This window comes from Onychomys torridus, chromosome 14 (genome assembly GCF_903995425.1).
Source record: "Onychomys torridus chromosome 14, mOncTor1.1, whole genome shotgun sequence".
Classification (NCBI taxonomy): Eukaryota; Metazoa; Chordata; class Mammalia; order Rodentia; family Cricetidae; genus Onychomys; species Onychomys torridus.
In genome coordinates this window covers 80,996,902-81,068,990 of record NC_050456.1, presented here as the reverse complement: position 1 = coordinate 81,068,990, position 72,089 = coordinate 80,996,902, and the positions used below count along the sequence as shown (strand labels likewise).

The window sequence follows — 72,089 nt, the reverse complement described above, 5'->3', positions numbered from 1 at the left end:
CCTGACTTGTTCACCTTACTTTAAAAAGAAGAACTAACCATTTCTTTTTGATGGTGGAACAAGCAGGGTGAGAATTTTATTTTAAAATATAGAATTTCTGGGGTAAGGAAATAATCAGAGATATAATTAATAATCATCATATTATCTCACTGAGCATTCTGTACATGGGTTTATGATTTCTAACCAAAAAGGTAGCTGTCCCAGAACTGGCATTCTTTGCTTTATTATCAAATGTTCTGACCTTTGATTTTAAACTCATGCCTGGCAGACCACCCAGATATAATTGCTAGGAGACCCTATCAAGTCCAGCAGAAGCCAGACTGTGCAGGGGCATCTGGTGTCTCCAGACATTGGTGTCCTGACAGGAAAACAGATGGTTTACCAGGATTTGAGTTTGAAGGGATGCTTGACCTAGGGTCTCCTGAGTAGATGTTTTCAGAACTCTGGGGAGATGGGGAAGAGCTGAGAACAGTTCACTGGAAATGCTGGAGTTTTTATATGTTCTCATGAACCTGGAGGGTTTGTGGCCTTTCTGTGGAGGCTCTCCACGTACCACAGAGAGCCACTGCAGGTAGGAGAGGACCAAGAAGTTCCGCAAATGCTGAATCTAGAGGACCGTGTCTACTCTGTGTGGAGCTCTTGTCCTGTCTTGGCAAGTAATTTATCTTAAGATAGATTTTTATTTTTAAAGAAAAATTTATTTTTGACTTAAGGTTCCAGAGGGATCAAGATAGGTTCTTAAAAAGGAAAGAGGGACTCTGGAGGCTGAGGCAAAAAGATAAGGAGTTTAGGGCCCTGGCTGCGGTCTCAAGCAAACACAAACAAACAAGATGATAGGGACACAGGGTTTCAGTCATTTCGCCTCTGTCCCAACATAGTACAAGGTTAAAAGACAAATGGTATAAATGTAAGTCTTATTTTCTAAGGACCTAAAGTTTGATTTTGTTTAGGCACAAAAATAATTCTTGCTACTTGTTTGCCTGGAACCTACCCTAAGGTCACTGGAGTCCCTCACCACAGACAGTCATGGGTTGGGGTTACTCTTGAGAGCAGCCTTTTGTTTTCTGCCTTTAATAAGGACCCCGGTCCCATGAGAGAAACCCGTTTGTAGACTTTCTTTGTTCCTTCTTAGTATCTTGAGTTGCTAGTCCTGAAATCTGTACTGTGCATCCCAGAGAAGTGAGATGGACCAGTGAGTGGTTCTCAGAGAATGGTCATGATGAATTTTGACCTTCTCCAGGGCTTCTGCTTTCTGCCTGGTGGCTCACAGCCCCCATCCTGAGACCATCTTCACCTGCTATCCCCAGCCAGAGTTCTGGTTATATTACTCCCATACAGGGCTGCTCATGCACAAACCCAAAGAAAGAAGGCTTGAGGACAGGCAGCCCAGCACAGTTCCCAGATAGGACACTCACACAAGGAATTTTGTCACTTGCTGGGCCATACAGGCTGATCCAGGCCCTAGTATGATCCCAAGGAATTTCCACATTTTAATGGCGAGTGTCTTAACTCTAAGAAGTGTGTATGTGTGTGTGTGTGTGTGTGTGTGTGTGTGTGTGTGTGTGAGAGAGAGAGAGAGAGAGAGAGAGAGAGAGAGAGAGAGAGAGAGAGAGAGAGAGAAAGAGGCCTTTTGAGCCATGGCTGGTTAGCTTGTGCTTTTGCTGGGTAGCCATCTTCATGGGCTGCTCCTACATCCTTTCATTTTCTGGTTTACATCAACTTCCATCTTTAGGGTAGTATTTCCCACAGGAAGGGCTTTAAAAATCTGGAGAACACAGCCTACTCCTGGACAGCCTTTTCTTCTCTTGTTTCTCCTTTGACTTTGAAGAGAATTAATAGTTGACTTCAAGGCATCAAGCCCATGTGTGAAACTTCTGTTGAAACGGGAATAAGCATGACTGATAACTGAGTCTGTCTTCACAAGGCAACTTCAGCCATTGTGGCCCCTGTGGGCAATTCCAGATGTCACACCATTGATGGGGTGGCTCCTTGCCTAGCCTTTTCAGGTTGCCAACCCCATCTTGACCACAGCCACCTTTGCCACGCCTTCCCTAAACATTTTCTCTTCACTACTCGTTGGCATTAAGCTTGTCACACAATGTGCCATAAACACTATGAAACGCAATGCAAGCCTTTTGATGGGACGTGAAACAAAGACACTTTGACTTGAGTGAGTACAACCTATAATGAAATGAGCAAATGCCTATGCCTGTGTGAGCACTAGAGACCAGGGACTCCTGACACATGCCTGTGGGTGGCCATCCCGGTCTCTGTGGGATCCCTCCTTCCACTCAGGACAATAGTGGGATACCATTAGGTGGTAATGGGTCAAGTGTGTTCATGGTGCCTGAGGGCTGGTGGTGTGGTCTGTGCCATCAGGCACAAGTCTGAGGAACCCTATTAGGAAGAGTGGCTACTGGATGCTGGGAGGAGAGGGTATTGATATTTTTAGGAATATCAAATAGTATGGAAGAAATGTGTCTGCTTGATACAAGTGCCAAAAACTCTCTTCTAAATTTAGCCAAAGTGTTCTTTTATTTGAGAGCCAGGTGGGAAAGGAATAACAGAGACGTCTCCTTGTTCTCAAGTGAGCTATGACCATATAGACAGCTCTGGGCGCTATGCCGAAGTCCTGAGGGCCTCAACATCTCCCCTCAAAGAGATTTCTGGCACTGTCAATTTATCTTTTTATTCTTCCATATGTAGCCAAGCCTATGGTTTTTGTGAAAAATATTTATTTTTCTTGAACTTAATGTGTTTTGAAACCAATGATGATCACCGACATAGTCCCATGGGAGAACCTGACTACCTGTGATAGGGGTGCCCCCAAAACACAAATCTGTGGAGAAAGTGAGATGTTGAGGCAAAGCTCAGGCTGTTTCAGGCAAAAAGAGCTTTTCTCAGGTCATGGCTTGTCAAGTCTTAGGTTCTTGATCACCCAAGCAGTGTCAGGCATGGGTTCCATCTTGTGGAGTGGGTTCTAATCCAATTAGAGAGTGTTAAACTCAGTAGTGGTTTTGAAGGGTTTTTTTTTTTTTTGTCTCATATTGCTTTGTTGGGGCATTTTCTACCTTACAAGTCTTTTGCATGTACATTGTGGCTTCTAACTTAGTGTTTTTGTAGGTTCTTTCTGTCTGTCTGTCTCTCTGTATGTGTTTCCTGTGCTTTTACACTGGTTTTTTTTTAAATTGTGGTTTGTTTGCTTTTTAAAATTTGCCTTCTGTTTTCTAAAAAGAGAGGTAAAGAAGCCATGGAATTGGATGAATGGCAGTATGGAGAGGATCTGGGAGGAGATGCGGATGAAAACCACTACTAGAATATGTTATGTGAATTTTCAATTAAAAAAAAGACAAAAATAAAGAGCTAGTCTTGACAAGGCCCAGTTTGGGCAGTGTGTGGGTGCAGCTTGGGCATTGTGTGCCCAGAGCCCATCTGAAGTCTGTTCCAGTGCTCAGGGCATCTGTGGTGGCACAGTATTGCCACTGTTTCATATTTCAATGAGTCTGTGAAACAGCCCAGTATCTAAAGTACTTAAAGTGTGGAAACTGCAATTTGGAAGAATTACTCATTTTGACTTTGGTCCATCATTTCCATTGCCTTTTGCATTAAAATATTTTGACTTTTTAATCCATTATTATAAATTTATGCTATTTGAAGAATCTCTGAAATGTTTAATTAAGAACAAAAATAGTTCTTCAAAATAGACAGAACGCATGAGGCATCAGAAGCTGTGCCTCACACAGGCAGGATTTAATTATAGCCCCCTCAGAAGCACCAAATGGGGCTGAGGAGTTTTCCAAGGTCTCTGGAAATGCTTCCTGAGCTTGACCTAGAAGCTATCGAGGAAAAGAGAGGTCTTGTTTTGCAAGGACACACTGGGGCCTCTTGCATCCCTTCAATCTTCAGAGCTAGGGAGAGCTCAGAGTGCTGCTCCCAGAGATCTCTGTACACAGGAGTTCATGCACAATGAAGGCTTGAGTGAGGATCTAGCCCATCCCCCCCCCCACCTGCACAGAGGCTAAGAAGGTAGTGCTGATGCAGCTTTAGGACACAGCTCAGTGCCTGCACGTCTAGCCATGTTCAGATATGAAGCAAAGCCCATATACAGGCTCACAGGGCAGATGATCTCACCTATAAGTGGGAAGCCTCCCAACTCTACACCTTCATAGAAGCTCCAAGACTCATGGCTGTTTGATCTGTCCACATAGCCCCTAAGCAGGTGATGTGTCTCAGCTGACCAGCTTCAGAGGGACAAATCAAAGAAACCCCTGCTCAATGCCCATCATCCCTGCTCTGGATCAGAACTCAGGATACTCAGGAGAGGACTCATGAGACCATCCCTGCGGAACCAGTGCTTGAGCCGAGAAGACACCTCCCTCCCAGAAGGCCACAGGGCAGCTTCCTAAAGACAACCCACCAAACTGCTTCAGGGCATTTGGGATTATCTCAGGAGCCCAAATGCACTCATGTCTTCTGTAAAAACATGCTTCAGATCTTATTCCACATGAACAGATGGGGTTTTTGATTTTCTCCTTATCCAGATGAGAAAGGGGATACTAAAAAGGCAAATCTCAGAGATACGGGCCAGGCTGCCCAGAGCTTTGTCTTTTGTGCTCCTGCCAAAGGCCTTGTGGGATTTGGGGGCCATATTTGTGGGGTTCAATATATAAAATGGTGAAACATGAAGCATCATTTGGTAGCAAGGTGACACCCAGGATGGTGCCATTAGCAAACAGGGCAGAAACAGCCATTTCAGGAATTTGGTAAACGAGGAGGAAGCAGGGAAGTCTGAAAATTCGGGCCTCTAGTCACACTCACAGGAAGCAGGTGACCTAGGTGAGGACACATCTGCTTTAGTAGTCTCTCTGCACCTTGGCTTCAACTGCATCCAAAGTAGCTACTATTTGTCTGCATTCTCTTGGCTCATGAGCCTGACTCAGGTTAGGGAACCTCCTCTTGAGGTTGGTCTTCAGGATACATGGGTGGGGTTCAGTGACATGAGATTCAGAACACTCTGTAATCACCAAGTCCAGATCACATATTTGTCCTGTGTGCTCAGCAGCATGCTATAGTTCTAGGGTGGTGGGTACCACCCACAGCTTCGTCAATAATCATAGCCACGGAGTACATGGTATACACTTGTCACAGAGAAGCTGAAGGCAGGGATTACACATAACAGAACAGGCAGGCGGCACCAGAGTGTCACTGTCCAGAAAAGAAAACTGCTTTCTTAGGAAGCGGCGCCAAGTGATGCCACACAACAGAATCATGTCATCAGCTGTGTGTAGCATGGGGGAGAGGAAGGACATAGGTTCCCTCTCCCCACATCTGACCAGGGGTTCGTGCATGGGCTCCTGGGTGGGGTGGTAGGTTAGAAATGAGTGGGCATCTGTTCAAATGTGGGGAATCCTGGTATCCAACACTCCACTGGTTCGTCTCTCAGCTTTGTTTCACTACGCAGGATGCACTGCAGGACCCTCACCATGGTATCCTGAGTGTGCTAAAGGGCTGGCATCCCAGCCCAGAGCTGAGACTTCCAATAACACAGATGAAGAGGGTAGGAGTCCAGTGGTTGCCCTGTCCAGTGCAAATGTCAAAGTAAGTGTGGGGGCCATAGAAGGCCGTAAAGTCAGACCGATGGAGGCCAGCAAATCACAGCATTTCTCCAAGATTGAGTACCCATCTGTGGAATCAGTGTCATCAAGCTGGACTGAGAAGCATGGTGTCCTGCCTGGCTCATAGTGCACATGCGACTCTGAGGCTGCTACGCTACTAACTACTGGCCAGTGTGTAGGAATACTGCCCTCAACTAGTGGAGCATTCACAAAGACATGACATTTTCTTTCTTTGAGTTTCATAATCTTTTGGCTTTGAATTATAAATCTTAATGAAGAAAAGAAAGCAATGAGTCTGGGAAAAGGATCACATGGGCCAGCTCCCAAAAGCAGCACCGCTAACACAGATGGCAGCGGCAGGGCACTTGTGACAGGCGGTGGGCAGCATGAGGCATCAGTGACTCTGTTTTGCCTGGCTATTTACGGAGTCTCTGAAGCATCTCTCCTGTAGTCAGTTCTTACTGAGCAGTCAGTATGTCGGTACATATCCGACTGTGGGTTTGTAAGGAGCTCGAGTCCTCCTTGCAGTGAGAAGATCACCCAGGCTGAAGAGGGGAGACAATGGTAAAACACTATGGAAGATGATACAGAGATGCCCTAGGCTGCCAGAGTTGAGATGGAGCCAGGCAGAGGTCCGAGGCTGAGCAAGGGTGCACTCTCATGAGGAATATCCACATCACCAATTACATTATTTTTTTAAGTAGGTTTTTTTTTAAAAAAAAATATTTATTTATTTATTTATTATGTATACAGTGTTCTGCCTGTATGTATGCCTGCAGGCCAGAACAGGGCACCAGGTCTCATTATAGATGGTTGTAAGCCACCAGGTGGTTGCTGGGAATTGAACTCAAGACCCTTGGAAGAACAGCCAGTACTCTTAACCTCTGAGCCATCTCTCCAGGCCCAACAATTCCATTCTTATAGAAAGATCTACTCGTGAGTGTGGTACTCTTAATCTTAGAAACGGTTGGGTGAATGCTGTAGTTATGACTGGAGAGACTCTTCTCACTTGGCAAGAGTGGCCTGAGGCAAGACACCAGCAGCTACAAACAGACACTGCCTCTGAGCTTATGAAGATGTTTGATGTTCTCAGACTAAGAATTATTGAACCAGCTACCCGGGAACCTGGACAGTGGCAAAACTGTGAATGGGATGAAGAGATTCAGAGAGCAAGGAGGATGAGTTGCTCAGGAGGCCCCAGAAGAGCTGGCCTGTGGCAGGTGTAACTCACTGTCAGGAATCTTTACCATCCAGACATGCTGACAAGTAAGGAAGGCCTGCCTTCCTGGGCCTCCGAAATTATGCTGACTCAGCAAATCCCCCAAGTCATAGCAGATCAGAAGCCAAGTAGGGACTGAGAAGCCGCACTACTACGGAAGGAAGGAGACCCATGGAGAATGTTGTCTGTTTGCAGTGTTAGTGAGTGGAGCTTGTGTGGCCGGCTGGGCACCTACCTTACTCTCATCCTCGGGGTCGCTGTAGCCACATGCATCTATGAAATCTGGAAATGTCTCCGACCACCCATCACTAGTGCAGTTTTTGCTTATGTTTCCTGGAAAGTAAATTTCAGATGTTTGGTCCTTGAACAGTGGCCTCACAATGAAGGATGATACAACAAGCTGATGCTGAAGCCCTAACCAGCAAGTGACTGAGACCACCCAGGAGTCCTTCCTCAGTCACCTTGCATAGATAGCCTACTCTCTGAGACTTGCCTGCCAGGGCCCTGGAGACACAAGTGGATACACTGTATCACAAAACCATAAAAGCAGAAGCAAGCACTAATTACAATTGTTGAAACTGCAGAGCTGTTCTTCTAAAGCCCAATGAAGACACTTAGCAGAGTCTGACGTCTGTGTCTACTAGAGCAGTGGTGGCCAGCCCAGGTGCGCTGGAGCTAGCTCTCTTCTTTAGCTTGCAATCCTTGCTCCCCTTTTCATTTGGCCTGCCCCTCATCCTTCAATGCCTGAGAAGCAGTGTAGGGCTATCAGCTGGAGGAAAATATGTGATTGGGGGTTCAAAGAGCAAGAATGATCTCAAATTTATGGTAAATTCAGAAATGAAGCATTCACTCTATTTACAAAGAACATGGCAGGTTCTGGACAGACCTGGTGGGGAAGGGACAGACAAGGACATTAGTAATCTGAACTGACCAGGTCAGATTCTTATTCCAGGCCCCCAGGGTAGCTCCTCTGTGGAGCTTCTGTCCCTTGCCTAGGCCACTCATGGGACCCACAGGGTCTAGGACATTTCAGTTTAACAAGGGTTAACATCGCTCTTCTCATTCTACAGATGGGACACTAAGTTCCCGGAGGCTGGGATGGAGATGGGCTTCTGACTTAAAGGCCCTACAGTTTTGTTTTGTTTTTTTCTTTTTTTCTATAGGACAATGGTTACCTGTTCACTGGTACCAAGCAGTCACCAGGATTGAGAGCTCATATCTTATCTGGCAATGTGCATTAGCAGTTCCTTCCAGGCTTGTGGTTTTGAAAGCAGCAAAGCTGGGCAGACTCAATTTCGTAGTGTCCAGAGGACTCTAGGTCCCCATCACCTTCCCTGGGGACCCACTGGTATCCTTCCTGAGGGCTCTGACTCTGGCCTTATCTGACCCATCGATACTCAGGGTGTGTCTTGGCACTCATGGCCAAGGCCCTCAGGGAGATGTTGATGTCTGGACTGGATGGGAGCTCCTAGAGGACAGACTCTTGGAAACGGCTGAGTGTTAGAGGTAACACGGCCATGAATGACCCATGAGGTAGGTTAGAGACACAGGTTCCCAGCAGGAGCCAGGTCTCTCCCTCACAGCTTTTCTCCATGTCTGTGTTATCATTCCTCAAAGGTTTTTGCCCCTTAGTATCTGACCACATGAAACAAAGTTTCCAGTTTTCCGAAGCATTGTACTTTCCTTGTTCTAGGCACGTCTTCTAATCTGTGTTTTTCTAGACAGATTCCTCCATGTTGTGAAAACCTAGATCCTGAGCCATGCATGAAAAAGGATGCATGAAAACCTGGGTCCTGGGACATGCGTAAAGAACAACATAGACAGAGGGGCTGAGATGGCTCCAAATTCTCTAAACTCCAGTGAACCACGGTCTATTCAGCAGGAACATACTTTGTGCAGTGGCCCACATTCTCTGCCTAAACTTACAACCTTGTGGGAATCTCCCTCAGGCTAACTGTGACCTTCCACCCCTCTTCCCCTAATCTCCGTTACCATTCACACACATTTCCCCTGCTTTGCCTCCTGAGAGTTGTCACCCGGCCTTTCCCTCCACGTCTACCCTGCTTGCCCATCTAGGTCCCAGTGGATGAGCTACTCCTGCTTCCTTAAGAGAACTCACCCAGCATGGGCCAGATGTTCCCGGTTCCCTTAGGACCAGGGAGCACACAGCTACCAAAGCAGCAAGCTACCAAAAGCTTCTTGTTACTGTAAGGGAAGAGCTGACCCTCAGACACAAACGTCTTCGAGCCCAGGAATCGATGCAGACACCCTACCTGGTCTGCTGTAGAAGTTGCTGAACACTGTGGGGCAGGGCACCGTGACAGTTTCCCCAATGTCTGCCGGGCGCCAGCATGTGATGTTGTCCCAGACACCACTGCAGCCTGGAAGGAGGAGCAAAGAATTAGGTATAAATCATGGGCCGTGAGAACACACTGCTTAGAAGGGTGGCCAGAGAATGAGTGTGACTGTAAACGTCCTCCAAGAAGAAAACTGCTCATTAGACAGTCATCCGAGCATTTTTCTATGAGATACTCCCATGATGCTGTTGAGATAGGAGCAGCTTGTGTGTTCATTTTAATACCTTGGAAGAAAGCCACAGGCCTGTGGTAGAAAGTGTGTGAATAATTCTGTGCGACTGTGTAGTTTTAAAATTTTTATTTCTTCTTAAACTGACAACTAATAATTGTATATACTTATGGGGTAGATGAGATGTTTTGATACAATGTATATACTGAAGGATGAGTGAATTAGTGTATCTATCATCTTAAATGTAGTTTCTTTGTGGTAATTATCTCAGCATTCTGGTTTATATTAACTATAATCACACCTCTATGCAATAGGTCACTAGAAAATATTTTTTTTTTTTTTTGTCCAACCTAAACTTCATGCCCTCTAACCAGCACCCAAAGTCAGCCTTTGGTAACACCACTCTACATTTTGCTCTATGAGACAGACTTAGCTTCCACAGAAGTGAGTTGTCGTTCTGTGACTGGCTTATTCTACTGTGCATTAAGTCCTCTGGGCCCATGACATTTTGGCAAATGATGTGTTTCCTCTTTTATAATGCTGAACAAGATTCCATTGTATTTCTATAACACATTTTAAAAGAGAGAGTGTTTGCACTTTTTTTTTTTTTTTGCTGATTTGTACCTTCAGTGTGGTAAACTGGGCTCCTCATGGTATTAAGTTTGTGGAGACCTAAGACTGGGACTACTCCAGGATAGCGTCAGTGGTCTGGTGAGCAGAGTCTAGTTAGAGCAGGGGTCATCATTTACACACCTTAAATATTTTCAGACACTTAGAGTATTGAATGATGCTTTCCTTTGGGCGTGAGCTGGCTGCTGGGTTTGGTGATTTGATTCTTCCTGTGGGATCTTACTAGATATCCGCTTGGGAGTTCTACTGCCCCTGCATTTGAGGGGGCCTGCAAAGCTGGGGTACTAAGTCACTAGGTCTTCTGCCATTCTCTCAGCCCCCTTTATATCTTCCCAAAGGCCTTTTATATCAGTTTTATAGAGGTTTTGGCTTCAGCCTATTTTCCTGTTCAGTAAGGTTAGGGGTAGGCTCTGCAAGCTCAGCAGGTTACTGTCGGCTCCGCCCATGGTGACCTGGCTTGTTCACACACATGCTGGGCTGTGAACATGGCCTGGTGTGCCTAGGCATTAGTCCCTTAGAGTGGATTGCTCTGGAAGGGCTGACCTCACGAGTATGAAGGAACCCAAGGGCGTCATGTGAGAGCCGTATGGACCTTTACTCCTTGGTTGTGTCCACCGTGTGCCCAATGTGGGCAGTGCTACCAATAGGGTGGCAACACTGAGGGACAGCTTCCATTCCACATTAGAAAAAACATAAGTTTAAAATCACAGAAGCAAAACTTCCTGCAGAAATGAGGCAGAGTAGGCTGGCCCAGACTGTGTTCATGGCGAACTCAAGTTGTACGGCCTGGCCACTCTCTCATCATCTACAACAAATGCTGGGGCCAAGGGTGAATACTCCCATTCTGACAATATCCAAAGACCTTCCCTGGGATGGGATACTTAAATACCTTCCATTCCTGTGTCCCTGAGTCTTCAGGGGCCATTCTTTGCAGTCCCCACATAGCTGTCCAAATAAGCAGCCAGAAGTCCTCCTGAAGATGATAGCCAAAGGATTCTCTACTGTATAGCATCAACAGAAACACCCCTGGATGTCATTTTCCTGCTTTGGGAGGCTAACCTGAAGCTGAACAGCCTGCCACAAACATCTTGGAAATCAAGTTAGGAAACATGCTGATGTAGCAGACCGAGGGGCCCTGTGCCCCTTACCTCAGCATCCCCCTTTGAGCATGTGTCCCTTCTGAGTGGTGGGTTTGCAAGTGCAGGAGTGCTTTAATGTGAGAAGATGAGAGAGAGTAAAAGGTCATTGAAACTTACTAATAGGAAAAAGGTAGCAAGGGCCTCAGTTGTGACAGCTCAGCTCAACTGGATCTTGATGGAGACACAAGATAAGGTCAAATTTTTATTATAGAGAGTGTTTTATTCTTTCTTTCTTTTTTTTTTTTTTTCTTACCTCAGGAGGAACCAGACAAAGTACTTCTTGTACCCTGGCCATTCCTTGCATAGAATTTGCTGTGGCCAGAACAGCCATCTGGCAGGACACAGAATTAGAGTTCCTCTTGAATTCTATGGATGTGCCAGGCTTCCTAGGTCATGGTCCAAGGAAGAGAGCCAGGAGCAGAGCAGATCCTCTTGAGACTACCCTATAAGTCCTTCAGACTCATGCCTCCAGGAAAAGCATCAAAGGGACCCCACATTTTACTTATGATATGGCTGCACAGAGGCTGAACAAAAAACCTGGATGTCTACTCTATGCTGTAGTCCAGCATTGTCTGCTCAGAAGCTCCCTCCATAGAGCTACCTCAGTGCTATCCACGGCCATCTTGCTGGGTCAGCTTAACCTTGAGGAACACATAAAAAAGCTCTCAGATATCTTTCTCTACTCAACAAGTATCCAAGATTCAGCTGTCATCTCCAACACTCCCTTTCCTCCCTTTCTTTCCATGCAGCTTCCCTACACTGTATTACCCAGCTTATGGATTCCACAGACACTACCTAGCCATAAGCCGCAGAAGCAGGTACAGAGGGAAATCTTAGACCTCCTCTAAGTCCTGCTCAGGGATCTGTCCCTTAGGGCCTTTACTCTGGGTCCTCAATGGGTCCACTACATGGGCTTGCCTTTTAAAAGGAATTGAAGTTCTTTTCCAATTGAAGAATGATTTCGAGAACAATAGTTGATGAATATGTAAAGAATGCTCAGAGTTAGAGAATCAACATGTTTCTCCTACAAATAGCAAATTCAGGTACAAATCATTAGTAGACACTGAAACAGAAGGTGCTGACTGCTTCTGAGGCCCCGTCATTAAGACAACCCAGGAACATAGCCCACACTAACACATCCACCAATCTTCAGGTTTGCTCACCTGTGCAGGGCCTATCTTCTTAGGGCTCACTTATGCAAGGCATACCTGTCCTATGGTTCACCTTCCTGGAGCTCAGTTGTATGTAGTATACTGATTTAGGGCTCTTCTGTGGAGGGCGCACCTATCCAGAGTGATCCTGTGCAGGCACACCTGCCCAGGACACAACTGCCCAGGGGCTCACCTTCTTGGGAGTTCACTTGTGCAGTATGTTTACTGGGGGGTCTCTTGTGCAGGCACAACTGTCCAAGGTTCACCTGTGTTAGGCATCTCTGTGCAAGGGACACCTTCCTGGAGTCACATGTTTAGGGTACACTTGTGAAACCCTTTGTCTTTTCTCTGGTAAAGTGCCTGTTGAACAAAGAGGTTCCTGTGACTCCCCTAAGGGCTATAATTTTAAAGCAACAGAGTTTTAGAAAAACTAATCATCATTTTGCCTTCAAACCTACTGATCCTCTATGCCTGTCATCAACTTAAGAGACACAGAGCTGGATGGAATTGGAAATTGAATTGGGAAAGATGATTTTTACAAGTGTTTTGTCCTCCTCTGAACTATGCCAATTTATTCTGACCTGAATTGTCTCAGACTACTGTTTGCTGGCCTCACAAAGACACTACATTGTCTTGATAGAGGAGGGTGCTGGCTTCTCTGCATTGTGCTCACAAAAAGTAAATACTTGGTGGTCTTCTGAAGGAGCCCTGGTGAAGAGGACTCAATGCAGGGTTAGGAGAGCTGCTTCCTCACCTGATTGCCAGACCCAAGGACCATAGAGTTGGCCTAGGCTAGCCTTGCCTTTAGACTGCTCACAGTCCAGAGGCCAAATCCTAACTGTGTAGAATGTTTGCCCTCAGCCTAGTTACATCTCCTGGAGCCTTGCAGGGGCAACTGAGGTGTGACCCACAGTCATTTAGCAATGTTTCATCAACACTTCACTTCGGCTTGCAGCTCAGAAATCTCAAATAACACCACTTTGGGGTACTGGCACTTGCACCCTCCACCTGAGCTGACCACGCAGAGCAAATGCGTTAATTTCTGCACAAGCGCCATGGTTACAGATGTGGATGTTCTCTGAACAGCTGCTCCACAAGCTGCCCAATTGCTGTGCAGTCATTTTCTCCAAGTCTGAACACTCTTTCCTGTGTGAAGGAGAGACTTATGGGGTCCCTCCCGCTAGTGATATAAACAGGAAATGTTTTCTGGTGTGTGTGTGTGGAGTTTTGGGGGGTGAGAAGACTCTTCATTGTTGCTACCTGAAAAGTGTACCAGGAATTCCAGTATTGTTACTTCACCCAGGTTCCCATAATTAATCCTAATAAACCTACTGGTTCATCCAGCTAGAATTTGGTGGATTGGTTTCATTTGTCTGTTGCCCTATCCAGGGTGAATATGTTTGTTCATGTCTCCCCTAGTAAAAGTCACAAAACTCTACAGACAGTTTGCCACTAAGGCTTTCTGTCTGGATGTTCACTGCACACAAGGCTCCAGAGCAATAGATAAATCTACACAGGAAGCAGGATGTGGACCACCTGGGTCCAGATTTCACAGCTCCTAGGAATGTGAATGTAATGTGGATGCCTGTGGAAGCCTGTGGATGCCTGTGGATACCTGTGGAAGCCTGTGGAAGCCTGTGGATGCCTGTGGAAGCCTGTGGAAGCCTGTGGAAGCCTGTGGATGCCTGTGGATAACTGTGGAAGCCTGTGGATGCCTGTGGAAGCCTGTGGATGCCTGTGGAAGCCTGTGGATGCCTGTGGATGCCTGTGGATGCCGGCTGCTCAAGTGGCTAACAACTCTTGCTATTCTGAGTGCTCTAGAGTCCCAGTTAGTTACTCTGATGGTAGAGCGTGGTTATAGGAGTTTTTCAAGTGAGAAGCTCCACCCCTTTCTTTTGTTCTAAGGGTGCTTCATTTGTTCTTAAAATATTGCCAGTGAGATCAGAACTCCATCCATGCATTAGCTCATCTAAGTATGTTGCCAAACGCCATTTTAGGAAGGCTGCAATTAGGAATAATGACAGTAGCTGAACTGGGAGAAGCAGAGCAAAGAAACCTTTTGAGGGAAATACCCAAAGCAACAGTCTGTGAAGACTAATGAATGAAGCACTCTTTAGAACTCACGGAGCGCCCAGGGAAAGCATGATCCTCTCAGGAGACAGTTAATGTGAGTATAGATGATCGCACATTGGGGGCTATAAGACCTTCAAAAGATTAATGAGACAGGCTTGGGGTCTGTCAGGAACCTAACCACCCACAGAGACAGATGCTAGCCAGCATACCACTCCTTCCTACTGAGTGTACAGCTTTTAAATCAGTTGTGGCCATGCTGCTTATATATTGGGAACTATAAAAGATGGTCTTTAAACATCTTCTGCACTTGGTGCCACACTGTGAATGGAGTGACATTGTCTCCCAGGAGCTTCTTGACAAAGTTCTTCCTGCAAGAAAGGGTAGCAGAGCTTAACCTGGGGTGTGCTGGTAAATGAGTCTGTGCTTGGTATAAGAAAAATGGCTGAATCAGGTTAGGATCGAAGGCTCTACAATCCAGGACTCCATGTGTTTGGAGTTTCATAAAGGTGTTGTGCAGGAACCAGGTATAGTGCTCACATCCTACCTAGGGTGTGTCTAGAATTTCATCCCCAGTCTCTAGGGTGGAGGATTAGCTGCCAACCAAGGCCTGGACACATCATTTCCAGGACACTGCTGCTGAATGACAGTGGGGAGTCAGCTCACATTAGGCTTCTGAATCTAAATCAGCAGCTTTATTCTGGGGTTCAAATGGGTCTGAAAGGTGGGAACCAGGTTCTGGAAATTAAACTAGGATCACACCATGATTCAGACCCAGAACAACCCAAGCCCCTAAGTGAACAGAAGGATTTTGCAAAGTAATATGTGAATCTGGACAGAACCTACACATTTTTCGGGGGGAGAGGATTCTGCCAAATCCAATAAAACTCCAAAATCAGTACATTCCAACCAGAGTCATATAATCCATGTGGGGAGACCTGCTTAGTCACTGCCACCTAACAACTGAGTGCAGAATCTAGTCCTTAAGACAGGACACTGTTTTCTACCTGAAGGGCCCTGGGACCCTCTCGTGGTACCATATGGGTACTAAGATGACACAATGTGGGCAACTGTTTGGCAAACCAATTATGCTGAATATTTGCAAAATGTTGATCCTCTGACTCATTAGGATATTCACAATGCTTATGCTGATGGCATAATCTCCTCCCACATCAAATACACCAGAAGCTTTTCTCCAAGGTCTGCTGTGGCCCAGGGCCTGCTGTTAGTTACCTGAGGAAGTTCAAGGCTGGGCAGAATTCGGTGATGTTTTGCATAGCAGCAGATCCCATCTGGAGATTACATCAATAGCATGGGAAATCCTGCCAGTGGATCTCAAGATAATCTCCTTCAGATTTGTGATCAGGACTTAGATGGCTTCCCACGACCATCCCAGTATATCTCCTAGTAGGGTCTGACTCACATCTAAGCTGACTCAGGCAAAGAGGCCACAGTCCTGGATACTCCAGGCAGTTGTGAGTCCAACCCCTCATGGAAGATAATGCCAAGCTACTGTTCATCTGTGGCCAGGACAGAGCTGTCCCAGTGCAGAACCAGAGGTTGGCAGTCAGTGCCTTGGACCAAAATCCAGTGACCCCATCCCACCTGCTTGGGAATGGACACCACCCTTTAACCCCTAAAGGTCAGTTCTGAGACTTCCATAGTTCTCCTCTGGCCTCTGTCATGAAGGACTGGCATGCCCCCGAGATGACCAGAACACTCCCTTCCCTGCTAACTCTGATTCCTCTTTCCATGCAGAAGCTGAGCACTGTCTGTCACTTCCTGCCGCCTCCTGCTTGGCCCCTGCTGATCTCTCCCTTCAGTGGTGGTCCTGCATAGTAACAGCTTAGACATCCCCACAAAAGGCAATTTCCCCTGAGCTTTTCTGTGTGTGTGTGTGTGTGTGTGTGTGTGTGTGTGTGTGTGTGTATGCACACATGCGCGTGTACTAAGTTTTATTCAGTAAACAAAACAATCACACAAACATAAAAGTGCTGTGTTCAAATACCCAGTGTGATGGCTATTCTTGGTTGATATATTAAGTACATCTAGAATTAACTAAAACTCCCAAATGGAGGGCACATCTGTGAGGGATTTTTGCTTAATTTGAAGTGGGAAGATCAACTTCTGCTCTGGATCTTTAAGGAAGAAAGACACGGCTTTAATCCAGATCTTTTGAGCTGGGAAAACTCACCTCTAATCTGGGCCATGCCTTCTGCTGGGAGTGTACAAAAGGTCACAGAAGAAGGAAGGAAGCTTTTGCTCTTTGCCTGCTTGCCCTTACCTTGCTAGCACACACATTCCTTCACTGGCATTGGAGCTACTTCTTCAGGACCCCAGCACATACTGACAACCAGTTGAGATATCCAGCCTTGTGGTCTGAACAACTTCTGGATTCTTGGACTTCCTGTTCATAGCCAGCCATGTTGGGTTAGTGGATCACAGCCTATAAGTCATTCTAAAAAGTTTTCTTTCTCTCTCTATATATATAGATGCATTCTATAAGTTCTGTCACTCTTGAGGACCTTGATAAAACAGCCCTGTGTAGAGTTCCTGGGCCGCCTTCTCCTCATATCTTGTGACTTCTCATAGTCATTATATTCATTTTGTTTCATGAACCTGGATTTTAACATAGAACTCAGTATTTAGGTCTGGCTTGTTAATATTCCATCTTCCATGTCACATATACTTTGTTTCAACTTTGTTGAACTGGATCATGTGATATGAAATGTCTGCCGCCTCTAAAAAACTATAAAAGTCAGACTGTTTCTTTCCTTTGTTCTTGGGTTGGCCTGAGATTCCTCAGGGGGATTTGCTGGGAGAGTTACCTTGAAGGCTGCACTCTCGAAAGGCTTCTCTGGCCTCCTCTTGCTCGCTTTCTCTCTCTCTCTCTCTCTCTCTCTCTCTCTCTCTCTCTCTCCTCTTCCCCACTCCCGCCAGGAAACTCCTCTTCAGGTTTAAAAGGAAGGCTTGCTTTCCTGTTCAGGTCCTATCATATTTAGATCTCTCTGTATCTTCTGTTGCTTCTATCTCATGCTCTTCCTCCCTACTCAAGACCTGCTCATGGCCTTGAGGCCCCCTCATTATAATAAACCCCACCAAAGGGAGTTATGTACCAGCTTCTTCTGCACACTGACTCCTGCAGCCGCCTTCTACTTCGTCCTACTTTATTTACAACCTGCTCAAAATGAATATATGAAAGAGATATTGCCATCTCACAACCATTGCACCATTATTCACAACAGCCAGGTGGAAACACTGTAGATGTGGATTAATAGAAGAGGGTACATTGCACAATGCAGTATTGCTCAACCTTATAAAAAGAAAAGTTGCAATATGCAACAAAGTGGATGAACTTTGCAGACATTGTGATGGGTGCCTTCTTCCATGGAACATCTGTAGGATGGCGCTGCACATTCCAGCCGCCAGGCCTTCCTGTTCTTGTCTCCTTACAGATTGGCCTCTTGCTTCCTGATGTGTAGAAATGGCTTCTGGGAGTTGCTTATCCCCACCAGTTTCCACAAGGAACATTTTTGGCTCTCCCTGAAATGCTCTTTGCTTATCATGTTTTTTCATTTCCAAGGATGCCCTGACTGTCCTAAACACAGCTCATACTGAGATGCTGCCTCTCCAGAGCCCTCAGTGTATCTCCACCCTCAGTGCTACACATGTCCATTCTGCTCTCCTTCCCCATCTGTGCTTATGCTCCTAGCCTGCCGCTGCTTCCACCCCCTACATCTGAGGTCAGCCTGGCACATGTCTCTCTCCTTCCTTGGAACTCATGGTACACTTTGGTGCAAGGAAACCATGTGTGCATACTTTTGTGTTCCCAGAGTGCTTAAATTACAGATTAACCCATTGGAAGGTGCCCATGTGGTATAGCACAACTTTATGGCAGGCATGGGTCTCATTCTTATCCATGATGTATAGTCTTCTGTTACTCTTAGGTCTTCTCCCAGCAGCTTCTATCCTCCAGAAAATAGGGCACTCAGGTAAGGTTGGGCAACACACCATTCCATATCTGAGTGGCACAGACCTTAGGGACTATCTGTACCACTTCACGTGGTGTCCCTCCAGTGAGTTGTCTCATCGAGAAAAGTTACAGCTGCTCCCTGCTCCCAGGAGCATTAATGTATACCCAGAGAAGACGGAAAGAGGTTTGTGTCAGGGGTGTAATGTGAGAAGCAAAATGGAGGAGCAAGTCAGATCTAGACCTCAGAGAGAAGAGCACAGGGCGCTTGCTGCCTGGAACCTCAGAAGCCAACACAGGTCCAAGAAAAGAAAACTCTAACTTCACCAGGAAGGTAGTAACCTGGCAGAAATCCTTATCTGAGAGGCAGCTTTGGCTGAACACACAGATGAAGGAACCAAACAGGACTTTGAATCTGTGAGTGGACTTGGCACTCAAGTGGCACTCCTGTCTTTGAGCAGACACTGAAGAATGAGGCGATGTCCTTCTAGAAAACGCTGCTTTGTCTCTACCAATGGGTGTAGAACCAGCAGATGTAGAGGGTCTAGGAAGGCCTAGAAAGCCTTCCTACCTGGACTCAATGTCCTTACCAGAGGTACCAGGTTTCTGGTAGCAAGCCCAGGAACACTCCACTATGACCAAGCAGAGAAAGTCTCAGGTACCACAGGAGTGGGCACCCCTCCTTGTTCTGAACAACAGCATTGCCTATTCAAGATGACAGACCTGTGACACACCCTTTCTGGACCTCAGCACCTGGAAGAACCTCACAGGTCGGTTTTCCTCTTGGTTCAAGCTTTCTCCTCCTGGTTCAATCCTCACCGAACAAGAAGAGCTGCACCACACAGGCCTTGCTATTTACTGGGTCATGAGAAGCTGACTTAATTTATGATTAGTGACTTGAGGTTAGTCAAATGCTGGTGAGCTACTTTATTCCAAAGAACATTAGGGTACCATTTCTAATAGCAAAATATTGTCACCCATTGAAAAGCTCAATAGATGGAAGGGACCAAAGGAATGTACTAGATACTATATAAATTTTAAGGAGAATGTAGAGCTGACACAGTCTCCAGACTAAAAGAGAGAAAGAAGATCAAGACACGGGCCAGAGCAAACTACATACGTAGTTGGCTTTGGACACTGTGCACGGGTACTGCCAGTCTCACAGGGCAAGGGAGGGCAGGCATGGACACGCCTCTCATACTTTAACAGTATTACTCTGTGTACCTAATCATTAATTGCTAACACTCATTTCTAATGTAAAAATGTTCACAGGTTCCTTCAGCAAAAGCTAGTTGAAATATTTTTAAAGGCATGATGTAAGATTTGGGAGAAGTAACAGGACGCAGTATGTTCTTTCTCTCTGTGTGTCTCTCTGTCTGTCTCTCTCTGTCTCTCTTTCTCTGTCTCTCTCCCTCTGTCTCTCTCAAGAACAACAGGGTAGAAGTACTAATGATCACTGTGCCATGGTCACTGGTGACCATACATCATGCCTGGATAATAAAATGCAGCCACAGTTTGCTGAGTTCTCCAGTGTGGGTGTTTAGCCCCTCCACGGGCATCTTCTGAGAGATGCTGCCTGTTCACATCCACTTCTTTCCTGAGGATGTCAGATACAAACAGCATTGGGCACCAGAGATTGTGTTTCTCTAGGCAGTCTGGCAATTAAAGCACCCTCCCTTTGGGTTCTCAACCGGCTGTCAAGATTCTAAGGACTCACTGTAGATGCTGGAGATTCCTAAGGTGGGACTATGACCCAGATACATAGGCCTTGGCTCTGAGAGGCTTCAGAGGCATATAGGAACCCTTGTAAATGTGAAGCTGTGCACTGTGTGAGAAGCAGGGATGTCTGTCTCTGGCCCAGCATTTCTCATTTTCTGCCATTATTCATGAAGCTGTGACTGGCTATTGTCAGTCAGCTTGCCAGCAGGAAATAACCTCAAGGCCCCCAGTTCCTCCCATAGGTCCAATACTCTTTGTTTTAAACAAACTAAGGCCCACTCTTCAGTATCTTTCTTGACCTGGCTCTAAGCAGACTGTAACTGTCACAACTCCTTTGGCAAACACTACCTAATTTTGCAGGAAGGGGGTTACTAAGGCATGCCAGTCTAACTTCTGTTCTGCCAAGCCTTGGAGTGACCACAGATGCGAACATGAGTTGATAACAAGCCACAGGAAGGTTCCTATACTGACTTCCTGGAGGACATTTTTCCACCCTCAACCGTCTTAGGCTCCATATTCACATACTGTCAAGATTAAATGTGTCTTAGCAATTAATCAGAATTAAATTACAGAACTCCAAAAACCTCTACAGCTTTCTGAGTCCTTAATATAATCCTTTCTAGAATTGACATTGGTTTTACGGGGATTTATTACATCTTTTTGCTTTGTTTTCTTGATTAATCATATGGGAAAGTGGAAGAGTTCCATGTCAGGGCTGTGGAAATTACTTTGCTAGCATTGGAGCTACTTTATTTCTAATGTCTGATGTTCTGTTACACTAATCCCACACACTGCTAAAGGATATGAAAGCAGCTCTCACAGATGCTAGGAACTCAGCAGTGTCACTTCTGAGTTCACGAGGACATGTCCTGTGGCTTTGTCCCGCCAGAAGTGCTCCCTCAGCTCTGGCTCTGAGCAGCCTCTGGCTCCCATTGCCTGCAGCATCTTCATCCTGGTAACCTACTGCTATTTATATTCTTGGCGTTGGAACCCTGCATATTTCAGAGAGCAGACACAGAACTGGGGACACAGGCTGTCTCTTCTGAGAGCTGCACAGTGGCTGGCCTGATGGTCAGCTCTGCTCTCCTGAGGGTGGCTGGCCAGTGACCAAGAAAGGTAGATGAATATACACGTATTTCTTCTGTAAGCTAATACTGAAAACAGAAGCCCTCAACATAAAATGTCCAAGTAGGCATCCATCCTTGCAAGAAAACCAGCGAGGTTTTTCTGTACACCAAACACGGGAGAAATCCTACAGACTTGATCTTCGTGGCTATACCAGCCAAGCACTAAGGACAGGCGAGCAGTTTGCACAGACTCCATCTAGGCTGTCCATACAGGGTGCCCGCTGGAACAACCCAGGATGCTTGTCTCAGGTGCTGCCTTTGAGAGAGCCACCCAGCTGGAGTCTCTAGCCTAGGAGCTCAGCTACAGCAGTTCTGATTATCACTGGCCACAGAGGTCTCCCCAGCTCCTGTAAAAGTCTTACTTTCATTTTATTCTTTTAAAAAAGATTTGTTTCTATTTTATGTATATGAGTGTTTGCCAGCATGTATGTATGTATACTACATGTATGTAGGAGCCTATGGAGTCTGAAGAAGGCACTGGATCCCTTGGGAATGTAGTTACCAATGTTTGTGGTGCCATGGGTGCTGGGAACCCAGAAAATGCTCTTAACTATTAGGCTATCTCACCAGCCTCAGATCTAATTTTATTCCCCTCTCCTCCTCTTCCTCCTCTTCTATGTGTTATTATTATCATTGGTGTGTGTATGTGTGTGTGTGTGTGTGTGTGTGTGTGTGTGTGTGTGTGTGCATGTGTGTGGATCTTTGGCACAGGATTGCTTTCCTGAACTCTGAATTTTTACTGAACAGAGCTAGCCTCAGTGGCCACAAAGCCGACCCTTTTGTCTCATTTGATGAAGTCAGTTCTCAGCTGAAGTCAGTTCTTCTGGGGCAGGGGAACTGATAGACTCTATTTACATCTATGGACTGAGGTCATTAGACAATTTGGGGCATGTGACCTTCAGAATGACATGTGTGTTGTAAAATCACAAGTCTTTAAAGGAAGCCTGGAGCCAGAGCCTTCACTGTTAAGTGAGGAAACAGGGGTCTAAGGCAGGCAGGGAAAAGGTGGCTACTTACAGCCTTTCTGACTAGTGTAGGAGCCACTGGCCAACCTGTGATTCTGGAGGTTTGAAAAGTGTCCCAAAAAGTGAGGTGCTAATAACATTTAAAAAGTGCACTATGTTATGAGACTTACTACAAAGAAAGAATGTAGAAATAATAATTTCTTGTTGTTTATAAAGTCAAAATGATCATTAGATACATTTAGATAACATAAAATCATTATTAAATTAATCTGTTTCTTTTTACTTATTTTAATGTGGCTACTAGAAATTTCACATTAGTGACGAAGCTGTAACTGTGTTGTTAGGTAAGAGGTTCAGAGTAGTGTCTAGGGCCTGAGGCCTGCTAACAAACATCAGCCTATTGTAACAATCTCATCTTGATTTTAATTTCTTCCTTGAAGAAGTTGTACACATGACCATAGAGCAGAGAGATCTAGGACAAAAGGTTGTACTGTTGATACCTGGACTGGTACCCAGGACCATTTGGGGGCCGTGAACATAGAGAGGCATACATCAAAGGCCTGGTGTCCCATAAAACTTTCTGTTCCATTCAGAGGACGAGCTTGACAAATACATCATGTTTACAATAAGTATGTCTTTAGAGAACTGACATTCCCTTGTCCTGCTTGCTTCTGACAAGTTTCCATCATTCTTAGCTGAACCAACATCAAGGATAGCTAATATTTTAAAACCGAGAATTAAGATCTGTGCTGTGATTCCCTGGAAGCCAGAGCTGCCTTTGCAGAGCCATAACATTATGTTAGTAACAGCTGCCTCACCAAGCCATGGAAACTGTTGGTGTTAAGAATTGAGGTTTTTCTTTTACAAGGTTTGGTGACATCCCTGCTGACACAATGCTACAGGAGATCTGCTTGTGGTTCACCAGAACAGTGGCAAGTGGACCTGTCTTTAAGGTGCAGGTAACCTCCAGCCTCCCAGTTAGGGAGGATGCTGAGAAGTGCAGACAGCTAGACCTTCCACCTGCAGCCGGGACTTATCCCCCAGACCCACCTCTGTGCTCTTCTGTTTGGCTGCTCAGAAGGTCTGCACATTTCGTCTCTTCTTTCTGTATTTCCAGGTGAAAGCGACATTCTGGATGGATGCTGCCCACCTGTTCAAGTTAAAGAAATAGAATAACTAAAAACCACACAAGAGGAGGTAAGCAAAAATCTGCAAGGAGACCCACAGCCTTACAGTTCTACACTTCTTTCAAGCTGACGTTCATTTTAAAGTAGCCATTTTCATTTCCCTGGTGTGGTTATTTTAAAAAAGAAAAACTTCACTATTTTGTGAAACAAACATAAAATCCAGCAGAATACTTTTCCTGAGTAGGAAAGTAAACGGGCATTCTACATTGTATGTTGTAACTGCTAACGTAAGAGCAACTGGGCTTTAGACATTCATACTCTCTCAGAACTGAAGAGCTCCCATTTCACAGCCTGTGGCTTGCTGAAGTCCAGCAAGTTAACTCTTAGTGGCTGTGGGCTGTGCACAGTTGTTCTGTGCACCCGAGGACCCCCTCTGTGGTCACCCCTGAGTCAGATAGCCTAAGTGAATTTTCACAAGGTTCAGGACAGGTTAGCAACACAACCCTATGAGTACAGATGACATTGCTATCATTGTGAAGTTTGGTGTTAAGCACCTTCTTTAAAAAAACGAGAGGGATTAAAAGGAAGAGATGGAGCTGAGAGAAACACACTGATCCCAAGGAGCCAGGGGAGGTTTCCAATAAAGTTTTCTTAGGGTCCTTAGACACTGTAGAAGCAGACATCAAGGCTGTACCCCAGCAAGAGAGGATTTTCCTTTAAAGACCACCTGAAAGCCCTTAGACCCCCAGAATGTAGAGGTCCCGGATGCCAAGCAACAGCAACTCATTGATCTCAATTTCGGAACTGGTGAAATGATAACTTAAGGTGCTACAAGCAGTGTGATCTCTGACACTCGTGGAGCAGAGGGAACAGTAAGAAATGTGGGACATCTGACAGGTTCAAGTGGATGCAGCCCGAGGCTTCCCCACCACCCTTTCGGTGGGAGAAGATGCGCTCCAGAAAACCGAAATTTCATCAACAATGACAGATGGATTTCCCTGAACAATCCCTCCCCTCTTTGCTGCTCACGTTTAGCTTAGTTGGCGCCCTCAGCCTGGAGGCCTACGCGTGGAAACCTTGCACGGGGACAGTTCTCAGGAAAAAAAAAAATAAGGCTCACACCTTTCTTTTCTTTCCTAAGAAAGGTTTTCAAATAAAGGATAGAGCTCCAGAGAACTAAATAAAACCCATGCAACCCATGTAGTGAACTTCATTTCAGGGGTTCCTTTGGATCGCTTAGTGGCGGGTGGGGGGAGAGTATTTCCAAAGGGAAACTTTCTTCGTCACACCACGTTCCCTCTGTCACATACTAAACAAACACAAGGGCCAGGAGGTGGAAAGAGAAATATTTAACCACAGAGCAACTGCAGTTTCCCTGGGAAGCGAAGCCCGAGCAGGTGGCCTGGGCAGCGGCCACTCTGCTGGCAGGGTACTAGGGGTGTCCCCAACTCCAGGAGCACTGTCAGACCAGGTCCCAGATCGTCTCGGGGGGGAGTCAAGGAGAACTTGGGCCCCACTTCTGGCGAACCCGCGACGGAGGTAAGAATGGGAAAAGCGCCAATGAGTCCAGCAAGCCAAGGATTAGGTAAGGCTACAGTAGGACGCCCGGGGTCCGGTGCATTCTGCTCTGGACCGTCCCCGGGATCCACGCTCCACCCGCTCGTTCTGGGACGCAGGAGGTGAGTGCAGCGGTCCACTGCAGGACGGGACGCACCTCTTCGGGAAGGGGCGCGGGTTCACTCACCGGCATCAGCAGCCAACAGTAGCAGGTCAGCAGCACCGACGCCCTCATCTTGGCTCAGTGCTCCGCCTCGGTCCTAAGCGTCCACAGCAGCCTCGGCCCCAGCTTGGGGCCTCCCCGGGCTGATTTCCTCAGTCTCGCGCCTAACTCCCTCTCCGCCTTCCAGGCTGCGAGCCTCGGCCCCGCCCCTCAGCCCAGTCCCCGCCTCGCGCCCCTTGCCTTTCAGCAGAACCTCTCCCTGGCACTCTGGTCCACCAGGTCTGCGTCCAAGCTTTTCTCTCTCCACCTCCGCTCCTCCCAGCAGTGCTGAGCCCCGAGCCTCACCCCAAGCCCCTCCTGGCCCGGGTACTTCCCTCGTCAACCCTGCTCTCTCGCGCCCCTTTCTGCTGGGCTCCCCTTGCTAGCCCTGCTGCATTGCGACCCCGATGTGGGCTGGCTGCCTTGCCCACGGCTTTGGAGGGCTGGAGGCTCAGGCAAGCAGATGCTCACGGCTAAGGGCATCGCCCAACCTCAGGTAAGGGAACTAGAGCGCTGAGGCGGCACTGACTTCCTGTGAATGAGAAGTCTGCACGCAGCTCAAGGAAGAACCCCAGAAAACAGGCTGGACGCCCATGGTCGGGGCTGCAGTGGTGTGAGGGAAGAGAAAGGAGGAAACTCTTTCCCCTGGAGAGCTCAACAACTGGCCTGGTTAAACGGAAAGCAGGAACTTCACCAAGGCAAAAGTGGGTCTGCCCATTGGCGCCAGAAGTGTCTCCGCAGACCCTGGGGTGTCACATGTGTGGCCTTTTGGACACCAGGCCCAGGGGGACACTGCCGCTGCTCAGCTGCAGCTTGGCTCCCCACAGGCCAGTCTAGGGAAGAGTAGAAAGTTACCAGCAGACAATAGCACTAGATAAAGTAAAGCAGGCAGTTTTAAACTTCCTATTTAGATGTAACTTTAAACCCAAAGTCAGAAGACTAGAAGTAGGAGAAAATGCACCCTTCACACTATTGGGTGCCTGTCCGGCCACTAGCTTTCTTCTCGTTAAGTTTATCACGTGCTCTATGACACTAGAGCCCCATGTACCCGAGGACCTAGGTTTCTATCTGCTGTGTGTCATCCCTCCATCATCTGTGTATCTGTCCGTGTCTATCCATCAGGGAATTGTAACGGAGGAGAAGGTCTGGACACTAGGTCTGCAGGCTGAGGTCTGGAAGCTTGGGCTCTGGCTGGGTCCACAAACACCATTATTCCTGATCCACCTGCACACTTGTAAGTCCACAACCATGTCCCCTGTCCTTCCACCCCAGAGGGTCACAGTAAGAACCAGGAGAGCTGATACATGTGAATAGTTGTGGGGGCCTGCCCTCTAAAACCACTGCTGGATATTCTGGGTCAAAAGACGGGTGAGATGCCAGGGTTCTTCCCCACAGTGCTCCACCCACACCCACGGAGTATGTGATGATGTGAAGTGATAGCTCTGACAAGGAGTAGATACAGGCAGGGGGAAACAAGAGGGCCTTGACCTTCCTGGGGGCATCCTAGAGGACTGAAAATCCCAAAGAGACTGGTGGCCAGTGCAGGTGACAGTTCCTCAGACAGAAGTTTAGAAAGAAGTGTCCTACACAACATGACATCAGTGCTGGGGCAGCTCAGAAAGTCAAATGCAGAGGCCCTGACACACAGGGAGCAGGGTAACTGCTGTCTAGAGCTCTTGGCTCATCCTCAGAAGGACACCGGTAGAGGCTCCTTAGCTTGGCCTTCTAGCTTTGTCTGAAATCCCACTACTAATGAAAGACCGAGATGAGATTTTGTCAGTGAGTCTTTCAAGGTCTCTTTATTCTTCTTTTCAAGCCACCCCTGTTAGGGTAAACACACACACACACACACACACACACACACACAGAGAGAGAGAGAGAGAGAGAGAGAGAGAGAGAGAGAGAGAGAGAGAGAGAGAGAGAGAGACAGAGAGAGAGACAGAGAGAGAGAGACAGAGAGAGACAGAGAGAGAGACAGAGAGACAGAGAGAGACAGAGAGAGACAGAGAGACAGAGAGAGACAGAGAGAGAGAGAGACAGAGAGAGAGAGACAGAGAGAGAATACTAGGGAGACACCCAGAGCAAGAAGCCAGGCAGACACCAAACAGACATAGAGAAGCAGAAGTAAGAAAGGTAATATACCCCAAGGCAAAAGGTAGATAAAGAGAAACAGGTTAATTTAAAAGAACATGCCAGAAACATGCCTAAGCTAGGCCAAGCATTCAGAACTAATAATACATCTCTGTGTCATGATTTGGGAGCTGGTTGGTGGCTCCAAAGAAAAAGTCTGGTACAGAGATCCCCTTGTACCTATAGGTGAGTCTGCTTGGGTCTGTGATGGGACCTCACAATATTCAGAGCCAGGATCTGAACCTGAGTCCCAACCTCCGACTGTGCCCTCCAGCATCCCTCCTACCTCTCTGACCACTCCCCCTCAGCATCTCTACCTACTGATGTCTGGGCACCTTATCCTTTCCACACTGACATCCTCTTGAATGTTGGGCAGTTTTCTGGTATCTTCTGGTACCTCAGTGGCTGCTCTGGTTTCTAGACTAAGAAGCCACGGGCTTTCAGTCCTTGTTATCACAAAGGCTTCTTATACCTCAAAGCAGCATTTGGGGCACTGCTTTTCATATACCATTTTAATGAGCCCTCTTGGTCTCTTAGGATGTGGTCACTGATTTCTTTTCCTTGTGCCAGTGAAGTTTCGTCTCAGCTGTCATGGCCAACACTGAGGGCTTAGATCCTCTGTGATCAGCTAGCACTCTCCAAGTGCTTCCCTGCATGGAGCTGATTCAGTGAATCTTATCAGGAACATTAGAAGCGTATATGCACACATACAAAGAGGATCCTCAGGAAATGACAGATGACACCCACTAACATCCGCTGACTCTTGCTCTGTTTTCTTATCTACGAGGGCTTTGTGTTCAACTAAAATCTTCAACAACAAGAAAGAATCAAAGTGATTGTTTCAACGCTATTTGTCTTACTTTTACAAAAGGAAATTCTTTCTCAGTGCTTCTTTCTGACACCACCCCGTAATGAGGGGAGCAATTTCAGGGGAGAACATAAATTGAATCTATTTGCTGTGCCTAGAGGGGATGGTTATGAAAGACACATGACCTATTAGGAGGTACAACTACAGCCATCTCCAGGGTTCTGCACCTCTCATGTGCAGAGAAGGAAAACAACACTATTGATTTGTAAAGTGCAAACCTCCTCCTTTGCAAAATGTATTAGATGATGGGTTGGTGGCTCATCCTGGCTCCGTTAATACCCTGCAAAGCAAACTAAATTCTTGTTTAAAATGTAAGATTTATATTTCATATTGGTTATGGGTCTTGAAAATGTAAAATGAAAACGTAAGAGAGTTTTACGTACTATTCTGTCAGAGCTGGGGGAAAACATCCTTGTAATTCATTTTATTGCACAAATCTGAAAGGCAAGACTTCGTGCCTGTTTTTACAATGAAAGTTGGTGAATGGAACCTGTCTCAGGGGTTTTCTCTCCTCACTTGAGGTTTGACCCATTCAGGGCGAGTTCTAGGAGGGGAGCAGCTAGCTCACAGTACCTATAGAAAATTTAACTTTTCTTATAGTTTCTTTTTTATAGTAAGTTTAATATCAACCTATTAATACATGTGTGTTGAGCACACATCCCTTTCCAGATTCTGAGCCCAATCCTCCCTTCATGGTCAGAGTTCTTGGGGAAGGGGGCAGAACCAAAAAAAGAGAAAAATAAATCCTCTAGGGTGCTGCCTCACCTGAGTATGATGGCCACGAAGCCCACAACCAAGCTTTCTACACTCTGGAGAAGCAGGAGAGCTGGTGTCATGGATCTGTACAGGTCTGAAGGCCTCAGATCCAGTAAAGCATATGGTGCAATTCTTAGATCAGGCAAAGGGGTGAGAGCTGGTGGGTCCTAGAGTCCAATTCCTCAAGAACCTGGAGTTCTGATGCCCAAGGCAGGGGATGCTGCTCCCGAAGAGAAAGCAATAATTCATCTTTTCTCTGGAGTTTTGGTTCATTTGGGCTCCAGCTAACCAATGGTACCACACACACAGACAGTGGGTCTTCCTACTTAGGCCCAGGCTCAAACTCTTATCAAAACACCCAATGACAAATCCAGGCATGATGCTCGCCAGCTGTCTGCGTTTTCCTCAACCAAGCTACATTGACTACTGATGTTCACCCATGTTGAATTAGAATGGGAGAAACTTTTGTTCTCCATCTTTTTACATGTGTTTTTATTAAGGCTCGGGGCCATTCCATTTTCAATGACATGGAGCACTTCTTGTACACAGAACTTGGAACTCAGAGTACTTCCTGAACATGGAACAGGGGACTTGGATGCCTGCACGGGAAGAGGGCTAGAATGAATGTGTGGGAACGCTGGGAGGAAAAGCTCAAATGTTACGTCCATGTAATCCACTAGTGAGGAGTTTTTGTGGAAATAGTAGCAGATGGTAAATTCTCTTCTCAAATCATCAGAGGAGAAGACAGCTTGAACTCCAGGAAACAGGGTAGGGTGGAGGTGTGCCATGGCTGCAGTCCTCCACAGCCGTCTCTTGTCGCCAGATCTGAGCTCATGTACTCTGGTTCAGGTTCAACTCAACTGTGTAATTGTCCATACTAAGAAAAAAATAGCATTGCTCTTCAAATTTTGAAGTTGAAGCATAGGTTATGCAGAATAAATAGCACAGCTCTTAGCTAAGTTTTCCCTACACACATGCCAGAGGAGGCACATTCTACACAAAGATTCAGTGTGTTCCAGAATCCAGGAGCTCCTTCTCCCATCTCCAAGGCATTGCATGGTCCCTTCCATACATCTGTGGGTTATTTTGTTATTGTTAGAGTTTTTTGTTTGTATTTTTTAAAGAAGTCTCATATTGACCCCAAACTCCATCCTACATTAAGCTAAGACCGACTATGAATTTCTCCATCTGTCTCCCTCCATCTCCTGAGCACTGGGATTACAAATGTGTGCCACTCTGCCTAACCATATAGTTATGCTTTACACTTGAAAATCACTGCACCTGAGCCTACCAGGAAGCCAGCATGAACGAAGCAAGCCAGCAGAGGACTGTGGTGTTTCTGCTTCTGCCACTTGACATGTGCTGATTTGCACAGAGCTCTTGTACTGTTTCGGGTTCACAGGCCACCATGAGTTTGCAAACTTAACTGAGAACCTGTGACCTGCATTATTTCCTTGCCCCTGAGGTGCCCGAGTAGAGCTTGGGTATGGTGATAGTGGCTGGAGTGTTAACTAACAGCATGGTCTTTACTCCCTGGCCTATTCCTAGATGATAGTTCAGAATGTCCTACAGATCATTCAATCAAAAGCAAGCATGTATGCAGCAGCACATGTGTCCTGGGTGCTGTGCTTGGCTGTGGGAACAGAGCCCATGCTCGTTCTTTAGGAAGCATGCTGTCTGTTGAGGAAGCCAGTCTCCACACAGGAATCACAGGGCGAGCAAACATGCATTCTTGTAGCTTTGCTCTAATACGCTGAACTAGCCAAACAGTTAGATGGACAGACAGTAAGTAAAATAACATTGTGCTTTAACACAAGGCCTCCTGAGAGGATGTTATGGCTGAGGGCTCCACTCTGAGGCTCTGTAACTGAAGAGCAGGAAGGGTGGGTAGCCTGTGGAGCTGCCCACATTTCTACTGCTAAGTCCCCTTGTCCGTAATTGAGGACACTTGGCTGATTGCTTTGAACTGTCTTTCTCCCTAAGCAGTCACACACTGCTTCGTCTCCACACAGTGAAGTTGCCATCTGTACAAAAAAGGTGGGTCAGCAAACACGATAAAGGAAGAGTGGAAGAAAACCAGAAGAGGGAGCTAAAAAGCAAAACTCAGATGCTATGATCCAATCCTGGTTTGGTTTTGTTCGTTTTCCTTCCTTTCTTTTCTGTGCTGTCTATGGGTGTCAGGGAGTTAATCAGGAAGACAACTTGTTTTGCCATCTAAGAGAAAGTGTGTATGATAGCCATTGATCTATCAGAGTTTGGTGGACTTCTCAATGTATTTCTTGTCCACGGCTTTTGGGTGACTTTATAATGGCCTCTGGATCCTCATAGTTTCATCAGTTTGGAGCCCATGGCAACCATCCAATGTCTGAGTGTCCCTAAGCATGAACAAAGCAAGTACTGAATAGCACTTGGGGAGCTGTGGCAGCAGCAGAAGACTCCTGATTTTGCACCTTGTTCCAGTGTAAATACTCTTCTGATGCTGAGGATCCTTTAAATGACTTCCCTCCACAATCCAAGTGAACAGATGGCATTTTGTCACAGTACAGCAATTGTCTTCAGGTGGCTGATGTTTTCTTCTTCAAAGAATAATGACTTGAGTTTGGAATCTGAGTCCGAAGATGCTAAGTTTTCTCTCTATTCCAGGACAGATGAGACTACCAGGGCTAGCTAGTACAGTGGAGGTGGGCCCCTAATGGGGACTCCACACACTTCAGCCTGTACCTTGTCCACCAGATATTGCCCACTCTGTTGTCCTGGTGGAAGAAAAAGATCTTGTTTTAGTCACAATTTATTTCATTACCAAAGTGTGCAAAACACCAAAGAATGAATCAGCTCCTAGCAATCTAAGGCTATAGAGTTCAGCAAGTGAAATTAAAGAGCTCCGAGGCCAATGTGGCCTTTAGTTTTTGATGCTGTGCTACATACTCTTTGAATAAGTAAATATTCAGGGCTGGGAGTCAATGGCAAGCACTTGTCTGGAGTTCACGGAGCCCTTGGTTCCTTCCTGATGTTGCAAACAGGAGGAAAAGCAATACTTTCCATGTTCTTACACTTCTTCTCACGAAATGCTCTTTTAAAAGTGATAGTGTAATGCAATCTTCTAGAAATGAGATTCTTAAGAAAATGTAAAAATGAAGTCTTGTGACTCACCAGCCAGGACAACCTGGGTTCTCAGGTTAGAGCGAGGTTTTGGGTTGCTGTGCAGGACATGAACCCCACTTGTTTCCCCTTCAGCAGAGGACAGCTGCTCTGAGAGACCAATAGGCATGCTGCACTGTAGCTGCATCACCCGCATCCAAGCCCCAGACTAGGAACACTGGCTGTGGCAAAAGATACCCGTCTCATTCCCAGCAACATTGTTCCTAAGTCAAAATGCATGGGGCGGATGCCTCCCTCCCCAGCCCAGGAAGTGCTCCAAGCTTTATTCGTGCACAGCAAACACTGTGCTCCCAGCCTTGCACTGAAGGCACTCATGCTGGAATCCCGGAGCCACTCTAGTGTCCCTGGGCAGCACCTATCCATACTCATGTCCTTCTTCACAATCAGGACTGTGTGGCTGCGTCCTGCCCTGCACTCACCCAGTTCCCTCTATGCAATGCCCTCCTGAGGCTGTAGTGTCCTGGCCAGGGGAGCACTGCCCCTCAGTGGACAGTATCTGCCTCACACCATCTTCCAAGGAGCTGCCCAAGGTAGAGGGGAAACAAGGGGCACTTGAGCATGGGGAGGGTACCGAAGGTGCTGCCTTCCTGACAACAGGGCTAGACGAACATCACTGCCCTTCATAAGGTCTGAGAGGCCAGCACCTGTGCCAGCCATTGTTAGCGTCACTCAGGAGGAGCCTGCCTTTCTCCCAGCAACAGGGCAGCATGGTATGTGTGAACCAAGCACCCGGGCCTGGGTCTGGGGGGGTCTCTATTGTGAGCTCCAAGCATTTTCCAGGGAGGATGTCAGCCAGATGTGAGAGAGGGCAGTGCAAAGACCTGGCTCCATTGAAAGTTGGCTGTATATCTTGGGGCTGTGACATGCTAGAGGTGGAGGAAGTGCCACATCAAAGTCAGTGATCACTCGGGGAAACTGAGTAGTAGTGGTAGACTCAAACTCAGTAGATTAAACTAGTTGAGTATGACAAATGTCTTTATAAGTCAAGCTCTCAGGATAGGAAAGCTGTCATTCACTTATGACTATTTTGGCACATGTGTTTCTGGGTTGTGTTGTATGTAGCTGGTATGGTGGGTGTATTTATAGGGGTGGTCTAGAATGTGTTGTATGTATTTGTAGCTGGTGTGAACATGTGTCTGTTTGTGATGAGGTTTGTGTATGCCTATGTAGCTGGTATGATGTGGCATGTGTAGCCGGAAGCTTGTGAATGTGTGTGTTTGGTGCATATGTCTGTGCGGAAGTGTGTGTACATGTATCTATGCATGTACTGTGATGTTTGCATTGTGATGTATGTGTCTGTATGCTGTGATGTGTCTGTGTTGTGGCATATGTAGCTGGCAGCTTGTGTGTGTGTCTGATGTAGGATGTGTGCTGTGGTTCATGTGTCTGTGCTGTAGTGTGTGTGTGTGTGTGTGTGTGTGTGTGTGTGTGTGTGTGTGTATCTGTCTGATGTAGGGTGTGTTCTGTAGTTCATGTGTCTGTGCTATAGTGTGTGTGTATTTTTCTATGCATGTGCTATGATGTGTGTGTTGTGGTGTATGTGTCTGTGTGGTGTGATGAGCCTTTTTGTGTTGTGGTATGTGTCTCTGGAGGTGCACATGTCTACTCACTTCATATTCATTATTTCTCAGCACTCCTAAGCCTGGCAACTTTGTCACAGGGAAATAGCTTCATCACAGGAGCAGGTGGCATGCAGGAAGCCCTGGCCCCTTTGCAAGAACGCCTGTCATTCCAGTGCTTAATGTTTGGAATTCTTTGGAATAGACTTGGGGTTTTCCTTTTATGCTTTAAACATTTACATGGGTTCAAGGACAAGTAAATGCCACAAAACTGAAAACCAATATAAAATATTGCTGAAAGAAAGTGCCTCCCTCCCCTCCTCCTGTCTCCTTTCTTTAGGGAGAATACAGGTTCCTTTCTCCAACTCAGGTAACTTGGCTCAGCAGGTCACCAGCCAGGCCAAGGGAAAGATATCAGCCCTCCTCCTCCTCCTCCTCCTCCTCCTCCTCCTCCTCCTCCTCCTCCTCCTCTTTCCTTTCTTCTCCTGTCCATGAGCCAGGCTGCCTTTTGAATACCTCACAGCACAGCTTTGGTCTCAAATTAGTATTTAAAAGTAAAATGAAATTGAGATAATTACTCAGGTATTTCAAACAAAATATCCCTACTCTTTCTTTTGTGTGTGTGTTGTGTACATGTTGTGTATGTTCTTGTACACGAGTGTGGACATACATGTGGGGGTCAGAGAACAACTTCAGATGTCCATCACCTCATTTGAAACAGAGTCCCTTGTTAGCTGCTGAGTACCCCAGGCTAATAGTGAAAACTACTCACATGTTTATCCAGATGAGTGGATAAAGAAAACAGTATAAGTATACACTGGAATACTACTCAGCATTTTAAAAGTAGGGAATATTGTCATCTGCCACAACATGATAGATCCAGAGGACTTTATTCTGGGGGGAATGAGGCAGACACAGAAAGAAAAGCATGATCTCACTCAGGTAGAATCTACTCTGCTCTGTTATGGCTCCTGAAGAAATCCCTGGTTTGGGACTGAGACCCAGTACAGAAAAGAATTAGCATGGTGTTGTGTCTTCTCTCAGGAATTGGCTGTTGACATCTCTTTACAAGGTTCCCATTGGATAGGAGGCCCAAATATACACATGTACAAATACACACAGATAAATATACACAAGTACACACATGTACATCCATATAAACACACACATATACTCATATTAATACAAACATATGCACACACACAAAAATATATACATGTATACACACATACACAAATATATAATGTACACATATAAACACATGAACATACACACATACACACATAATATATACTTGTATACATACAAGTATATATATATATATACATAAACATGAAAATACACATGTACATAATATACACATGCATAAATATATACATGTACACACATAAATATACACATACAAACATGCACATGTACACTCATATAAACATACAAATATACATACAATACACATTTACATACTTGTACAAACACATAAGCCCTAACACTAGCCCCTAACAATAACCGTAACACTAACACGCTACCCTCTAACCCCAGCCTCTAATCCTAACTGTAACCTTCACTTTCAGACCTTCGAGCTTTGGCTTCTCAGAGAATTCACGAAAGATACCCATGCCACATCCCTGTCCTCAGTGGCTTCACAGAGGTTGACTTCACAACATTTTAAGGCCTGTATCTTTCATGTCTCTAAAGCCAGAACCAAATAGTTTATGCTCCCAAGTGTGCCTACACTTTCTGAGTGGAGGCCCCCTTCATTGAATAAGCTTTCCTCTGGAGTTACTTTTCATGAGCGGAAATCCCCAGGCCCTCCACGTACAAGTTGAAAGCTTCATTGGACGGGATCTTGCCCTGGGGACCCCACTTTACAGTGTTTCACATCAGACCTTGTCTTATCTCTTTCGGCATAACCCTCGCCTCCAACATTCAGCTTTCTGTCCTCTTACATTCCAAGCTGTACATTTTGTATTTCTTTTTGCCCTGCTTGCTCTTTTTTTCATTGTAGACCTGTATAATAGTGATTACTAGTAACCACACAACGGATATCAATATTAGGTTGTCTTGAAATCTTCTCTTCAAAGGAAATTAAATCAACACTTTTCAATTTAGTCTCAGGCAGTTTCTAAGGATAAGGGCAGAAAGTAGCTACAGTCTTTGCCATAATACCACAGTAGTCATCTCTAGCTCAGTTGCTAATATTATTTTGTAGAGGGCATGAGCTCTCAGATAAGCACTAGAGAAACCAGAGTTGTTACATATGCAGGTTCTTTTCTTCAGTAGAAGAAATTGACAGCTGTCTTCCAACCAGAAGGCTGGGAATGGATGCATTAATACCTGGTAATCTTTGCTATTCTGTAAATCCAGCCCTCTTGGAATACCCAAGAATCCTAAACATTGTTTCTCAGTCAAAAAATTCCATCCCCATGAAAAAGGTCCCACACACTTTGCAAAAGAGTTTACTGTTATGCTCATTACAAACCCTCTTCCCCAGGCCCCTATTCTGAAAACTGTTTCTCAGTCAATAGAACTCATTCTTGTAGAAAAGATCACAGGTACTTTGTAGAGGAGTTTTGATGGAGCCATGCCTAAAGCTTTGTGATGATAATTGTCATCTGGAAACTCTTTTCAAAGTTTTACTGCATTTAAATGTGTAAAAATAAACCGCTTGGCATCAGACTTCAGAAGGTTTGACCAGCACTGGCTAAGCTGTGCTGACCTGACCTCACCTGGATTTCACTGCCGGCCATGATGCTTGTAGGGACTCCCACAGCTGTTCTCCTCTAAGCCTGTTGTGAGCCCTCATAGTCCACATTGCTGTTGGTGCTGCTGTCTTCCAAGTTCCTACTAGGATGGTCTATCAAGCACTTTCCTAGTTAAAAAGTCTCAAAGTCTTCCACATCCCTCCAAAACCCATTATAGTCAGGCCGGTCATAGCAATAGTCTACTCCCTGGTACCAACTTCTTTCTTGTTATTTTTCTATTACTGTGAATAAATACCATAACAAAGGCGACTGATAGATGAGTTTATCTGGAGCTTACAGTTTCAGATTTGGAATTCATGGACATCATGGCAAGGGGAACATGTCAGTAGTCAAGGAGACATGGTGCTGGAACAGTAGCAGAGAACTGACTAATGAAACACAACCACAGGCGGAGAGAGGTAACTGGGAAGGGCATGAGCTTCTGAAACTTCAAAATCTGCCCCAGTGACATACCTCCTACCATGCCACACCTCCTAATCTTTCACAAACAGTTCCACAAACTGGGGGCCAGGTATTCAATATATTAGGATATGTTTTTTTTTTTTTTTCTCATGCAAACCACCACAGTGGTACTACAAAAAATCCTGTATTCATACTTGTTGATACCTTCACCTATTTTTTTTTTTTTTTGTGACAATTAACACTGACTATTTTACAAGAAAGCTCTTTGGATTTGCTTGAAATAAATAAGAGTTTTTCATTTTTAATGTATTCATGTTTCTGACAAGGCAGGGAAAGAGGCTTTCTTTAGTAAAGAAGGTGAAACAAGACAATATGACAAGGAAAGTCATGGAGTGAACAAGTTTCAGATCTCAGATATAAACAACTGATGGGTTCAGAGTATGTTCATATGTTTTCCATATGTAGATCCATTGATGCCTATTCTAGTTAGCTTTCTGTTGCTGTAAGAAATACCATGGCCAAAAGCAACTTGAGGCAGAAAGTTTATTTATTTTATTTTATTTAATTAATGTTAATTATTTTATTTAATTTTAACCTCCAGGTCATAGTCTATGTTTGAGGGATGATAGGGAGTAACTCAAGGCAGGATCCCAGAGGCAATAACCAGAAAGGAATACTGGTTACTGTCTTGCTCACTAGTTAACATTCAGAGAACTTTCTTATACATCCCAGGACCACCTGCCTGGGAATGGCATTGCCCATAGTGGGTTGTGCCCCTCAGCCTCAATATCATTCAACAATCAAGACACTTTTTTGAAAACATAGCCACAGACTAATCTACTGTAGGCAATTCAATTAAGGTTCTCTCTTCCCAGTGACTCTAGGGTGCATCAAATGACAGTAAAAACTTGCAGGACAACACCTGAGTCCCGAGTGTAAGCAGATGTTGAACCAGACAGTGTTTTCCAAGGATGTTCTAAAGTAGAACAGAGTTTCATTGAGTCTCTGATAACTATCTAGGTGTAGGACAGGCCTGGATGCCTATATTGCCTAATTACTCCATTTGGGACTCAGCAAGGGTTTGGTACCTTGTTCATCTAGGTTCCATGTTTGCCTTCAGCCTGAGATCAGCCAAATAGACCTTATAGGAATAGTACTTGTCTTCATTGAGTTCCTGTCTCCCCCCCCCCTCCCCCCGATGTTGAAGAGAGGCCTCCAGTCCCATTCTGGTCTTGTCATGTTAGTTTAATGCTTATTTTCTTGGAAAGAAATTGTTTCTAGCTTATAGGTGCAATCACTGTTTGAATATTTTCAACATTCAAGCAGCAAACTTCACTTTTCTCCCCAGCTGATGATCATGCATCATGTTTTAAGACTACAAATAAATATTCTAATTTTTTATTGGTATAAGTTAGAATTCTGCCCTCACTCCAGCTGCATGACTGCACATGCGAAGTTCAGGAGTTAAGCAAAGGGTCTTGGGTCTTATGTCATCAGTGTGTGCTGGTGATTATGTATTCATGGCGTGGTCACGAAATCTATGCATGCTTGGCATAGCTCTGTAAGTGCACCTGAGCCTTAAAGAGCCATGACTCAGACCCCACCCTCTCTCTTTGTTCTCCTCTCTCTCCCCCTCTACCACCTTTCTCTCTGCTCTCCACATGTGCGTCCCCACCAGCTCTGCTTCTTCTGCCCCCACCCCACTTCCTCCTAATAAAGCTCTGATACTGATACTGGGTTCTGTTGTGACCATGGCATTTCGGCACAGTAACCAGCGCCACAATCAGCGTGGCTTATCATTCTTACAGTACAGCCATTTTCCTTAGGTTCCTTAGTAAGGATTTGTTATTGAACTGTGTTGTAGAAAGCTCAGCAGCAGACTGTGTACTAACATTTGTAAGTTCATTGCTTTGATCCAAAGAACAATAGGAAAAACAAATACGCTGTTGGTTAAACAGTTATACTATAAAAATGTGAACCGGAATGCCTCATATCAGATGTCACCCAGTGTTAATAAGCACCTGCTGGAATAAATGACTGGTCACCTTGTTTGCCTTATTAATCTCTTATAGGATCCTTGGATTTGCAGTAAGTAGAGAGTGTCATTTTCTGACAGCCTTAATGCTTTGAGATAATTTGGGGAGCTCAAAAAGAGGGTAACTCACTCCATGAACTGCAAATAAAATTGATAATATATTAAGTATTGTGTTGGTTTTCTAGCCTCAAACTACTTTTGAGAGTTTAATCTGAAGGTTTTTTTTTTTCTTTTTAAATCCAAGCAAACAGAAGCAAACAAACAGAAAATCCAGCCCACTCTGAACCACTAGTATGACTGGGTGGTACAGTAAACTCATTATCTAACGTTTACACAAATTTACATTTTAAAAGCTTACATTGTTATTCTTGCTGTAGTTAGGTAAATAAATAACCTAGCCGTATTAGTTTAAATGAGAATGTTTCTCAATAGGCTCCTGTATTTGAACATTTGTTTCCTAGTTGGTGGCATTGTTTGGGAGGTTTCAGAGATGCAGCCTTGCTGGAGGGGAAGTGTTTCACTGAGGACAGGCTTTCAGATTCTAAGTCCATCTATCCAGTTTGCTGTCTCTGTTTTGTGCTTGCAATCCAAGATGTGAGATTTCAGCTTCTTACTCCCACTACCATACAGTTCCCACCATTATGGTATCTAAACTTCTGGAAAAACAACCTAAACAAAGCAAAATCAAAACCAATCAACCCCCAACTCTTCTATAAGTTGTCTTGGTCATGGTGTTTTATCACAACAAAAGTAACCAGTATAGAATTTGGTACCAGAGTGGACTGCTGCTGTGAAGAACCTGACCATGTGAGGTTTTAAGGAGTATAGAAGACTTTGGACCTTTAGACTAGAAAAGCAGTTGAATGTTGTAAGCAGAGTTTAAATAGACATTTTAGTGGGAGCCTGGAAGACAGTAATTCTGAGAGCAATGTAGATGTTAGAGGCTTGTCAAGTGGTTTCAGAGGAAGAAAGGATCTTAAAAAATGAGGCTAGAGGCTATTTATATGACTGTTCTGGCAAAGATTCTGGTTGCTCTCTGTCTTTCTCCCAAAAACTTGCCTGAGGATAAAAAGTAATGGACTCATTTCTTGGATGAACCTCTAGGTAGCATCCTATTGAATCCATGGCATGGCTATATTGAATCCATGGCTGGTATGCAGGTCTACAATGTGGAATAGAAAGTGGGGCTCAAAAAATAAGAAAATACAGTTTGAAGAGAAGAAGGGCACCAGGAAACTTAATGTTGCAGCCAAGCATGTGCTGAAGGAGATAAGGTTAGTACCTTTATGGAGCGGCTTCCTGCTCTGCACTTCAATACAGGAAAAGGTGCTCTCAGGTCAAGAGCCCACCCAGCTAAGGTTCTAATTTGTGGAAGAGCCTAAGGCACTTTCTGCTCCTAAAAAGCAACTGAGTAAATTGCTTCTGCTAATGAGATTCAAGAGGGGCGAGATTCATCCCAAGCTGGCTGCATAACTTGGCAGTGTTTTCTACATAGTGCTGCCTTTAAAGGCATGAAGGATGCAAGAGTGAAGGACTCATGTATTCTTCCTCCATTTTAGAGAGCCACTGAGACCCAGTAAAATGTGGTAAGGGAAGAACCCATGTAGAATCCTTGAGAGGTCAAGAGGCTCTGAGATGCCATTGTGTAAAGCTGTGTAAGTGAAATCTGGGATGTAGTGGAGATCCTAAGACACTGGATATGGCAAAGCCATGAGATATCTGTCAAGAACAGCCTCATATAGTGTGAAAACATGCCAAGAGAGAGATATGTATGTTGCAAGTGGCAAAACTGGATGGATTTGGTATTTGCTCTGCTGAGTTTCAATCTTGCTTTGGTCTATTATTTCCTCACTATGCCTCAATTCTTCTCTTTTAAAATGGTAATGTGTATTCCATATTATTATATATTAGAAATATGTAAGTTGTGAGGGTTTTATTTTGACAGTACATCTACAATTAATGTTATCTTGAGTATCAGAGAGACTTTAGACTTTTAAACAGTGTTGGGTCTGTGAAAGACTGCGGTTTTGAAGTTGGACTAAATGCATTTCAAATTATGACATGGCCAACAGCTCATGGGAGTCGAATATAAATGTCTGAATAAAAATGTTCCCTAAAGGCTCCCATATTTGAATGACTGGTCCCCAGTTGGTGGCATTGTTTGAGTGTAGTTTAGGAGGTACAGCTTTGAGGAAACCTGTCATTTGGGACTGGCTTTCAGAGCCCAAATCCACTCACTGCTTAGGGCTTAGTCTCAGTTTTGTGCTTACACTTCAAGGTGTGAGCTCTTAGCTTTGCAGGTCTGCTACCTGCTATTGTGCTATCCCTGCCATTAGACTCCAACCCCTCACCTGTAAGCCCCAAGACACTCTAAGTTGTGTAGCTATGGTGTTTTAGCACAGAACAGAAAAGTGACTAATGCAGAAATTAAGTCTAAAACTTATTGTTGTAACAATTTGATCTTACTCTGGTTTCCTTATTATTTTAGACATTTTATTATTTACCTTCCATGTGGACACTTCCCCTGTATCAACTTTGCTGCCACTCTCCAAAAAAATACTTTCAACTTTCTCCAACTACTCTGACTTGGTATCATGAAAGACAAACACTTAAATCCTAGAAAATAAAACTAGACAACTGGCACAAACTAAAAACCAAACACTGTAGCAGCTTACCCACAGAGACCTCTTGCCTATTTTTGTGTGAACCACTCAGAAAGTTCACTGGCATGTGTGATTCAAATTTAATACGGAAAAATCTTTCATATTGTTATCATTGGCTTCTACTCGAAATACTAGAGCCCAAGTCTAGGGATGTTCTTAGTCGACAACCTATCGGTTTCATTTGGCTTCTTAGACTATGCCAAAAATAATTTTCGCTGTTCTTTAGCTTCCAGAAAACTATGACTTACTACAAAACTGCTTGGACCATAGAGAGGCCAACTTCTGACACCCCTCATGTGCAGCACCACAGCCATGAACCAGATCCTACTTCCTTAACTGAACTGATCTGTTCCCAGTGACAGCAGACTTCAGGTATATTGGCACAACTCTATTTTAATGTTAGAGATCCCAAGTATGGAGGAGAGACCTCATCCTGAATATATTTCTTTTATACTGAGTTGGTCAGATGACTATACACTGTGTGCATCTGTGGAGTTACCAATTTTGAATCTCATTAATGTATCCAATGATATGTGTTAGTCCAAAATCAGCACAAAATCCATACATATTTTGCCCAAGTGAAAATAGCTTCTATAATTTATTACTTTGCTTTTCTCCCATTTTACTTTCTAATGAATAGGTGGGCATCTAGACAGAAATATAAATAAACTGTCTCACGAATATAAAAACATTGTGTTCTCACTCTTTCTAGAGTTAAGAAATAGTCCAAGTTGTTAATTTTTATTTCACATTTAACTATTTTTTTTAAAAGATTTAATGTGTTGAATATTAAGATGGGAACAAGAAAACCTCTATGATAGTAAACTGTGGCCCCCAATAATGTTGCCAGTAACAACTACACATGCAATATTTTATTTTAAAAAATAGGAGCTAGGGAGATAGCTCAGTAGTTAAGAGCATGTCCTGCTCTTTCAGAGGCCGTGGGTTCGATGCCCAGCACCCACATGGTAGTGCAAAACCATATGTAACTCCAGTTCCAAGGGATGCAATACTCCTTCCAATTTCTGTGGGTACCAGACACACAGGTGATGGACATACATACATGCAGGCAACACTCATACACAAAATAAAAAGTAAGTAACCAAACGAAACAGTCAACCTTCATAGCTAAAAGAAACAGACCACATTTTTCATACCACTCTACTCCATCCCTTCTAATGGTTTCCTACATTGTTTTTCTTGCTACTGATGCTAAAACAAAACAAAAAACAACAAAAAAGCTATCAAGTGCACATGTGCTCAACCACTGCAGTCTTACTGGGACAGATGCTAGTGGATTCACTTATCAGTCTCCTTTAAATACTATCTAACAAGAACCAGTGGCAGCCAACACTACCCTGCAACCCTATGTAAAGAAGTTTCTCAAGCTTTGCAACTTTAAAGGGTTGAGCCCACCTGCACTCCATCTATGATGATTGTTATTCATACTTATGAATAATGAGACATGATCAGTGTTTTTGTAACTTTTTTGTTGAAGGCCCAATGTCTTCAAACTCGGTTACTTTGGATGCTCGACCCAAGGACCCTGATTAGTTTCTTTTGTGCTGCTGTAGTAAACTTCCTTGATAAAAACAACCTAAAGGGAAAGCACATCAGCAGGAATATGAGGTCGCCCGCCCTAACACTTGGGAAGGGGAGGAGGGACGAAGGGAGAGACAGAGGAGAGGAGGAAATGCTCTAAGTTGTACAACTTCAAAGCCTGGAGGACCCTTGTCACTTGCTCCCAACCTCTTCACCAGGGTAAGCCTACTGACTACCTGATCCTCCCTTCCACCCTAATCTAGACCAGGTCTCACACCCAGTGTCTCCAAATAAACTGGGCACCTCTGGGGATGCCCCAAAATTCGAGGCTCATATCAGGACCCTTGTAGCCTTACCCCAACCCAGAGGCAATGTAATACCACATCCAGCCTGCACCTAGCCAGATCCTGCAGATCACCCATTCATCAGGGTTTAGATAGGTTGAGTCCATCTGATCCTCCCCTCCACGCACCCTTGCTCCCAGTGCCTTTCTAGATTAAAAACAACCACCACCAAAGATCCAATGGCTCTGATGCTCACTGCACTGCTGTGAGAAAAGGCCAGTTGAAATTTCAAGCAGGTGGCTTTTTAGTTGTTTTTCAAAACAGTTCACACCTCTCACCTATCCAAAACTACCTGGGCTAGTAGTCAGGTCTCAGGAGCTTGTGCTGTCTTGGTCTCCTTCCTTTGTGGACACTGTGGAATGTATGGTCTTTTCTGGTTTCCTGGTTAGGTAAGTGGCACCATAGCGTATTAGTTAATCTTGCATGTGGCATTAATCCAGAACAGCCATATGCCTATATTTTGTAGTGGACTGCGCCTGTCTACTAGGATAATTGACTTCAGATAGTAGCAGCAGCAACTATTTTATATTGAGCTGACAAGTTGGTACCACCTTTTGGTTTGTCCAAGAAAACCAAGACCTCAGAATTGCTCTTATCCTTGGTATATGGCCTTTACTGTGTCTAACAAGGACTGGATGTCCAGCAAGATGCCTGTATTGGAGCTAGTCACAGTCAGAGGCTGGCACTGCATGAGAACCTCAAGAGTATTTTTCTCTCCCTATCTTGGGCAGACAGCAGGTTCAGTCCAGAGTACTCTGAAACCTCTCAGCCTGTCATTTTGTCCATTTAGGAAAAAAAAAATCCCGAGGGAAATGAACAATAGTCTATTGTTTACCCAGTAATATACTAGTAATATTTGTCACCTAGAACTTTATCTCTAATAAGGAAAATGTGTTGTATAGTCTTTGGAGAAAACTCATTACACTCAGAAATGAGTCTTGTTCTTCTGACATGTAAGTGAGAACAGTGCTTTTTCCAGTTTTCATGAGTGAGCATATTTAGAAACCTTTAATATGTAATTCAATCATGTATTTTGAGAAGTGAGTTGTTGGTACTATTCTTTTGGAGCTGTGTTCTTTCTACCAGATCAACTAATAAACTAGTAAATTTGAAGCAACAACAAAGGGTTTTCCAACATCATTTACACTTGTGCATTTGGAACAAAGCTAAAATTCTACTATGTTCTCTGATATTAGAAAAACTTTGTATCTTGATTTAAAGGCATTGACACATTTGGTATATTTACAGTGTTTCATTCCAGTATAAACTCTGGTGTAAAGTGCGCAAAATGGTAAATGTCTTTGGCACTTTTTCTACACTTGTAGGGTTTGTCTCAAGGGTGAATTTTTGTGTTTAGTGAGAGTTGAAGAGCTGTACAGGCTTTGCTAGGTTCTGAGTATTTTCTAGTTTTGTCTCATGTGTGAATTCAATGTTCAGTAAGAGATAAACAACAATTTAGATTTTTCCACATGTAAAAAATATCATTTGTGTTTCTAAAGTGATGGTGGTGCCTAATAAAGAATTATAAACATTTAAGGACTTGGTATTGTTCGTATTGGAATGGTTTCTCACAGGAAGAATTAATTTTCTGATACTGAGAGACTTGTGAGCGAGAAGTCATGGACTTTGCTACATTCGCTGCTTCTGTAGGACTCATCCCCACTTTGAATTATGACATTAAACAAGTTTTTGACTATGGGTAAAGGATTTACTGCATTCTTTACATTTGTTGGTTTTACTCATGTATGAATTCGCTGATGTTTTCTAAGGTTTGAACACTGACTAAAGCATTTTCCACATTCACTACATTTGTACGGTTTCTCTCCTGTATGGATTCTCTGGTGTTGAGTAAGGTTTGTACAGTGGATGAAAGCTTTGCCACACTCTTTACATTTGTAAGGTTTCTCTCCTGTGTGAATTCTCCGGTGTTTAGTAAAAGATGAACGGCAGTTAAATGCTTTGCCACATTCTTCACATTTGTAGGGTTTCTCTCCAGTGTGAATTCTCTGGTGTTTTCTAAGACTTGAACATTGGGTAAAAGACTTTCCACATGGTTCACATTTGTAAGGTTTCTCTCCAGTATGAATTCTCTGGTGTTCACTAAGTGTTGAGCTTTGGGTAAAAGCTTTGCCACATTCTGCACACCTGTAGGGTTTCTCTCCAGTGTGGATTACCTCGTGTTTTCTAAGGCTTGCACACTGGGTAAAGGATTTCCCACATTGTTTACATTTGTATGGTTTCTCTCCTGTATGAATTCTCTGGTGCTGACTGAGAATTGAACAGTGATTAAAGCTTCTGCCACATTCTTCACATTTGTAGGGTTTCTCTCCAGTGTGGATTCTCTGGTGTTTTTTAAGGCTTGCACATTGGGTGAAGGATTTTCCACATATTTTACACTTGTAGGGTTTTTCTCCTGTGTGAATTATGCTGTGTTTATTGTAACTTGAGCAATACTTAAAGGCTTTGCCACATTCATTACATTTGTAGGATTTCTTGGCACTCTGACTTTTATGTGTAGTAAGGTTTGTGATTTGGTTAACTGTTATGTCACAATCTATATGCTTATGATGATTATCTTGAATATAGTTACATTGATGGATGGTGAACTTTGAGCACTGATTATATACATTTTCACAATTGAAAAGGTTCTTTGTAAACAGAGTACACTGATGTTTGTCGGAACTTGAGCCACGGTCAAAGTTATTATGCACTTTGTTATACTGACCAGATCTCTCTACAATAACCATATCCTTGCAATTATTTAGTATAGAGCCATTACTGAAAGCTTTGCTAGTTTCTTTACACATGTATGTGGTTTTCCAAATATCTGTATCTGGATTTTGGCTGTGCAATAATGGATCTGTAGTAAGCAGTCCACAATTGTGCATTTGGTTATAGGAAAGCTCTACTTGCTGACTGAAGAGTAAGGATCTTTCAGGATAGGAAGTCTCTATTTGATCAATTTTAGAGATCAGTTCTCTGTTTCTCAATTCTTGGTCTATTGAAATGTTTGAGTGAAAGACTAATCCCCTTTTCAGATCTTCCAAACTTCTTTTCAAAGTTAAGTTATGTTGAACAATGTCCTGTGGGTATTTTTGTTTACAGCTATGTGGCTCATCAAAAGCACCTGTCCTAGCATGTGTTTTTTTCACAGCTGTTTTCTGCTCTTGATCTCTGTTGTCAATGACATCTTTGCTACTGCTCGTGATTGCACACTGGTTACGTCCACCACGGCGGGCTGTTTGACCTTTATTCTCACCTACATTTGCCCAGTTTCTTAAACTCTTAAGGCCATAACTTCCAGGTCTTCCATGAGTCACTTTTTTGAAGGAATATTTTAGGATCTGTTCTGGTGAAAAGTTCTGGGTACAATGATGAGAAAGAGCTGAAATAAATAAAAACAAATAAATTAATTTAATGGATTCTGGTGATTACAGTTTATAAATATATATAAAGTTATATCAGGTTGGAACATCAGTGGGAAACCACAGGACCAAAGGTTCTCAGTACTCTCTTGCATACTAACTTTAGGAAAAAAAAAATACCGACCAAATTAAACTTGTGTAACCTCCCATAACCAGTTAAGAAATCACAGCACCCCAAGTAAGCACAAAACCAAGGGCAGTTTGATTGTAGCTGGAGGCAAAGTTGTTACTTTTGTCAACCACAGCTCCCTCTCCCTCTACAGCACAGGCAGTTAGGGAAATCCCTACCTCCGTCTCCATCAGGAGAAAATAGACTGAGGCTTTTTTTTTTTTTTTTTTTTTTTGGTAGAGCTGTCTGAAACCTGGCTACCTACAATGACAGAGTATAGGCGATACCAGGTATATTTTACATGACAGCTTTGTACAATTGAGACCAAAGGCAAATAGTGTTTTTGTACTCCAAACTGTCATCAGGGGTAGAGAGCCCACAGTAGCTAATGAAATCTGTATAAAAACATAATTCCATATAACAGATGTCCTGAGAACAGGTTTCAGAGTCCTCAATAATCAAAAACATGATGAAGACATCCTGTAGAGAAAAAGTAACTTTCTGAATGTAAACAAATTACTGGTGTTTATTAATTCATTGAAAAGTAAATTTAATCTACTCATCATGTACATATAGCATGCTATTTTTTAAGTATGTATTTATGGTGGGATGACTAAAAATAAATATATCTTCCTAACACACTATCATTTCATATAATTATATTTTTTGTACTTGGACACTTCCCATCAATTTCCATAGTATTTTCTGAAGAACATATTAAATATACTCATGATCTATACAATTCTGTTTGTTCTTATGTCTATCCTTTTTTTCCAATTAAATCTAGATCTTTAATAAACAGCTATGGTCTAGTAACCTTATGTTTATCTTAATAAGTTTTTTCATCTTTGATCACTACTACTTCAGTAACCCCCAAATTGACAGCCTCACTCACTTTTTATTCCTGAGATTAACCTTTCATTCATTTCCTGTGCCTGCCTGATTTCATTTTAAGTCTTGCACTTTTACCCATGCTGCATAAAATGAGATTTTTTTCTTTATATAGCTCAATAGTAAACCACTGTGCATATGAACCCCATAATCTTTTAAAAATATTAGTGCAGATGCCTGTGAATATCAGAAGTATCATATCCCTCTGGAGCTGGAGTTACAGGCAGTTGTGATGTGGGTGCTCAATGTGGATGCTGAGAACCAAATTCTGGTCCTCAGTTTGTGTTATTAAATACTGAGCTCTTTCTTCATCCCCCAAATAATCTATTTGTTTGTACTGAAATTAACTTTTGGCTACTTCAAATCATGCTGCATTATTGGTGATCTTCTCAACAGAGTGATTTAATATTGTTTGCTGAAATATTCAGTCTCTGGGGTGGCTGGAACAAATGCACCTTTGGTTTTCACGGTTTCAAGGTGCCTCCATGCTGGTACCCCCACTGCTATAATCTCTTGCTGATTCTTTTTTTAAAGGACAAATTTCTATGAATGCTAACACAGTACACAAAGAAACAGGGTGCTGACTCAGGGGAAGGACATGAGAAATACTGCAAACCCATCTCAAAAACTGATTTATGAATTATACAAACAAAACAACCATCTGAAAGATAATGGATTAATATAACACTAAAATCGAGAAAATGAGAATACAAAGAAACAGACACTATACGCAAATAGCATAGGTAATAAATTTAGCATGAAATAATGGTGGAAAAACTAGAAATATGATGAAGAAACACATCAGAATTCAAGCAGCTTAATTAGTTGCTTCAGGCTGAAAGACAGAGTGAAAAGGACGAACGCTGGGAGTCCTGAGTCACAAAGGTAATCTGGAGAGCAGTTAAGGTGAGGACGCTCTCTGTGACCCCAGAGGAGCTCTGGAAAGATGCACCGTAATGCAGACATAAGAAGGAGAACACAGAGAAACACTGCAGCCCAAAAATTAACCCATCTTCAAAGTGAAAGAAAATAAACTCATTCACGGATATATGAACACTAGATTGCCCGACTGTCACAAGGCAACACAAATAATAAAAATTTAAAGCTCTGTGGAAAATCAAATACAGAGCAACAGAATTCCACGGACTTATGAGGATGTAAAAAACACTTTAAAGTTCTGAATAGAATTTGAAAGACAAATGTAAAAGCTTTATCATAAACCTCTGTTAACATGCACAGACACACTAAATAAAGCAGCTAATACCAATAATATCACAGGAAAGGAAAATGTAATTACAAAGAAAATTTCTATGCACTGGAAATTACATTGTCATTAGTAAATTAAAAAAAAAAAGGAAAATTATGCTGTATCATAGGAGACTCTTTTAGATGTAAGGATTCAGGAATGCTAAAAATCATGAAGTAAGGGACAAAAAGAGCTGGTGGGCCATAATTATGTTATAAAAAACATACGCTTTCAGACAAAAACAGTTGTGTGATAAGAAGATACAATTTAAGCCAGAAACTGCAATGAAAGAAAATAACCATGCTGGCAAGTTTTTTTCCCCCCTCAACTACACAGAAGCTAGTCTTCCAAGAGGAGGGAATCTCAATTGAGAAAATGTCTCCATAACACTGGTGTGTGGACAACCCTGGAGGGAGAGCCCAGTGCATTGTGGGTGGCACCATTCCTAGCAGGTGGTCCTACCCAGGGTATATAGGAAAGCAGAGAACACTCTACGCGTGCCAAGGACCCCACAGCTGTTCTTTAAAGCACAAATTTGTATTGGTCATGAAAAGCACAGGGTACAACAGACATTTCTGAAAGGAAAGACTGTCAAATGCTGGCAGTGTGTTGGGAGCTCGGCAAGGATGCTGTCCTCACCCACAGAGACCAGGTTTCTGTAGTTCTCTAACATCACATCCCTATACAGATTCTGCTGAGGAGGGTCCAGGCATTCCCACTCATCTGGAGAGAAGTCAATGGCCACATCGCTGAATGTCAACTGGTCCTGAAATAAAAAATGAACAGAAATAAATGCCACGCTCATCAGTTTTAGTGTCACCTAAGAAGAAGGAAGAGTTAGAACTGGTGATGACATAGGCAGTTAAAATTGTTCATTAAGGTGCTCTTTGTATCACACTGATATTGTACAACATCTTACCTAACTGAGTTTAACTATGACATAGTACCTCCTGAACCAGTGTCAACACTCCAGCTTTATGACATTTAACATTAAGTAAATATAAACTACTATTATACAACAATGCATATATTTCTCAGATGAGGCTGTCACAGTGAATTACATGGATGATGATTCTGATTCAGGAGTTCTGGACTGGAGTCAGGGTTTCTGAGGACACAGCTCAGTAGTAATGCTGACGTCAGTGTCCAAGGGCTGTTCATTAGCAGCCATGAAGCAGAACACTAGTGGAAGAATTCACTGGTAAATTTGACTTTTAAAGTAATTGCGCACTTTATTATCACAGAAGTACAGCAAGAATAATCTTTTTGATTATTTAAAACTACTATCTTCCATGATTTTATGTTTCTTTTTTTACATCATTTTGTCAAATCCATAGCAAATGGCCAAGCCTGGGTTCTGACCAAATGTGCCTGTTTAGAATTCAGATGGAAACATAAAGTAAAAATAAAATAACTTTCAAGCAGAGCAGCTTTCCCATGAGATTGGGAATGGAAATGTGTTACGAAGGCAGCAAAACAAAACCGATCAAATAATATTTATCTTTTATTTCTACACATAAAACCAGTAGCTAAAATCCAAAGCAATACACTATGGCTGTGTGCATTTCCCAGTGACTGAGTGCTTGTCTAGTTCATACAAGGCCTTGGGCTCCTCCTGAGGACAGATTAACACACACACCAAACATAAAGAGTAGAAATGGTCACATCAAACATGAGAAATATGGTCTGGAGATGTAGTTCAGTCTGTAGACTGTCCCCAGCATGCACACTGCTTTGAGCTGACTTCCCGGCACTGTTTAACCCAGACGTGTGTGTGTGTGTGTGGGGGGGGGTGGGGGGTGGGGGTGGGGGTGGGGGAGCAGCATACCTATAACCCCAGCACTTGGGAGGTGGAGGCAGGAGAATGTAAATTCAAGGCCATCCTTAACTCCACACTGTTAGAGGCCAACTTGTGCAAACCTGAATTATACTCTATTTAAAGAAGAGTCTAATTCCTAATAAGAAATTAGGGCCTCAACGCCACACATAGAAATCCATATAACATATGTGTAGGATCACAAGTCAAAAGAATGGCCACGGTGAACAATGCCTTGGGGACCATGAGGGAAAAGGCAAAGGGCCTTTTACCTCAGATGCATCTTGTTTCCTGAATAGTTCTTGGATGTGATTTTGTTCCTCCTGCAACAAACATTTACATTCAATTTATAAGACAGTTATTCTTGGTGGATGTGAGAACATAGCTCTAGAACCCAATCTTCAGTGTACCCTGAATCTGGGTATGGTCTTCTGCCTTGCTTTTGTGTTTTCCGAAGCAGATATAATCTATAGTAAGTGCCAGGCATTGTGTTTAAATTGGTTTAAACTTTCCTGATAAAAGTTCTGGGAAAGGGCTGTTCCGTTAAAATTTAATATGTGCTTACTGATCATTATTTACGTTTTTCTGCATTGAACAACCTTCCTTGGATCATTGCTTTCTTAGGTACATTCCTATATAAAAGCACACTGACACTGAAGTAAGGTTGTCTACAGCAGTAGACCATAGGTTCTCCCTCTGCCACCCCCCATTCTTTCAGGTTCACAGACTCCTGGTCTCACATACAGATCTGCATAGGCTGGTGAAAGTCAAAACACATGGATTCTCCCTTGATGACATATCCTGTGGAAATCACACAATCTGGTACAACACAGTTGTACCCAATTGTACTAACATATTTTCCTGGAAATATATCTATACTCTATTGCTGGGAAGAGACACCATGACAAGGCAACTCATCAAAGAAAGCATTTGATTGCGGGCTTGCTTGCTGTTTCAGAGGGTTAGCCCATTATCAACATGGCAGGGAGCATAATGGTAGGAAGGCAGGCATGGTGCTGGAGAAGTAGCTGAGAATTACATCCTGATCTGCAGACAGAACTGAGCCAGGCAAGGGCTTTTGAAGCTTTAAAGCCCACCCCGAGCAACACACCTCCTCCAAAAAGGACATACCTCCCACTCCTTCCAAATAGTTCACCGACTGGTACTAAGCATGTAAACATGTGAGCCTGTGGGGGTACGTCATCATTCAAACTACCGTATCAAGCATCTCAGCTATTGTTCTAGCCCCACCACACATGACAGAGGGGTCCTAGGGCCAAGCTTCCTCTGCACTGGACTAGATCCTCCTTAGTCTGGAGGTAACTGCAATAATTTACTCCCTTCTCTGTCACTGTCCTGTTAGCTTGGTCAAACAAGCTTCACATCACTCCATGCTGCGCAGTACTTTGGATGACAGTTTTCTTTGGGAATTTGGACAACTGTCTACAGGGCTGCAAAGCACTCTACATCAACTCTAGGAACAAAAGCAATAAATAAATACAGAGATAAATAAAATTTAATAAAGGGAAAGGGAAGGAAAAGACAGAAATGAGGAGGGGAAACAGCAATCTTTCTGTACCGAATAGTCCAGGGATGGCAAGATTACAGCAATGTACTTAATGTGAATAATCAGGAGGTGGGTTGGTTCATGAGAATAGAATCCCTCTGGGGTAAAGACCTGCTACTTTAGGCAGTAAGGTTCCTGCAGTCTAGAGACAAGGCATGGACATCAAGCTGCTCTAAGTCAGTATATAATGTGTAAAATAAAGGCTTCCAAGCTGCGCCTTGTCCTGTGTGGCTCCATTTTGAGTGAAAACACCATGATGGAAAAGCTAACAGGACCACTCAGTATGTGTCAAGGGACCACCAAAGAATCCCAGATGGTTCTCTGGGTTTCTATTCTCTATGGTCCCCACTCTATGACTAGGGTCACTCAAACCGTTCTCTCTCTTGTGCACAACTGCTCCTTAGCAAAAAGGCGCCATGCCTCCACTGCAGGGCTCTCATGTTTCTCTAGCAGCTCTACTACTGGGTTCATTAGTATCAAACTGAAAAGAAGGGGGAAATTGAGGGAACAAAGAAAGTTAAAGGACTCTGCTCGATGTCTCTACTCAGATAAAAGCCACACATGACAATAAAAATTACTACGAAAGCTGCTTTCACAGAGACACAATTCCTTCTATATACAGATACTTCAAATAAAATATTACAACAGCAATGAACAGTGCTTAAGACCTAAGTATAGTCATCCTCCAAATAAGTCTTAAGACCCTTCCTAGGTATTTTCTGAGAATTTCACAAGATTATTAACTTTTATTCACATTAAAAAACACTAACTATTCAAGCAATCCTCACGCCTAAGGGTTTCACCTCATAAGCTATGTTATCCACTGCATGTCAGGAACTAGCCTAAGATCTTATTTAACTTCTTCAGCAACCCTTTGCGATGCATATTCAGAATGCACTGAAATCTTATAAGTAACTGTTTACTGAACAGCAATTATTGGAGACTGTAAAGAATTCTACATCCACACATAGGTCTATCTTCCCCCTTCTAAGAACCTGTTTGTATTAACCTTCATGCTCAAATCTATGTTAAAACCTCTGACTAACAAAGTCTGCTTCATGGTGGCTCATCCAGAAATTCCTTTCTGTGATAAAAGTATACCAGCTTTACCAGAGTAGAGGTCATTGAGAAGAACAACTCCCCTGCTACAAAAATAGCATGAACTGTGTTTCCTGCCTACATCCCATTGCTGCTAATATCTTCAAGGCCTTTTAATATGTATTAGCTTTTCATCTCTGGCTCCTCTGAACCCTGATCTTTAGCCCTTCCATAACCATTATGTAATCTATATCTACATGTACAATTATAATAGTAATTCATATTATAAAAGAACCTATAATTGCTAATGGCAGCTATCAAAGAATATCAGACTGCCTGGTAGATGCAGCTAATAAGACTAGCTTAGTTTTTAAGTGCAACTTTGGAAACGTGTCCATCTATGCTTCTGACAAACCACTTTCATGACATAGGGAGAGGGGACTTAATTTGTAGAGGTTCACTGAAACAGGCAGGGAATTCTCAGGAAGCTTCCAGTTTACTTAACTGGATCCTACAATGGATATCAAGGGCATCCCCACATGGTACATTCTCAAGAGAATAGACGTTTTATGAGTGTTTCTTCAGTTCTTCATAGACTATGTCAGAACATGGCTCAGATGAGGCTATACTGACAATAAAATCCTTTTCATATATAAGATACATAACACACAGTTTTAATAGACAGTTAAGACCTCTATCTCAAAAAGGATAGATGTATTCCAGAAAGGGAGTCCACCAGACTTATTAATCTAGGGAACAAGTCTACATTCTGCTTTAGCCATGTCCCCGTTCCCTTGCTGGCAAGTCCTCTACTGCTGCTGTTAGGTGACTATCAACCCCAGGCCACAGAATAAATAGTAAGCAGAACCAACTGTGACTTTGAAGCTGATGGAAGAATTCAAGGATCCTGAACCAAGAAGCACAAGTCAGTAAGCTAACACTGAAGTCTCTGAGACCTGCTGAGCATGCCCACAGCTCAAGGAGCCCAAGTGTCTTATGTAAAATCCACACGAGTGGTAAAGGCAAGAGGGGAGGGTGTTCTGTTAGCTTTTCCTCATGGTATAAAACAGTCTCTCTTCCACTATCATGGTGCAGGACAGAGATAACCAAGACTAAGTCAACCAGGTAAGCATGACAAAAAAAAGAAATACAGTGATCACTAAATCTATAACAAGTTAAACACCTTCCAAGTGGGTTATAACCTGAGCCTCTAGGCTCTGGGAGAAAGACGAACTACAAACATGCAAATTGATGAACACATTTTCCATGGAATAAGCACCAACTTTAGCTTATTCCAGGAAGAAGTTGTACAGTGCATTCTGCCACTGGCTACCTGACAGTACGGATTCTAATAACCTGAATCAGTGAATCAATACACAGCCAACAGGTGACAGGCCAGCTTTAAGAATAACCATTCCATGGTCCACAGAGTCAACTAATCAGGGTTCACAGAGGCTCAGAGACTGAAGTGACAATCAGGGAGCTTAAATGGGCCTGACCTAGGTCTTCTGCTGCGCATGTGTTATGGCTGTGTAGCTTGTTCTTGTGTGGCTCCTAACGGTGGGAGCAGGGGCTGTCTCTGACGATTTGGCCTGCTTTGGGGACCCTTTCCTCCTATTGGGTTGCCTCACCCAGTCTTGAAATGAGGGTAAGTGCCTAGTCTTGTAACTTCTTATGCCATAATGTGTTGATATCCCTGGGAAGTCTACTCTTTTCTGAAGGGAAACAGAGGAGGAGCAGATCTGCAGGAGGGTGGAGGGGAGGGGCAGGGGGGAGAGGAAACTGCAGATGGGATGCAATATTTGAGAGAGACAAAAAACGTGTTCCAGTGGCCATAGGTGTCAGAAAGGAAACCTTGGCCCAGAACTGTTTAAAATATAAATTCAGTACAGCTGTTCTTAAAAACACAAAACAGAATGACCACGTGACCTAGCAGTCACAAAATGATTGAGGTCATAGCGATGAAGACATGGCTACTCCACCATATTGACTACAACACTGTTCTCAGTGGCCAAGACATGCATCCACAAAAGGGCCTCTTAGATCAGTCTTCCAGGCTCAGGGCATCCAGCTGCTTCCTCACTGCACCCCACACCTCAGGTTGTTTTCTGAGGAGAGGACACAGTGGTCAATATGCACTAGATAAGCACACAGCAGCTGTGGACACATGGTGCCAGGCCCAGGTGCAGGAAATAACTAAAGCACAGAGCATGGGCTTCACCATGCAAACTCTCCAAGGGGAAAACTCAATCCAAAAACACTGAGAAGATGTCTGTGGCCTAGAAGACAAAAAGAGGAGAGTACAAAATCAAATCAAATCAACAAAAAATACTTTTTTTAAAGAAACAGGTATTGAAAGGGGAACTGTTAACAAACAAAAGACAAACCCCTATAAAATGCTACCCACATGTCAGCAGATATGATAAAGTGCACACGACTGGACCTGACAATACTCTGTGTGTGTGTGTGTGTTGGGGGAGTGAGGGGGGGAGTGGGAGAATGGGGTGTCATGAGGCCTCACCCCTCCCAGAGGATTTGTGGGCACATTACAGTTGGTAAGGGGGTGGGAGATATTTCTCTACCAGTGTTGCCACTCACTGGATGCCCAGGCTGCGGTAAATAATCTCTCAGTAAATAACCCTAATGAAGCTCATTGGTTCCGCAAAAGATAGATGAAAGCAGAGATGACTAGGGAAGAAGGGGATTGGCGGGAGGGGGACGGGAGAGAGGATATGCTCAGAATACATAAACATGTATGAAAATGTCAAAATGAAACCCATTACTATGTATACTATATACCAATATAAACATTTTAAATCAATAATAAAGCGTCATTTATTATCTGGAGAACAGTGACATAAGCTGTCTGACTGAAATACATCAATTGATAATACCGTCTGGGGAATGACACACACATTTGGGTTTTAGGATTGAATTACCAGACCTAGGCCCTGTAGGCTGGAGAAAGGGTTTTGGATCTGAGCTCCTACTTCCGATACATTCAGAGAGCTCAAGGGAAAACTGGGAGCAGGAAGAACCCGGCTGCCCTCCGGCAGGAACGTCCGCCATGGAGACTGGACTTTCTGGTGCTCCTTCAGACCATCTGTCTCCAGCAGTCTGCAAAGCCGGCTGCAGACACAGCGAGTCCGCCGCAGGAGGAAAAATCCGTGTCAGCCCAGCTCCTCCCTTCCGGGGCACCGGAGGACACGAGGTCGGCGCAGCCGCCCAGCTCCGCCCAAGGCCAAGGGGACCTGGCCCGGCGCCCCCGGAGGGAGCGCAGGCTCCCCTCCCGAACCCTCCGCGCGGCCTCGCGACCGTCGCTCACCGTCTCCATGGTCCTCTTGCCTTTCCAGCACCCGCAGCTCACTGAGCGACAGCGATCTCGCCAGGTTCACCCGGGTTCCCAGCTGGAACCACCCTAAGGCATTTTCAAACACAAAGGGTATAGGCTCGCGAGATCGCCAAGGCCCGCCCCTTCGCTCTGTGAGCTTGATTGGCAGTGTTTTCAACCAACACCACTAAAGCGACTGCCCACAGACCTTGATTGACACCAGGCAGCACCCGTTCTCCGCTGAAGCTGATTTAGAGGAGGGCTTTCTGAGGATTTAGTTCCCAGGAGGACCGGCGTTTTCTCCTTCTGTGTAGTGTCACGTAAGTCATCAGTTGTACATGTACACATATATGATCTACAAGTGCAGAGAACATAACGGCAGTTATCTTTCCATTCCCTAGAACTTGCTTGGACTCTGTTCTGATGGAGACTGCCTCCTGGGTTTTGAGATAGGAAGGCATTCCCGAATCAGCATTGTCCAGTACAAACAAATGAGAGGGAGAGGTTGAATTTAAAATGTTCTAATGTTTGTTCACTTTTAGAAATTGAAATGAAAAGAGCTACCTATGCTAGACCATGCTTCTTAACCAAGTGCTAGACAGGCATTAACATGCTCAGAGGACAGTGAGGGTGGACCCTTCCCTCATAATCAGCTTAGGAGGAGATGCCCCCTCTTTCTCCAGGAACATCAGTTTTAAGAAAGGGAGGGGAGTATCACGTGGGCCCTCCAACTAGCCTGTGAGAACAGGATTGCGCCTAAAATGAATGTTTGTGTTACGCTTGCTTGAAGATGCTACATTTTGTTTCACACAAAACCGTTTCTAATGGAAAAATTATGAAGGCCCTTCAAGGTTAAGGACACTTGCCAATATACCAATAGAAAATTTAGTAATTGATGATCACTTTATAGACTATGGCTAGGAGGATGGTTTAGAAAATAGAAAGGGCTCATGCCTTTGGTCCCAAATTCTCTCATAACTGTAATGGAAATACAAACTGCAGTAGACTGCTGCACTGTATCTTGTATAAAGGAGCTAAAACAAAAGAAAAAGTCATTGAAACAATAATCAACAAACAAATGCCCACAGCTATCCACATAACAATGTTTTAGTTATCTGTTCTGTGATGAAGATAGTCAATGAATGCTAAATCAGCTCTTTAAAAATTAAATCTAAAGAGGAGAGAATCTAAAGAAACAAATATCCATGATACATTTCCAGTATGAGGTGCATTTAGACCTCACCGAGAGTCACAGATAAGCAAGAGACTCTAAGGCCCTTCACTGTCGTTCACCACAGGGTTAAAAAGTGCCCCCCCACGCACGTTCACTCCACAAGCAAGTCCAATAAACTCACTGGTGTCACAGAACGGACTTTAGTGGAATGGTAGAACAGGCAGGCATTGCTTACATTGACCCAGGGAAAGAGAAACTGGGACATATGACTTCATTGAACAATGTCTTCTATACTTTGAGAAAGGAATTATTTACCTTCTTTTATACCCATGTGCTGGATTGTTTTATGTTAACTTAACACAGGCTAGATTCTAGAGGCATCTGAGAGGAGGAGCCTCAATTGAGAAAAAGCCTCCATAAGATCAGACCATAAGCAAGCCTGGAGAGCATTTTCTTAATTGATGACTAATGGGGGGGCCCCAGCCCACTGTGGGTGCTGCCATCCCTGGGCTGGTGGTCCTGGGTTTCATAAGAAAGCAGGCTGAGAAAGCCACGGGAAGCAAGCAGCACCCCTCCATGGCCTCTGCATCAGTTCTCGCCTCCAGGTTCTAGCTCTACTTAAATTTCCATTCTGACTTCCTGCAAAGATGGGCTGTGATCTGGAAGGTAAGCCAAATGATCCCTCTCCTCCCCAACTTGCTTTTTGCTCATGGTGTTTCAAACAGCAATAGAAACCGTAACTAAGACAGTGTGCTTTGGAGATAGTTAAAGCTGTAAGTGCTATGTAGCGGCAATATCAAACTGAAGTAACCATCTTTTCCAGTTTTGTTGAACAGGGAAACTAGGAATTCTGTAAGACTGAGAAAATGTAGAACATTTAGGATAAATGTTCACATATCAAAATATGTTTCAGAAAAATACATATTGGAGCTATAGAATATTACAATAGTCTAGTATTGTAATAGTATTATAGGGTTCCCATGTTCTAAGATTCAGGAGCATGATGTCTGTGGGTATATCTTGGTTTTCAATGTTTAGTACATAATTTATTGTCTGGTTACATCCCCCGTACATCATCCCACAGGGTCCAGGGTAACCTTCCCCAATAGGCAATCTGTGAAGGATGTATATTTAAAATACATAGGTGTGACAAAATTGTGGGAAGAGTGAATACCTGTAGTTGGTACATGTGCTATCCAGGACATCTCAGTCCAATTACCATTAAAAGGCTGGATGGTATTAAATTTATAAGAAGACAGTTATCAAGCTAGTAATTAAATTGTCATCGTTAAGTCCAAAGGATCCCACCAAAACATTTGCTTTTTATTAAGCACCTTAGGGCCTTGTTATAGGTTACAATAGAATCATCTGGAGTATAGCAATAAGTTACATTGAATTCCATTGAAGTGACCTGTGATAATTATTGTAGCTGAATATAGATGAATTTTCAGTTAGACTAGCCAATTCTCATACCATTTATGGCACAGAGTCAGAGTGCCATAAATTTGAATACTTTAATCCATGAAGCCACATACTGTGTGGCTCCTTTTAATGTAGTTGGGGTGTAATCTGAGTTTTAATGGATGAAGGATTCATTACATGATCATTTCATATGAAATTTGGTTGTTGGGGCTCTGAGGTCAGTAATCATCAGATTTTGTTCCCTGCTCTAGTTGGTATTATCTGGGTTGTTTTGAACCCCAGCCTCAGGTTTTAGTTCAAATAAATTTGGTTTTATTAGGCACTGTAAGTTTATTTATATAATAGTGGATATACATATGACATTGCCATTTGCCTGATTGATAGTTCAAAACCCTTTCAACCAAATTAGTGTACATTTTCCATACTGGATGTGTGACGTCTGTCCTAGCCTTGACAAAAACATTAACTGTGATGTTATGTCCCTTGGAATGATGCAAAATTTAGTTAAGATGCATGTATCATTGTAGTACCACCCTGTACCACTAGAGGGTGTCCATTCCCCAAATATGTTCCCTCTATGTTGGACTGTGATTTTAGAGTTGAGATATTCTGCATAAGTTGACCAGTCTTCCATAGATTAATTGCTTCAAATACTAGCAAATTGCCTCCCAAAGTGTAGGGAGTCTTGTTTTATCTCTAAGTATACTTAAATTAATTCAAAGTTGGACAATATAGAGGTGTAGTTTTGGGTTTCTGATGTGCAATAATGTGAAATCATGTGGCAAGATTTTAGAAAAGTGAGTACCTAGGTTTGCTTTAGACTTCTTTGTTGTGAGTTTACTAGTATCAGTGGGAAGTTGTAAGATGTACATCGACATGAGCTTAGACAGGGTCTCATTTGGTATTACTAAGTTAGAGACATTCAGAGGTCACAGTAAAAGAGCGATCCTAATTAATTGAAATACCAGTACATCCTGTGATAAAATTTGAGAAGATGAGGAAAATCTGAAGAGAAAGAGATGTAATGTTTGGCACTTGTACAAATTACAAAATTTCAAATTAAATTAAGTTTTAATTAAACTTTGAAATGCTGAGTTTCCATTCTGCATGGAGAAGAAAGTTTATAAATACTCATGGAGTATTGATCAGAGGACTCTGGAGTGAAGTTCATGGGAAGACAAAGCTTGGATTTGTGAATTCATGTGAAGATTGTGCTTTAAAAGAAGGCACCTAAGAATAGAAGTAGGAGTCCTGAGCATCATTCTGAGATAGACCATGGGCAATATGTGTGTAGTTAGAGTTTTCCTGCCTGGCCCAGTCAGGACAAATCTCTCTTACTTGCCAGTCCCACAGTCGCTTAGACCCAAATAAGAAAGCACACAGAAACTTATATTGTTTAGAAGCTGTATGGCCGTGGCAGGCTTCTTGTTATCTGCTTCTTCTATCTTAAATTAACCCATTTCTGTTAGTCTATACTTTGCCACATGGCTTGCGGCTTACCAGTGTCTTTACATGTTGCTTCTCATGGCGGCGGCTGGTGGAGTCTCTCTCCAGCCTTCTACTTCCCAGAATTCTCTTCTCTCTTGTCCCGCCTATACTTCCTGCCTGGCCACTGGCCAATCAGAACTTTATTTACACAGAGCGATATCCACAGCGCTTCCCCTTTTCTTTTTTTTAAAGGAAGGTTTTAACTTTTACATAGTACAATTACATATAACAAAACAATTATCAAGCAAGAATTATAGTTACAATATTAAAGAAGATATCCTATCTATCATATTTGTGAGTCTAAAGTTTTATATCTAACTTATCTTGTATCATAACTGAAAATTATAACCATCTAGTCTTCAACCACATCAAAGACCTCAGAAGGATATAATATTACCTGAGAACCAGGAGAAGGATGCAAGCATTTTTCGGGAGTTTTCCAAGAGTAGACAGAGACAGCTGGCAGCCTGGACAGTCACCTAATGTTCCTTTGTAAAGTTGGGGCATTTGTCTTCAGCCCACAGGGCTAGAGTCTCTTGGTCACTTTTCTTAGTGTCCTGTAGAATGTCTGGCAGTTTCCTCTATGAAGCAGGAACCTGAAGGACCATTTTTTCAAGCAAAGTTCAGTGGTCACCTTTCTATGGGTCCTGCATGTCCAGTTAATCAAGCAGTCCAGGTAAGAACAGTTTCTTGCCCAAATGGCTATTTTTGCCAAGGTGAAGATAAGATATGAAGTGTCTTCAATGCCCATCCTCGTCTCTGAAGTAAATCGGTGCTGCCAGGAGCAGACATGTCTCACTGTCCAGAAGGTCTAAATTTTAAAAATATTTTAAATGCCATATTCTGAAGGTCTTTGAAGTGTTTGAAGATTACCTGTCTATCTGAAATATCTCTATGTATACCCAGAAGACTTAACTAACATGGCTATGAGTATGATTATCACAGATGATTAATTATTAATCTATTTTTTATTATCCATTACAATTTTAAATGAGCTATACAAACATAATACCTTAAACATGAGTAGAAATATATACATAGTATAACAAAATTAACTTTAAGTTTGTATCAATAGACTAAAATCTATACCAATGTAAAACATTTTAAATGAGCTGTCGCTCTTTTAGAAGTAAGTTCCCTAATCTACCCTTTCATCCTATCATATCTATATCATATCCCCTTTTTATCTTTAGAAAGAGATTGCATTTATAATCAACCTGTTTTAAATAAAATAGTGGTTTTTCTATGTCTCATACCAGAGGGCTCTTCTGATTTGGGACACAAGAAGCTCTTAACCTTTTATTTTAACAATGTGCTTGGGTTTAGAGAAGGAGTGAGCCAATTCCATCTCCAAAGCCAGCTGGGAATTTGGGCGTAGTTTTTCTTACTACTTCCTGCTGGAGGGGGGCTCTGTATCTTATGGGGATACAAAGAAAATTTTAGGATTATGGAGTAGTCCATTAGGGTGAACCTCTGAGCCAGTTGCCTTGAAACCATTCTGGATGTTGGATCATCTGGGCCATGGTGTCATCGGAGACCTTTCAGGTGGTCTTGGCTGATCAAACCTGATGTATCTTAATCTGGAACAAATCCACAGCCTCTGGCTTTCTGTGGAAACAAAAGCAGAGACTCCTTTCCAAAGCAACATATCCTTATATACAAATTTTGAAGTCAAGGTGTCTTTAAAATTTACATATTTGTTTAACTCAACAGCTTCTATGATCAAATCTTTTTTTGTAGTTAAAAATCCCAAAGACAATATAAACCAGATTCTCTGTGTAATACCCATCTTTGTAAAACTGAAGCGCCTCTGTGGCTGCTGGCTCTGCCCACCTCAGCTTCCCAACATGGCGGTGGTACAGTTTACCGCCAGCTCTGGGTCTGGAGCCATGTGTACCATCAACTATCAGAAGGAGTTCTATCAAAGCAGCGCATAGCCCAGAAATCTTTTTTTTTTTTTTTTTTTTAACTAGCAAAGGCTAAATCCACCACGCAGCAGAGTAAAGTGTCGCTTATAGACTCCTCATTCCCGCCACACTGCAGGTCAGATGCACATGCCAGGAACCTGCCACAGTAGCTCAAACAGGCAGGCTGCTGCTAACTTGAGAGAGACAATTAGGAAGCTGTTTTTAGCTCCGTCTTAGAATCTTTTTTCTCAGGTTTTAGGTGGAAACTCTTGCCAACACGTTGGGCGCCATTTGTAGTTAGAGTTTTCCTGCCTGGCCCAGTCAGGACAAATCTCTCTTACTTGCCAGTCCCACAGTCGCTTAGACCCAAACAAGAAAGCACACAGAAACTTATATTGTTTAGAAGCTGTATGGCCGTGGCAGGCTTCTTGTTATCTGCTTCTTCTATCTTAAATTAACCCATTTCTGTTAGTCTATACTTTGCCACATGGCTTGCGGCTTACCAGTGTCTTTACATGTTGCTTCTCATGGCGGCGGCTGGTGGAGTCTCTCTCCAGCCTTCTACTTCCCAGAATTCTCTTCTCTCTTGTCCCGCCTATACTTCCTGCCTGGCCACTGGCCAATCAGAACTTTATTTACACAGAGCGATATCCACAGCATATGTGGGCACAGAGTGCCTAGAACACACCAATACTCCATTGCTTTTGAGGATAAGTAATGGATGGACAAGTCCAGGCTTGTTCAGGTTGAAGGCATCTACAGATTAGTTCCTGAGATTTCTCCAGATGTGGCCATTCTCAGGTGCACAGGGGGACTGAAAGTCTGGCTATAACATTTCAATGCAAGATGTGCTGTGGTTTGTATGCCTCTCATAACTTCAGTTTTTGGGCTGACATTGACAACTAAATATATTTTTCTTCAAGGGTGCTGGAAAATGCAAAGATCTGCTCAATCCAAAATGAATGGCAGTGGTATTTATAAAGATGAACAGGACATAGGTACTGGAGAGGGACAGCACACACCAATGCACACGAGGACACACAATATAATGGGAACTTCTCAGGGGAAGACACTCTTAAGGAGACAGAAATGAAATGACCCCATCATTCATCATCCTTGAGCTCCATGAAAGGGATACTGCCTAGAAATGCGAAATGGTGAGGAAGGAAATTACTATTGAACTGAGTAAAATGTCTTAATTGAATGGGATTAATGTGAGAGCAGGCAAACTGGATGGTGAAGATGAGAAGTAGAGAATTAATGTGGAAAGTGCCCAAAAGGGCATATTCAGATGAAAGTCCGATACCATCAGCATAGGAAGACAAACACATAAAATTTCTCAAGTGGACACTAATTCTATTTTGAAAATACTAAGGAAAATACATTGTAGTACCTACTGGCCACTACTCTGGGGCACTCAAGATTATGTTAACCTCTGGGCCTTTTACCTGTTTGAAATGAATGGGAGGAGCATATGCAAACAAAACATTCTGTTCTCTAATAAACAGCTCAGCTGCTGTTTCTACAGCAGAGAGAGAGAGAGAGAGAGAGAGAGAGAGGCAGGCCAGTATTTCTGAGGTCTCCCTAGCCTCCTGTTGTTCACTGGATTAATTCAGAAGACGTACCATGAAGTTTGGGCAGAGCTGGGTTCTTGCTTTGACAATTTTGAATGGTAATCTAATGGGAAAGTAGAGGATCTAGTGCATGCATTTGTGTGTGTGTGTGTGTGTGTGTGTGTGTGTGTGTGTGTGTGTGTGTGTGTGTGTGTGTGTGTGTGTGTGTGTATAGAGAGAGAGAGAGAGAGAGAGAGAGAGAGAGAGCATCTCTTAAGCACACCATTGTTACGTTCACAGGTGTGCACTGTGAAGTACATCTGGTGCAGTCTGGAGGAGGCTTTGTTCAGCCAGGAGGTTCCCTGAGGCTCTATTGTGAAGGGTCTGGGTTCACCTTCAGTGACTTCTACATACACTGGCATCGCCAGGCTCCAGGAAAGAGTCTGGAGTGGGTGGGTTTCATTAGAGACAAACCCAGGGGGCACACAACAGAGTATGCTGCATCTGTGAAATAGAGATTCACCATTTCAAGAGATGATTCCAAGAACACTGCCTACCTATACATGAGCAGTATGAGAGCTGAGGACACGACGATGTATTACTGTGCCAGAGAAAGAGACCCAGTGAGTAGAAGGTAGTGTGAGCCCAGACAAAAACCTCCCTCAAGTGGTGCTCACCACCAGTGAATGCTCAGAACCAGCAGGGGGCACTCAGGACTAGCTGTAGCCACAGGTGGGGCAGGAAGTGGATTTAAGTTTCATGACTTTTGTATGCTAGAGTCATAAGTTTATGAACTGTTTTTGCATTTTTGCTATTACAATGCATTTTTATTATTTGTGTATTCAGTCAAAGAAAAAGTAAGATGCAAAATACATTGTAAGGGGAGAATATGCATTTTATGCACTAGTAATTTCTGATAATGTTAATCTATATGTCTATATTTATTTACAGAAATCTATCAACATCTACTAAATTACTCAGATAGTACATAATCTTTATGTATGGATTATATCCATATATCTATAAATAGATATTTAAATAAATATATGAATAAAGTTATAGGCTTTTTAGATAACTTATACAACTATTATTTAAATTTTTCCTAAACAATAAAATTTAATGTTTAAATAAACATAAATTATCTGACTCATACAGAACTTTATTCTGTGACTTCTCTCTATGCAAGTTTATTCAAATATTCCACTTTAATAGTGTTTTTTACACTGTGAAAATATGCATTTTTTTGTTTTAAATGTGCCTATGTCATTTAAAGTGATGGATACATTAATAATCTTGATGTAACCATTCAATATTGTACCCATAAACCTCAAGATCACTTTTTTAACCCAATAAACATATAACAGTTTGCTGAAAGTTTACAATATTTTCTTAACTACCAGTCATATTGGTCTCTTCTCAAGACATGGTTTTCACCTGTCTGTTTTCTAAAACTTCTCAGACCTTCCTGAGTATGTATGTGAAAATATATATATATATATATATATATATATATATATATATATATATTCTACATATAGAGAAACACACACACACACACACACACACACACACACACACACACACATTCTAATCTCCTGAACCTTGCAAAGTCTACATGAGTACCAGGAGTTGGTGTCCACCATGCCAACTAGGTTGAGTTATTTTTCTTGTATTGGGTAACACCACTAGAAACAACATTTGCTCACTTCCTGTCCCTACCAAAAAGCTTTAACTTTATGTTAATCACATTCTGGAAGAGAAATTAGAAGATTTTATAAATAGGTATATTTTTTTTTCCTAGAGAATAAGTAATGAATAAGTGCAATGTTGCGAGTGTAACCAAACACTTTCTGATTGCGTTTAACACCCCATCAACATGCCTGGTAACATAAATCTGGCCTAGAACTCATGGTTGAGTACCTCAGAGTCCCTGGGTAACTTGTTAATATTATTTTTACTAAATGGACATATTATCAAACTGATCTCTAAGTTTGTATCTCTCTACCTGTAGATTGGTGAAATTGATGATGATTAATATAAAAACTCACAACTGGCCAGCATGCACTGCACATATGTGCACACACACACACACACACACACACACACACACACACCATGAAGCAATAATAATTATAGACAAGGTTAAAAATTTGAAAGTGAGGTGGACAAGATTGGAGTCAAAGGAAGCAGGAGTAGAAGTGATGTAAATAGAGTTTTCATGTATGAAATTCTCAAAAATGTTTAAAAAGATGAGAACATATGTAAATGGTATTGGCCATAGTGTCAGGTCTGCCAGTGGGAGATGCCTCTAGGACAAACAACTCCAGTCTGTCAGACTTCTAGTCCAGCCAACATAATAAATACCTAGTTGTAATAGTCTTGGGATACACGCTGAATTCAACTTGAATCACATCAAATGTGGACCTCGATCTTAAGGCTTCATACTGGATATGATGGTCTGTACATCAGGGTTTATTACACTGTGGTATCTTTGGTAGGTAAAAATATGACATAGAGAACCTGGTTGATCAATCCATTATTACCTTATCTATAGCCTGCCAAAATCATAGAATGTATAAACACATGCAAATAACTGTAGATTAAAGAGTAAAGATTGTAGATGCAGGCTAGAAAGAATGGAATAAATTTTGATTGTTTTTTATATGGGCAAGAAAGAGCTAATCACACAAATACATCCATAGCCTGCTCCAGAGAGAACTCTGTGGAAGGAATTCTCCTGACTTGCGTTTGTGGTGGAGTCATAATCCATACTGTTCCTGAGTTTGCCATAAATCAACTCCATTAGCTGAAAAGTCTGATATATCATTAAATAAAATATTAAAATGAAGTACAGGAATGAAACAGAAAATGATAAGGCCCTCAGTCAAATCTGATATGTTTACTGACATTTAAATACAACTCATCTCCTTCCAAAACATAGAAATAGGAGAGAAAGAAATGATGAGAGAGAGAGAGAGAGAGAGAGAGAGAGAGAGAGAGAGAGAGAGAGAATGAGAATAGGAGAATAGAGAATGCTGGGGAGTTCTGATATTTGACATGCTAAATGTCCCTGCAGAACCTGATGTTTATTTTTCTGATTCCAGACACCTTTGGGTCCTGTAACTCTAATCACAGACTTCTTATAGTAGATGGACTTCAATGGGTACGGAGCTTGGTAGCCTGACTTCAGCAGGTTCATAGAGTTCAGGGATGACCAGATTTGACCTCATCTAGTTACCTTGGTGCCTTGTGTATAACCTCTCACTTAGTCATTCTGACACATACCAAGATGAGATCACTTAAGCAACTCCTTTGATAATCAACACCATTTTATCCAGTCCTTGCAGCTAAACTTCATGTAAATATTCCTCTAAGAAGAGTCATAAAAACCCTAATATCCCAATAAGCTCTGAAGAAGATGAAAAACATACCCACTTAAACAAATGTATAAGACACGATGAAGCAATATATATAAAAACAATGACACAACCATCACCCAAGATCCAATGCCAAGCAGCCAGTTCCTCTATGAGGGAATGCAAAATTACAGAAACAGCTGAAATGTCTCAGAAAGAATTCAGAGTCATACTATTCAAAAGAACTAACAATCACACAGAAGTGCCAAACAGACATGTGAATTAAGAAACTATATCCAAGATCTTGACAAGACAGCCTCCAAAGTGAATGAAACATTTAATACATTTATTAACAAATTTAATAAAACATTAAATAAGTTTGAGGGCAGAGCTCAAAATATGGAGGAAAAATAGCAAAGAGATTAAAACATTTAAAAACCATTATAAAGATGCTTGAAATGAAGGAGATGATCAGCCAAATAAAACCCACAACAGATGTTATCATTAACATACAAGACCATAGCCGAGTGGTGGTGGCACACGCCTTTAATCCCAGCACTCAGAAGGCAGAGGCACGCAGATCTCAGTGAATTCAAGGCCAGCCTGGTCTACAAAGTGAGTTCCAGGACAGGCTCCAAAGCTACACAGAGAAACCCTGTCTCAAAAAACCAAAAAAAAAAAAAAAAAAAAAAAAGTAATATTTCTAAGAAGTCCAAGATAATATGTTCAAGAAGCCAAACCTAAGAATTTATGGTGTAGAAGAAGAAGCAGAGGGAAAATTGAATAAAAAGACTGACTAATGTAGAGAGATTATAGCAGAACACTTCCCAAATTTACAGAAAGAAGTAGGCTTCCAAATACAAGAGGTATGTAGAACTCCAAATAGACATAACCATAGCATATTACAATCAGGATGTCAAATATTCAAAGTAAAGAAACCACACTAAAAACATGAAAAAAACCTCACAAAGGCAGAAATATCAGAATTACCCCAGAATTTTGTTCAGCAATCATGAAGGCTAGAAGGATATGGAATGCAATTTTTCAAGCTCTGAAAAGAAACAATTCTCAACAAAGAATGCTATATCCTGCTAGACTATCTTTCAGTACGGGTGGGAAAAAAGATATTTCAAGGCATACACAAGTTAAGGCAACTCATGACAGCCAAGTCAGCACTGAAGAAAGTCCTTAGGGGATACTCTACCAGAACAAAGATGAAAGGTAGGCTGACTGCAGATAACCGAACTAGACCTGAGGAGGAAACAACCTTGCTCCACACAGCAGCTCATCAAACTCTCAACCTAATGTGGAAGCAAGAAAAGAAATACCCAATATTCCAGGAACACAGAACGCCACCCATCCAATTTATAGCAAGTAGCAAACCTTGTTCTACACTAACCTTAAATGTAAATGGTCTCAAGCATCACACAAAAAATGATATAAATGGATGAGATTGAAAAGATATAAGGACCAACCACATTCTGTGCTCAAGAAACAATCAGTAAAGCTTCCTAAAATGTCATTATAAAAGGATGAAAAGCAAACTGCCAAGCAACTGGAAAACATAAAAAGGCTGGTAGAGCTACTCTCATATCAGTCAAAGAAAACATTTAACTAAAATAAACTAAAAGTAATTAAAAGGGGGCACTAGGTATTAAAAAAGAAATAATTCAATTAGGAGATATAACCTAATTATAAACCTTTATGAATAAAGTTTTGGATTCCAAATTTCATGAAACAAATACTAAATGGCAAAAGTCCAGATAGGTCCTGACACAGTAATAATTTAGGACTTCAATATCCCACTCTAAAATTTAGATATGTCTTCCAAACTAAAAACAAGAAAATTCAGAGCTGAAATGTACTAAGGAGGAACTGGATTTAACAGACATACAGAGAATATTCCGTATTCCATATACGGAATACACATTTTTCCTGATGTGAAAACTTCTCAAAATCTATCACATCATAGGACACAAGTTAACTCTCAACAAATGTGAAAAAAATTGAGATAATTTCTTGTCTCCTATCAGAAAATAAAGGATGGTTGGGTACTCTGCTGGGTGATTGTGGCTTCCGGCTGTTGGGAGCTGAGAGCCTTCTCCTGGCTGTGAACCTTCAGGAAGAGCCTGTCCTGAGAGAAAAGAGGATCAAGGTCTGTAGAAAAGGAGGAGATATCTCTGAAAATCCACCAATATGTCAGTGGACACATTCAGGGACCAGTTCACCCCGAAGCTGAGTTCTTGTGTCTCTGAAGACACAGCCTTGCATTACTGTGCAGCAGACACAGAGAGCAGGCTCCCTATGTGCTCAGTAACAACCACACTTTGAGGGTGCTCAGGACCAGCAGGGGGAGCTGTAGGTTCAAATTTCACTAGGACAGAAAATGTAGTAGGTGCAGAGAAACATCTGGAGAGGGAGTGAGTTCCAGGAGACTCTAAGGTTTCCTGTCCTAACCTCATATAAATTCAGGGACCATATAGTACACATGAAGTCACTACTGTGAGTAGACTCTGAGTGTGAATACAGTAAAAATTCTTTGTTAAGTCATAGTGCAGGTGTGTCTAGTTACTACATGGAACCTAGTTGGAAGGACAAACATCAAGTGAACATACATATAAGAAGGCTACACGCTCTCAAATATGAGGTGTCAAACATCCAGTCATCATCGCCACAACCACCACCAGCAGCATCTGTAAATCTATCTGTAACTTCTTTCCCATACAGGAAGGGTTTTCACAGGTGGAAATATGGCTGTGACTTAGCGTCTAAGGCCTTGATGTTCTATCCACAGTGTTGAGTTCATTCAGCTCTGCTGGGTAAGTGTAGGAGACCTGGTCCCAAGGTGTCATACACTGCCACGTGAAGCCCTAAGCTCAGGGGAAGGAGAGAGGGAGAAGGCAGGTATAATTGCATAGTCTGGTGTAGTGGGAAGCTGTTCAGCTTTCACCTTGGAAGTTACAGATAGATTTACAAATGCTGCTGGTGGTGGTTGTGACGATGATGACTGGATGTTTGACACCTTTCACCTTGAAACACTGCCCCTACTGTGGCAGTAAGTAACTGCCAAACCTGCCTATGACCTGCCCCCTAGGGTGTGGCCAAGAGGAGACCCCTTAAGACCCGAGATGAGAACATGTTCGCTCTCTTAGCTCCTCATGGTCCCGGAGGCTGGATTTGCAGACTAAGTCAGAGTTCCCCAGAGAACTACACTTGGACTATATCTCATCTCTTCTGGATCGTAATCAACCCCTTATTGGTTGTAAGTTACCCCTGAAATAAACCTCTTTTAATTTCCAGATAAACTATGTGGAACTGCCTCGTTATTTGCCGCTATATCTGGTGCCCACATGAGAATGAAACCAATAGACTACTCAAACATCTTTCCATATATTCAATCACACTCACACCAACAAGTCACTGCACAAGTTGCTCAACGTTAGGAAAATCATATTCCTTTTAAGTTTTAAAACATCAATAGTGACAAGCACAAAGAAGAGAATATTGTCTCTGAAGCTGTGAAGAACATCCAAAGGGCCTGTGAGCCGTGACTTCCAGCATCCTCTGACCTGCTCTGCTTAGAATCAGAGAGAACTGAGCAAACAAACCAGGTCTCTGTCTGCACTTCTGTATTTTCTGCTGTCATTTTCAAAGTCATCAAATAGAGGCCAGCATAAAGATGAAGGCACTGACCACTGAATAAACAAAATCACAAATATGTGAGGCAGGGAATTGACAGATGAATGAAGTCAATAAAAATCACTCCTCCATGCAAAGCTAGAGTTTGTATTTGCCAGCCTGCAGAGGGCACATCCTCTTACTCCATACAAGAAGTCTAGAATCTCTACCTTTTTCTGTGAAAGAAAAATGTATGAACAGGGCATCATGCAGGCGGCAGAAACATCAACACTTTTAGCTCCTCATGCTTTTTCCATGCAAAAATGCAGGATAACAAACTCTGGACAAGTGACAGAGTCAGAACCCTTCATGTTAGAGTGCGGGTCTCTCTTCTCAACTTTGCTGCATTGCTTTTGACTCACTGCAAGTGTTGTATACTGAGGACCCTGGTCTTATGTGTTACCTACTCTCTATGGGGAGCAGAAATGAACTCCCCAGAGACTCCTGTGTGTCCCATCATGGACTGGTTCTTCTTGAGTCCTAAAACTTAAATCCACCATCAGAGTCAGCACCTGGTGAGGGAATGCAAATCTCTCCTGGCTCCACCCAACCCTGGGTTGAAAAGCCAAAGTTGGGCCTGGGTACTCACTGGTGTGCAGCCATGGCCAGGCTTGCTTCCTCATTCCTGCTGCTGATGGTCCCTGCATGTGAGTGCCAAGGCTTCCTAAGGGATGAACTTCCATATGTTCAACCTGTTCCAACCTTACCCTCTGCTTTCTTTTCCTCACAGATGTCCTGTCCCAGGTTACCCTGAGGGAGTCTGGCCCTGGGCTGTTGCAGCCCTCCCAGACTCTCAGTCTGACCTGCTCTTTCTCTGGGTTTTCACTGAGCACTTCTGGTATGGGTGTGGG

General features: G+C 43.1%; 2 protein-coding genes across 2 annotated transcripts in view; both read right to left on the bottom strand.

Annotated features, from left to right (window-relative positions):
• Vipr2 (vasoactive intestinal peptide receptor 2) overlaps window positions 1-25,153 on the bottom strand; it is an 80,517-nt gene extending 55,364 nt beyond the window's left edge. The window contains exons 1-4 of the mRNA XM_036205379.1: window positions 25,003-25,153; window positions 23,182-23,281; window positions 9,108-9,215; window positions 7,070-7,167 (exon numbers count right to left, since the gene is read on the bottom strand). Coding sequence (XP_036061272.1) covers window positions 7,070-7,167; window positions 9,108-9,215; window positions 23,182-23,281; window positions 25,003-25,050 — 354 coding nt within the window. The 5' untranslated portion in view covers window positions 25,051-25,153. The remainder of the gene's footprint in view (window positions 1-7,069; window positions 7,168-9,107; window positions 9,216-23,181; window positions 23,282-25,002) is intronic.
• Window positions 25,154-44,392: 19,239 nt separating this feature from the next.
• Window positions 44,393-56,789, bottom strand: LOC118595123 (zinc finger protein 519-like). The gene is made up of 4 exons (XM_036205361.1): window positions 56,655-56,789; window positions 50,997-51,047; window positions 49,548-49,674; window positions 44,393-46,622 (listed from the first exon to the last, which is right to left on the bottom strand). Exons 1-4 carry the CDS (start codon window positions 56,661-56,663, stop codon window positions 44,977-44,979), a joined length of 1,833 nt encoding a protein of 610 aa, XP_036061254.1. The 5' UTR covers window positions 56,664-56,789; the 3' UTR covers window positions 44,393-44,976.
• Between the last annotated feature and the right edge of the window lie 15,300 nt (window positions 56,790-72,089).

Excerpts from the sequence above, each read along its gene's own strand:
- LOC118595123 (XM_036205361.1), bottom strand. Across the intron at positions 49,675-50,996 it reads GGAAACAAGATGCATCTGAG|GACCAGTTGACATTCAGCGA; the intron begins GTAAAAGGCCCT and ends TTTTTATTTCAG. Across the intron at positions 46,623-49,547 it reads CAGAAACCTGGTCTCTGTGG|CTCTTTCTCATCATTGTACC; the intron begins GTGAGGACAGCA and ends TATTTATTTCAG.